Genomic DNA, 54,519 nt, shown 5'->3' with positions numbered 1-54,519 from the left:
ACCAAAATTAGGTTAAGTAATTACCTTTCATTTAGTTCAAATGAACTATTTATATTGTTACGTGTGGTCAGCTAAACCCTAAACCCTAAACAAGTTCGAGAGTTAGTTAATCTTCCTGAAATAGTCGAACCTTTTCATTTTGATCGGATAAATTTCAGGTAGACCGCACTTGTGATCGGTCGAGCTTCCGTGTGTTTGTTTTCCGACGATGGTTCGAACTTTCTTTTAGTTCAAATGGGCTATTTATATTATTACTTGTGATCAGCTAAAGCCTAAACAAGTTCGAGAGTTAGTTAATCTTCCTGAAATAGTCGAACCTTTTCATTTTGATCGGATAAATTTCAGGTAGACTGCACTTGTGATCGGTCGAGCTTCCGTGTGTTTGTTTTCCGACGATGGTCCGAACTTTCTTTTAGTTCAAATGGACTATTTATACTATTACTTGTGATCAGCTAAAGCCTAAACAAGTTCGAGAGTTAGTTAATCTTCCTGAAATAGTCGAACCTTTTCATTTTGATCGGATAAATTTCAGGTAGACCGCACTTGTGATCGGTCGAGCTTCCGTGTGTTTGTTTTCCGACGATGGTCCGAACTTTCTTTTAGTTCAAATGGACTATTTATATTATTACTTGTGATCAGCTAAAGCCTAAACAAGTTCGAGAGTTAGTTAATCTTCCTGAAATAGTCGAACCTTTTCATTTTGATCGGATAAATTTCAGGTAGACTGCACTTGTGATCGGTCGAGCTTCCGTGTGTTTGTTTTCCGACGATGGTCCGAACTTTCTTTTAGTTCAAATGGACTATTTATACTATTACTTGTGATCAGCTAAAGCCTAAACAAGTTCGAGAGTTAGTTAATCTTCCTGAAATAGTCGAACATTTTCATTTTGATCGGATAAATTTCAGGTAGACCGCACTTGTGATCGGTCGAGCTTCCGTGTGTTTGTTTTCCGACGATGGTCTGAACTTTCTTTTAGTTCAAATGGACTATTTATATTATTACTTGTGATCAGCTAAAGCCTAAACAAGTTCGAGAGTTAGTTAATCTTCCTGAAATAGTCGAACCTTTTCATTTTGATCGGATAAATTTCAGGTAGACTGCACTTGTGATCGGTCGAGCTTCCGTGTGTTTGTTTTCCGACGATGGTCCGAACTTTCTTTTAGTTCAAATGGACTATTTATACTATTACTTGTGATCAGCTAAAGCCTAAACAAGTTCGAGAGTTAGTTAATCTTCCTGAAATAGTCGAACATTTTCATTTTGATCGGATAAATTTCAGGTAGACCGCACTTGTGATCGGTCGAGCTTCCGTGTGTTTGTTTTCCGACGATGGTCCGAACTTTCTTTTAGTTCAAATGGACTATTTATACTATTACTCGTGATCAGCTAAAGCCTAAACAAGTTCGAGAGTTAGTTAATCTTCCTGAAATAGTCGAACCTTTTCATTTTGATCGGATAAATTTCAGGTAGACCGCACTTGTGATCGGTCGAGCTTCCGTGTGTTTGTTTTCCGACGATGGTCCGAACTTTCTTTTAGTTCAAATGGACTATTTATACTATTACTTGTGATCAGCTAAAGCCTAAACAAGTTCGAGAGTTAGTTAATCTTCCTGAAATAGTCGAACATTTTCATTTTGATCGGATAAATTTCAGGTAGACCGCACTTGTGATCGGTCGAGCTTCCGTGTGTTTGTTTTCCGACGATGGTCCGAACTTTCTTTTAGTTCAAATGGACTATTTATATTATTACTTGTGATCAGCTAAAGCCTAAACAAGTTCGAGAGTTAGTTAATCTTCCTGAAATAGTCGAACCTTTTCATTTTGATCGGATAAATTTCAGGTAGACCGCACTTGTGATCGGTCGAGCTTCCGTGTGTTTGTTTTCCGACGATGGTCTGAACTTTCTTTTAGTTCAAATGGACTATTTATACTATTACTTGTGATCAGCTAAAGCCTAAACAAGTTCGAGAGTTAGTTAATCTTCCTGAAATAGTCGAACATTTTCATTTTGATCGGATAAATTTCAGGTAGACCGCACTTGTGATCGGTCGAGCTTCCGTGTGTTTGTTTTCCGACGATGGTCCGAACTTTCTTTTAGTTCAAATGGATTATTTATACTATTACTTGTGATCAGCTAAAGCCTAAACAAGTTCGAGAGTTAGTTAATCTTCCTTAAATAGTCGAACATTTTCATTTTGATCGGATAAATTTCAGGTAGACCGCACTTGTGATCGGTCGAGCTTCCGTGTGTTTGTTTTCCGACGATGGTCCGAACTTTCTCTATTTCCTTTTTTGGAAAGGAAAAAAAATCTTTTTTATTTATTAATAATTATTGAATTAATTTGAATCATCAATAATATGGTAATAATTATTGAATTATATTCCTTTTTAGTCAACAATCATCAATCAAATTCTTTTAAGTCAGTGGCTAAACAAGTGGATCAATTTTCTTGATTACATTCTCTTAATTTCATTCTGTCTTCTCCAAACTATTTTGTTTTCAATTTTTTTTCCGATATGGACAACCAAAAAAACGAAAACAAAATGACGAATCACATTCTGTGACATCTCCGTTGTCCAAACGAAATTCTATAATCGAGATATTGGATAGGTACACAATTTTTTTATTTAATTAGTTTCATACAAATATTTTTGTCATTTCGTTACTTTTATTTAGTTAGTATTTCATATGTTTATGCAGTATCTCACTGATATATTTCATCCCGCAAATCAAATGGAATTGAATGATGTTGAATGTCACTTGGCAGCATACATATTCAGTCCCCAGATCAATAAGAAAATTGATGAGTTATAACCAAGCTTTATATTTGTTTTAATTTTGTTTATTTATAAATTTCATCATATTTTATAAGTTGTACCTTTATTCATATTGTTAATGTTAATTGATGTAGGAATGAGATCATGGTGAGCACGGAAATAGACTACACTATAGGAACAAGGAAGTTGCTACAGTGTTTGAGGCCAAACCAATCAATTGGGCAAGATGTATAAATCCATTGCATTAATATTGAATTAATTTGATACTTAATTTACTAACTACACAAATTTTAAGATAATAATTCCTCTTCAAACTGTTCCAGGTAATTGATCTGGTGGCCACCATGTTGACTCACGATGAGAGATCGAATTCGAAGATACTCACGATGATAAATTTGTATTATGTTTAGGAATGATTGTGCGATTTGGGTGATTAAATGGATGACGCAAAAGGGAACTGATGGATACAAGATTAAAGTATGAATTTTTTTTATTTTTTCTCAATATAGTTTTCAGTTTCATCACATTATATGAAATGGACACTATTGACTTTTCCATTATTGTGCTAACAGGTGGATGAAGGCTCAAGACTACAAACTGCACTGCAATTGATAATGCATCCTTACAATAAAGAAAGGAAATTGATCTTGAACAATTCGTTGAAGTGCAAACATAAAGCAAAGTAGTTTCATTTTCTAGAGATATCTTATTTTAGAACTCAGACTTTCTTTCAAGTTTTTTGTACTTGTTATATAATTTTCTGAGACTACCGATTATTTTCGCTTTATTTGGTTGTGCTTCTATTTAGTTTTATCTTCAATTTGCATATGATGTACCAGATATTATGTTCAAAATTTTAAGAGGTATCATGGTTTTGCTTTTGATTCAAGATATGATGTACAAGATATGGTTATAATGAATGTTGTTTACGGACGGATTTTCAGACAAAATTCAAATGGCGTGAAATGTACATCTGAAAATGTACATCTGAAAATCCTGAAAACCTGCTCTAATTCCTCAAAAAGATAAATCAAAACACAATTATGTAACGTGAAAATGACCATATATAATTAATATGGTACATTCTAATTTTACAGAATTCCTATGGCTGGCTCTCAATGGAAAACCAAAACTATGTAATGTACAATTATTCTACACCAAATTATTTTTGCTGCTCAGTCTTGGGTCGTGATCTCATGCTAGCCCTGTCGATCATATGGAGTGGTAATCCCTGAATATGTAAAAATAAAAACAAACCAATCTAATATGCTTCCACCAACACTAATGTAGTGCCATCTTGTGATTGAATTACAGATCATAAGTAATCTCAAGTTGACGGTTACTACAACACAAGTGAAGGCAATTGTACTGACATCCCAGAGTCCAAATATCTTTCCTGCCGAGTTTTTAGCACTTAAATTTGAAGTACTCACAAAATAGAAGAATATTAGAGACTGGCACACAGAAAAAAAAGGCCCATATAGCCACAACTTTCCATTTGAAGAAGACATTTTTTATTCCCTCCATGTATAATTCAGGATACTTCTTGGATAAAGATGCACTAACATCCTGGTAAAAACACGAGTAACAAATCATCTGTATCACATTCTAGATGCACCGTTGTTTCACTATATGTAGACATTTTTAAATTATAGCCTACAAAACAAACAAAAAATTGTTATAGACAGAAGTTACTATATTGATTATACCAGCTATGGCATCAACAACACTAGCAGCAACTTCATTTATGTTACTAGATTCAAGCAATCCTAATTCAGATTATGGTTACACAACTCAACAAAGTAATAATAGCAAATTGACTGCAATTCCATGATAGGAGTTGGAAAGGGTGATCAAGAAAGTAATAATAGCAATAACAATGTGACTGCAATTGCATCAGATCCTAAGTTTAGGCTTATTGTTGCAGCTGCAATTTCATCACGCATGAATAAAGAAAGCAACAACACTACTAGCAACAATTGAATCATTGATGAATCTCTTTTTGGGAATGGTAAGCCCAATATTTGATTTTTTTTTTTTCTTTCACTTTACAAAGAAGTTAAATAATATTAATAAGTTTGTTTTGAAGACAAAAAAAGAAGAGTGGATTTTAGTGGTTATTGGTTAGCTAAGTGATTTAAGCATTAGATTTTATTAAGGCACACACAAAGCACACGAAGTGCTAACGGCCAACAGATCAAAAGTACTAAAAGAAACAAGCACTCCTAGGTACACAACCAGGTCACTTAAAGCAGAAAATGATCCTAGCTAGAGACAAGGAATCACAGCTACACAAAATAAACAATAGCAGACACTTCCACCAACAAACTGCTAAACCAAGGAGCTAGAACAAAAACGCGCTATGAGAGAAAGGCAAACCAGGAAGATACAAAAAACGCAGGCAACAAATTCATATTATTCAATCACACAAACTGAACAGCAGGAAAAAGAAACACTCTAAATCCCTATATCAAACACATTAACACAACTTTAACAATTCAAATAGCAATTACAAATCAAAAACCCTAACATTGATTTAATAACACAAATCAATTATTTATAGTTTCAATTGCATTATCAATCAATCAATTAAATATAATTAGAATCAGATGAAAAAACTCCAAATTATTTAGTTTTAACCCTAATTATCGTGCTTCAAGAGTTGATCGGAACTCCAAATTATATAGATAGATAGAGAGAGAGAGAGAGAGAGAGAGAGAGAGAGAGAGATACCTGTTGTTGTTCGGTTGGAGAAGAGAAGCGTCGCGTGAAGAGTTGATCTCACGAGAACAACGACGGCACAATAGGTGGAGCGTGACGGCGCAACGCGGTACTGGGAATTGAGGATTCAAGGGAAAACCAGAAGGAATGCATCAAAGAGGGATTTTGAGGATTCAATGGAAAACCAGAAGGAATGAATTTTGTGTTTCTCTGCAATTTCTCTGCAAATGGATTTGAGGATTCAGTGTGTACTACGTCATAATAGAGATGGAAGAAGAAGGCAAACAAACAGATTAGAAGCAATGACCAAAATGTAAATTCATAAAATATAATACTTAAAATATAATTAATTTAAAATAAAATTACTTTGTGGTAACAAATTAATTATATTTGATTTAAATACATGTGGTTGAATTTGATTGGTGACACATCATGCCACATCAGCATAGGGTATATGCCCTCAATTTATGTGAGGGTAGAGAAGAAAAAGCCTTTTGTATTTGTTATTATCACTTCTTAAACGATAAATACATGCATGGAATTGGCAAATCCACCAGCATCTTTTCCAAAATGAATGTCTCACTGACCGTAACAATTTGGGAGTGTGTATATATATAGGTGGAAAGAGACAAAAATAAGGTGTAGTACTAAGTTTTTAGACATACTAGGTTGACACATTAAAAAACTCTCATTTTCTACCATATTTTCATAATACAATAAAACAAGAAAATGTACAAGAGAAAATGTAAAAGAGGGGATATTCACTTGCAAGTTGCAACCAACAATTTGAAGCCAAAATGCACCAAATGGCGTGAAGGAACGGAACCCAACCACCACTCGCCCCTCGTGATGAGTTTAAGAGGACGCGATCACTGAAAGTTACTGGTGGTGGTTGTTGATCCAAAAAAGCCCACAAATTAACCACCAATAGAGGAGGGTGACCCACAAATTACCAGGCAGTGGGATCTGCTAGAAACAATTCATGAACTCGCCAAAAATGTCCTCCATTGCCAGAGAGATTTAGAACTTAACCCCATCGAGGCGGAAAGATGATACAGAGCAAGATCTCTCATCGCACCACCAACATTTGAGGCTACATGATGAAGAAAACGTCTAAATTTGCTAGAAGAGAAGTCACAACGCTGTTAGGTTAGGAAAAAATTCAGAAGATGTTAATAATGTGATTAATTTTTCAAAACAAAATAGTTACGGTGTACGCCTAAATAGTACTCCATCTGTCTCCAATCTTTAGTCTTTTTAGAGTTTGACACATGAATTAAGAAATAATTGATTTAGATAAGTTAAATCTATTTTACCCTTAATTTATTATGAAAGAGTAAAATTCATCTAATGAATGTGTCAATTTTAAATAAAAAAAATGTTGAATAATTCAAGAACTCGTAAATTCTTCAAAACTCTTCTACAATTCAATTTTTGAGTTTCTCCAAATTAGAAGGATTTCGTATAATGAAAAAGAAAGAAGAAAAAAATCCCCTAAATATCTACTCTAAGTAACGTGTTTTTTATATGCGATTGGTGACTACTACATTGAGGTGTATAACTATTTAATCGTTTGCCATTCAAAAAAAACTACTTTGAGGTCTATATGTATTTTATTGTATTAGTTTTTCATTAGTTGCCAATTTTTGACAATAATTAGTTTTCATGTTAAATTTGTTTTATTAATTATTTTACTTTATTTAACTCTCTGTGCTTTGTTCTTGATCACTAGATTGTTGAAAGGGCAACAAAGAGTTTAAAGTCAGCTGTACAACTTGGCAACAACGTTCTTATGTGAAATTTTTTCATCTTTCATGGTATATTCGAAAAAAATGATTTGTAATATTACCAATAAGGCAAAGCATATATAGTTTTAAGTTAGTTGTATTAAATCAAAGTAGATGGTGTGAACTGAATCCAGAAGTGAGATTCATCCTTATAGTCTCGATGGACACATCAATTCTTCGAGGCTAAGCATTACATGGAAGATATCTCATTCATTGCGATCAATAAGTTTAGATAGTACAATAGATGAAACAGGATTAGGGACATTCACAAACTATCTTGAAAATATGATAGCGGCGACGGTTCCAAAGAACAGCCGCTACATATCAGTCGCAAAAGACAATTTTTTTTTGTAGTGTAAATTCATAGTTACGCCTACTACGCCATGAGCAGCTCTTATAGCCAAAACACTAACGTCTAACAAGCTAAACAAAATAGACGTCTAACAAGCAATCAGCTACAATGAGTTCAATTTCAACAATGTTAATTAATTTTTTCCAAGATACAGTTAACATCATTCTCAACATCCATTTCCACCACAACATTTTGAAGAGAGTGCCGCCTAAAGCAAGAGCTTCTACCAAAATTAAGGAGCAAGTCATTCTTTCTCTTTTGATCGTTGCTGCCGCACATTCAACATCAATGTTTACATGCTAAATTAAATTCATGGACAACATCATATATCAAATTACATGCTAAATTAAATTCTTAAGGCATAATAGAAACTTATTGAACAAACAATCATAAAATTGGAGACCTTTGTTGAAGACACTATCATTTCTCATCTTCCAAATAGTCCACAAAGATAGACTAAACGACTTGCAATGAAGTTAGTTTTGGATTAAATATTCAATTAATCAATTATAAGAAATTATTATTAATATAAATTATGGTCAATTGTTATTAGGGTCATGTTAAACAGTGCCCCCGAGACACTAGTTAAGCATACAAAAAAAAACACAAAATTAATGATATGAAGATGACTTTTTACATCTTATATATGTTACATGCACAAGTTTCAAGATAAAGTTTACACTGTATATTGGTATATATGCTTAATTAGTGCACAAGGGGAACTGTTTAGCATTTTCCTTGTTATTAAGTACTTAGTGAAAAATTATTTGATTGGACTTTTGTCTTTGATTGGACCGTGATGGGTTGTGTTATTCCTATAAGCCCAATGAAAGGTTCAAACTCTCAGCCGTTTGTTTATATAAACGTTATCTCATCAGACATTTTGACATAAGGTAAAACTTCACAGAAACTTAGTGATTAATGTTACATTAAATAATTAACTCTCAATTATTTTTTTATATTTCCAAAATAATTACACGTGAGTGAAAGGCAAACGGACAATAAGTTGCGTCACTAAACCATTTTGGATGGAAAAACCAATCATTTTGAAAACTACATCCATAGAACTAGGAGAGACAATATTGCTATGCATGATCCTTTGAACTCTTTTTAAAAGATCAGCAGCATTTGGTGCTAGGAAGCCAAAAGTGTCAAACGCGAATGGTATAAAAGCCTGTTGATTGTCATAACACGTTTTCTCATGTTTGGCCACTTTGCTTGAAGTGGCTTTAAGAGCCGCTTGTCCCACGATAAAATCTCATGGCCTCAATCCCACAAGTGGGGAAACACCAGTCAAGTCCACACAAACATGTTTCCCTCCGGTCTAACCGTACACTAGAACCGTACACCAGTCATATGCCACACAAGCATGTTTGAAACGAAAAAAAGAATTGGGGAAAAAAAAAGTCTATTAAAAAAATTTGATTCGTTGGAGACGGAAGATGAAATTTTTTTTTGGATTATCTTATTTGATGTATATATTGTTCAATAATAACTAGTTTGACGATACTTAAGTAAAATGTTTTTCCTTCTTTTTAACAATGTATGGAAATGCAACCTACTTTGCAATCCGCTTGGCCCAATTTGTTGGGGGAAGATATGCAACTTTGGGAGAAAGAATGGAATAAGCATGGTATCTGCACCTATGAGGTTTTTGATCAAGAAAAATATTTTAGAGTGGCCACATATCTTCAGGTATTAGTATTTTAACAGGATCAACAATAAAATGGTATTAGTATTTTTTTGTTACAAGAGAGAAAATGATATTAGTATATGAACTAGTATGATAAAATTAAGATTAATTTAAATAATATACTGGTGTTTATATTCAGTGATATAGCACCTTTTAGATTGATTTTTTTTTTGTGTGTGATAATTATACATATATTAGATATATGTCTAAATATATTAGATATATGTCTAATTGAAACTTGTTCGTTGCTTATAGTTTAATGTTAACTCATTTCACATTTAAATAAATATAACCTTTTTCTTATATTACCAAATGTTATAACTATTGTTACCGTATTGTAAGCGCACGCTCTTATATAAATGGTGTATATTTTGAACAATGGAATGAAAGCAAACTTAGAGTTAGAGATCGAAAATTATTTACTGATTTGATTCTATCATCAAGAATTAAAAAGGTATTACTGCCAAATATAATTATCATTAAACACTGACCCATTAACAACAGAAACCTCCGTAACTTATGAACCATTTGAAAGTGAGATTTTATTATTATTATTTTGTAGAAAAAGTGAGATTTTATTAACAATAATTATAAAATAAAATGACATATTATTACAATCTCTCACTTAGTCCATATGATCTAATTATTGACCTAAATGAATCATCGAATACCATATCGATAGTATAGTTCCTTTACATACGGCTACTATCATCTATGTATTATGACTTATTTAATTACTCAAATATATTCTTAATTGGAATTTTGAGAAAATATATTTTATTTTGGACAAACAGCGATATATATAAAAAAAAAAAAAAAGCCTAAAATATACATAGAAACAATATTGAATAATTTTGTTAGTCAAATTATAAGTCACACAAACTTTTGGTTATATATATACATTGAAGTTGTACGAAATAGAACCATTAACTTAACTCACCACCGTACTGTTCGGGACGACGTCACATGGAGAAGGTGTCGTTGCAAGATAGTGTTGCAGCAAAACGTTGATAAGAGAGGCATGGCGCTGAGATAGTAAGGCGAGATAGTGAAGTGTTGCCGCGATGGCTAGGACAAACGGAGAAAGGTTGTTATGGGCTAAGATGGAGTAGAGATGAATGACGGCGGCAAGAAGACAGAGCGAGGTGGTGAAGCAGGAAGACAGAGAAACAAAGATTGTTGTTGTGGTTGTCGTTAGTTCACATGTGTTTTCTCTATGAGTTTCATAAGTTGATGTTTTAATCTCATCCATTAGAAATTTTAATTGTTGCATGTCATTCATCAATGGAAAAATCGAAGCAAATTAAGGATAAAGAAATGGAGTAGATTCAAATTCATTATTATGTTATCATCTTGAATTCGTTAGAAATTTTATATATACTTAAAATAATTACATTTGAATGGAAGGTAAATGGACAACAAATTGTGTTGGTGATTTTAGTATCAACAATGTATTTTGGTAGTAATGTGATTTACTATAGGCCAATGCAATTATGCGTTAAGTTTGAAACGAGTCAGGGTAGTGCGGAGTGCACGCTCGTCAAGCCAAACGTGTAATTGAATACGAATAATTGAAACGGGGTTGCCCCTGGCGGGGTGCGGGGCAGCGCACTGCCGGGGTTCAAGGGACATGAATAGTCGTACCCTTTCCCAACAGACATGACCGTTTGAATAGTCGTACCCTTTCCAACAGACATGACCGTTTGAATAGTCGTACCCTTTCCCAACAGACATGACCGTTTTTTCCGAAAAGGTGTGCCTGTTCGTTTTCTGTTATTGGTCTCCTATATAAGGAGTCATTTGGCCTCGGTTTTAATAACGAAAAATACTTCCTCTCTACATTCTGATCTGTTCTCTATTGTCAGAAACAGATTGCTCTTCGAGAATTATCCCCGCAAAGATTTCGTGAACCCAGACAAGAATAGGGTCGAAATGCTTTGTTCGGAAAGTGAACGAACACGATTCTTCGAAGATATCCAGGATTATCATACCGTATTTCTAACAAACGAACAAAGTATTATTTCTGATAATCATGGCTGGAGGAGGAAACACCGTCAAGGAGATGACTAAAAGTTTCGGAAAATTGGACAAGTTTCAAGGACAAGACTTCAGGCGTTGGTAGAAGAAGATGCATTTCATGTTGACAACGTTGAAGGTGGTGCACGTCCTGTCTACACCGATTCCAGAAATTGGGGAGGATGACACGGTTGAAAATCTGAGACGCTGATCAAAGTGGGAGAACGACGATTACATATGCAAAGGGCACATTCTTAACGGTATGTCTGATCCCTTATTTGATATTTACCAAAACGTGGAATCTGCAAAGGAATTGTGGGATTGTCTCGAAGCCAAGTACATGGCAGAGGACTCATCCAGTAAAAAGTTCCTGGTGACCGATTTCAACAATTACAAAATGGTTGAATCGAGGTCTGTCATGGAACAATTCAATGAACTCCTCTGAATCCTTGGATAGTTCACACAACATGGATTGAAGATGGATGAAACAATATCTGTCTCAAGCATCATAGATAAGTTGCCTCCTTCATGGAAGGATTTCAAACACAATCTGAAACATGGAAAAGACGAGCTGTCTTTGATCCAACTTGGAAGTCACTTGCGCATAGAGGAATCTCTACGAGCGCATGAGGATAACAAAGGAAAAGGCAAAGAAATTGCTGGACCCTCGGTTAATATGATCGAAGAGGGTGGTAAGAACGATAACAACAAAAACAAAGGAAAGAAGTGTGCTTTCAATAACAAAAAGGGCAATTTCGGTGTTAACAAGAAACCGAAACTAGAATGCTGGAAGTGCGGCAAAACAGGTCACTTCAAGAAGGATTGCCGCTTCGGCAAAAAGCACGACAACGCGAACGCAAGTGGTTCAGGAAAGGGGTCTAAGGACAAATCCGAAAACCAAGGTCAGAAATCAATTTGTGATTTGAATAGTTTGATTAAACATTCGGTTTCACTAACTTCTGAGGCATTTTATGTGCAGGATGATGCTATCGCGTGGTGGATTGATTCTGGCGCCACAACACATGTTTGCAAGGATCGTTTCTGGTTCAAGACTTTTATTCCAGTGGAAGATGGTTTTGTTCTATACATGGGAGATGATCACTTCGCTCCCGTTGAAGGCAAAGGAAACGTGGTGCTAGAATTCAGTTCTGGAAAGACTATTACTTTGTTTAATGTATTGTATGTTCCTAAGTTACGTAAGAATTTAATTTCTGGTCCTGTATTGAATAAGCTTGGATACAAGCAAGTGTGTGAATCCGATAAATATGTTTTATCGAAGTCTGGTGTGTTTGTAGGATTTGGATATTATAATAATGGAATGTTTATGATGAATTTGAATGGAGTTCCTAAAGATTCTGGTTCGATATTTATGTCTTCTTCGAATGTTATCAATTTTTCGTTATGGCATGCTCGTTTAGGACATGTAAATTATAAAAGAATGCATGAAATGTCTAAAGACGATTTAATTCCTGTTTTTAATGAAAATAATGAAAAGTGTAAAACTTGCATGTTAACAAAGATCACTAGGCAACCTTTTAAAAATATAACAAGAAAATCTGTTATACTTGAATTGATACATAGTGATTTATGTGATTTGCATGCTACTCCATCACTAGGGCATAAAAAGTATCTTATCACTTTCATAGATGATGCATCTAGATTCTGCTATGTTTATTTATTGCATGCTAAGGACGAAGCTTTAGATAAATTCAGAATTATAAAACTGAAGTTGAACTGCAACAGAATGTGATGATTAAAACATTACGTACGGATAGAGGTGGTGAATATTATGATCCTATATTTTTCCAATCCGTAGGAATCATTCATGAGACTACGGCACCTTATACACCTCAACAAAATGGTGTGGCTGAAAGGAAAAATAGAGCTCTTAAAGAAATGGTGAATGCCATGTTATCTTACTCTGGTTTAAGTGAAGGGTTTTGGGGAGAAGCCATGTTAACGGCTTGCTATTTGTTAAATAGGGTTCCTAATAAAAGGAATAAGACTACCCCATATGAACTTTGGTATAAGAAACGACCGAACTTAAACTTTCTACGTGTTTGGGGTTGCAGGGCCGTGGTTAGACTCCCGGATCCTAAAAGGAAAACTTTGGGTGAAAAGGGTGTAGCTTGCATCTTTGTTGGATATGCTGAGCATTCCAATGCTTATAGGTTTTATGTTATAGAACCTAATGACTCGATCTCTATTAACACAATTATAGAATCGAGAGATGCGATATTTGATGAGAATTGTTTCTCTTCTACACCTAGACCAAAGGACCTTATACCAAAGTTGGATGAATCTCTAAAGGATGATCATTCAAATGAAGTAGCAAGTGAGACATTCGAACCTCGTAAAAGCAAAAGAGCTAGAAAAGCTAAATCTTATGGTTCTGATTTTCAACTATATTTATTTGAGGGATCAAAGGACCAGATTGATACACAATACTATTATTGTTATAGTATAGAAGAGGATCCAAGAACGTATGATGAAGCTGTGAAATCTCGAGATTCTGTGTTTTGGAAAGAAGCAATTGATGAAGAGATTGGTTCTATCATGGAAAATAATACTTGGGTATTATCTCGAGATTCTGGTTAGGTTAAAGTATATCTTTTTAATGGTTCTTTTGAAAAATTGCAAATGCAGGTGCAAGATTAAAAAGGATCACCTATGTAAGCATGAAGTTTTGCCGCTTCAAGAAGCTTGGACTTGGCTTCCTATATGCTTATTAATGGATAAGGACAAATGGCTTGTAAAGTGTCAAGTATGAATAGTAGAGTATTGTAAGAAACATATGTGTACTATATCTTCAGATATTCAAATGGATTGACGGGTTCAATCATTGTGACACCCCGATTTTCGAGTATTTGGAATGTGTATTTGTACTAAGATGAAAATTCAATCGCAAGACATTTTCGTTTATGCATCTGTTTGATCGTTATATCTGTAAGTAAATCAAGGATTATACTAAAATGGGGGGAGTTTATTGGTGATTTTAGTATCAACAATGTATTTTGGTAGTAATGTGATTTACTATAGGCCAATGCAATTATGCGTTAAGTTTGAAACGAGTCAGGGTAGTGCGGAGTGCACGCTCGTCAAGCCAAACATGTAATTGAATACGAATAATTGAAACGGGGTTGCCCCTGGCGGGGTGCGGGGCAGCGCACTGCCGGGGTTCAAGGGACATGAATAGTCGTACCCTTTCCCAACAGACATGACCGTTTGAATAGTCGTACCCTTTCCAACAGACATGACCGTTTGAATAGTCGTACCCTTTCCCAACAGACATGACCGTTTTTTCCGAAAAGGTGTGCCTGTTCGTTTTCTGTTATTGGTCTCCTATATAAGGAGTCATTTGGCCTCGGTTTTAATAACGAAAAATACTTCCTCTCTACATTCTGATCTGTTCTCTATTGTCAGAAACAGATTGCTCTTCGAGAATTATCCCCGCAAAGATTTCGTGAACCCAGACAAGAATAGGGTCGAAATGCTTTGTTCGGAAAGTGAACGAACACGATTCTTCGAAGATATCCAGGATTATCATACCGTATTTCTAACAAATTGTGCCGCTATCCCTTTTTTTATGGCATTTTAATAATAACTAATATTATATTGATTGACTTTCTTTTTATATTAACTTAGTTATCTTTTCTTTACCAAAAAAAAACTTAGTTTATCTTTTGTCAAAAAAAAACTTAGTATATCTAAATTTAAATATGGGTCATGCTAACCGGTACCCCGAGACACTAGTTAAGGAAATCAAACAAAAAAAAATTTAAATTAAAAATAATATTTTTTAGATTTTTGAGAAGTTTATTACAGAAACTCCAATATCATATTACTTTATTTCCTTAAACAATACTCTGATAGCACTATTTAGCATTTTTTTACTACTATAGTAATTAGTAGTATGAACTTTTTAACTTTTGACTTCTAGTACTAATATTACCAGCAGTATTTTATTTCCTCGATGAAACAAAATGTGAACAATGTGTGAGTAAATGCATAGAGTTTTAACAAAGAGAAAGTCTTACTTGAGCACAACCCTAAATAAAAAATTTGAATATACTTAAATAATTGAATAAAAATAAAACTTAAATAATTAAGTCAATTCATCTAATAATAATTATTCCTTTTATCTTTTATAATTTTTACTTTATTTATGTGTGCTTAAACATAATATATTTGGGATCCGTAGAAAGAAAAGTGAGGAAAGAATTGCCTACGATAGAATTGCCCTTAAAAAAAGAGGATATTTTCCAAAAGGAAAATGCTAAACGGTGCACCGGGGCACTGTTTAAGGAACTAAATATAGTAATATCATATTGAAGTTTGTGCAGTCAATGCCTCGAAAGTCTAAAAAGTATTATTTTCAAGGAGAATGTTAACTTGTGCCCTTAAGGCACATGTTAAGGAAGTAAAAATAGAAATTATTAAATGCTAATTTGTGCATTTTGACTTTTGAAGCATTAAATTTCTTGTATCATTAAATGTTGAATTTCTATTTTGGTATATCTTATCATGTGCCCTTAGGGCACATGTTAACAAGACTCTATTTTCAATTTTAAAATTTCCTTTTTTGGTTTCCTTAACCAGTGCCCCGGGGCACCGGTTAGTATGACCATTTCCAAAATGAAAAAGAGGAAAAGATTGTGTCACCGACCGTAACATTGGGAGTGTCTACGTGGAAAGAGACAAAAATGATGTGTTATAAATTTATATGATTAATTAAAAATACAGCATATGGATAAGAATAATGGTATGCCATCACAATCATGAGTCATGACTATGAATACGTTATGGTCCACGCACGCCCATAGACTCAAATGAACGTGTATCTAAAAACGGTGGCTCAATCCAAATACCGCGTTCTCTTCTTCCATCTACTCTTAGTATGTGTTTGGTTCTGCGGTGGACAGAATTGATTTTGATAGAATTGAGTTTGACAGAATTAATTTTGATAGAATTGAGTTTGATAGAATTGATTTATGTTTGGATATATTCATACAAAAGTGAGTTGAACAAATAATTTGAGTGTAAAAATCAATTCTAGAATGAGAAGCTACAATTTCTAGCTTCAAGTAGAATTCATTCTGGAGGCAGAATCAATTCTAGTTTTGAGGAACCAAACAAGTCAGAATTCATTCTACATGTCCAGAATCAATTCTGGCTGCTCCAGAATTGAAACCAAACATACACTTACTTGGCCTCTAGCCACATCACACGCATCACGTTGAGTAATACTTTATCCGGTTGTTATTATAAGAATAAGTTCACTTTTAGATATATTGAAATATTAATATATCTGGACAATAATATAGTCTAAATTCTTAATATAAGAAGAAGTTGACTTTTAGATACATTGAAATATTAATATATTTAGACAATAATATAGTCTAGATACATTAATAGTTCAATGTATCTAAAAAGTGAATTTCTTCTTGTATTAAGGACAGGAGGGAGTATACACTTTTCTCTCCTTTTCCATTTTTCACTTATCCATAATTTTATTTATTTACTCGGTATTTTTTTTTATCTTAAGTAGTTTAGTGATTAAAAATTTTACTTTAAAGTAGATAAGTGGGATGATTAGAATTCAAATCCCGGCCCCTATATCTAATAGAATATTCTACCGACTGAGTTAAATTCAAAGATAACTTGTCAATTTCTTTTATTACGAGCATCGCTAATAAATTTCCCTAAAAAAAAGTTTTTGTAAAAAGTAAATTAAAAATATTAAATATTACTCCCTCTTCCCTAATTATAGAAACCTTTAACAATATAAATTTGTTCTTAAATATAAAAATTATACAAATTTCTAGATACAATTATCATTCTTTTTAACCCTTATTAATATTATCGGAGTGTTCACCTAAACATAAAAGGACAAATTAATAATAGTTCTACACAAGTCCAACAAAATTATTACTCTATAATAATTTTTTTAATAATCTTATTTATTGGTAGGGATTCCTATATTATATTTAGGGACCGAGGAAGTTGATAATTTAAAAGTCCATAAATCATAGACATTTATCTAATGTTACAATTGAGCTCAATTCTACAAAGTTGATTTGTAAAATAAATTATTTCTATTTATGAATTTATGTTCATATTATTTCGTATTAGAAGAGATGATAGTCACCAACAATGAATTAATTTAAGTGGTAAGTGTCTTGGTTCTCTTAAATATGTTGTCTGTGTTCAATTTTTAACTCATAAGTATGAAGAAAATTCGATTGTAAGAGGAAAATCCACCTTGTATACCAGACAGGTTTTCATCACAAATTAATTTTATTTTTTTTACCAACAGTATCTAGCTCACTGGTCTACATAATTTGATTTGAGATCAATTCTTTCATCAAGTTATTACATCTCATTCCGATCACAAATTACGAAGAATCAAACTGTGGTGCTTCTGACCCATCATCACTTGACCAACCAACCGTTAACGGTTGGTAAATTGATGTTTTTATTTTAACTTTTATAATATAATATTATGTAAAAACTAATTTACGCTGGCAAGGGATGGATGTTGATAAATCTGAACAGTCAACAAAATGTGTATAACGTTATTTTATTACTAAAAATATCTAACTCTATCTTTTACAAACGTTATCATCAAATTGGCCTATAAATAGTGACTCATAGGTTTATGGATAAGCACCAAACATAACCAAAACACTTAACTCTTTTCTTTATCATCACTTCATTCTTATCTTCTTTTCTTTGCAACATCACAACAATGGAAGTAATGTCTGCTCCAAGAACAACCTCCTCCTCATTGAATCCCAACGCTCCAATGTTCGTCCCATTAGCCTATCGTACGGTGGAGGATTTCTCAGAAGAATGGTGGGCCCTTGTTCAATCTTCACCTTGGTTTCAAGATTACTGGCTCCGTGAACGCTTTCAAGATCCACAAAACAACCAAAATTACGACGATTTTTCCGATTTTGACCTTGATGAAGATGATCTTTTCCATGTTCATGAAATTGAACAACGTAAGTTGTTTTAATTTTGTTTATTTATGTTTTTTCATGTGTTTAAGGTTTTTTTTTTTTTTTTTTGAGGTTGATCTGTTTAAGGTTGTTGTTGGATTAATGGATCTGGTGTTTTTTTTTTGTTGGCGCGTGTAGAACACGAAGAAGGGAAAGAGTTGATGAAATTGGGGGATTTGAAATGGAGAGGAACTAATGGATGGGCTGAAGCTCCAAGGTATGCTGAAAAGGCTCCGAAGATTGTTAAGCCCAGAGTGAGCCCACGGGCTATTCATCAGCCCAGGTAGATTTGTGGTGGTTGGTGGCTAATGGAAAAGATAGATGTTTGTGTTTTTGTATATAAAAAAAAAATGAGTCACTTGATGAGGCTTAGTAAAAAAATAACTAGTTATTATGATTTCTAATCCAGTTTAATTTTCATTTTTATTTTCTTTGTTGTTTTTGTTGATTTGATCTAGTTTCAGTCAGTGTAACACAAACTCTAAAAAAATAAAAATAACAATTTCTTTCATTGTGACATTTTTTTTTTGTTTATTTTATGATTTGTTTTATTGTTGTGATGTTAATGTGTTGGCGTTATTTAGTTTATACGTTTTAAAATTGTTACGGATGTGAAAGAAATTATAATACTAATAGAAGTGAAACGATTATTGAAAAAAACGGTTTTAGACTTATGATAAGGGTCAAAGCCATGGTAAATTAATTTTCTCAATTCACATTCATTCTTGGGTGAATGATTTACAGGAAATGGATTAATTGCATTCATTTTCGGTGCCGTCAAGCTATAGTATGTAGCTGATAGCCATTTGATCAAAATCAGAGGACTTTGATTTTAATGCAGTTTTGATTTTTTAAAATATAATAATTTTTTACCTTAAAATATTAGTCTTCATTTTGATCAAATGATCCTGATTTAGCTGATTACTTGGTGCTGATTGTACCAAATCCAGGTATGTTACCTAGGATAGGACAAACCTAAAAGTTTAAACATAAATGACCTTAGCAATGAAAATGTGTCACTAATCTCATAATAAAATATAAGTATTTTTATTTTTTATTTTTTTTGAAATGAAACACTTCATTTAATTGATGAAAGGAAGATCCTTAACACAACCCAATCAACTACAAGAACAAACATAAACAAGCTAAGCTATTAGCGACATAATTACTATCTCTACTTAGACTACCCACAATGGTTTCAACACCAAAACACATTCAACACCCATTTTTTCACTCCACATCATTTTCTCTTTCTTCCACCTAATCATTCAACACACATTCAACTTTTACCCTCTCCAATGGTTTTTATATTCAACACCCTACCCCACCACTTTCTCTACCCCACCACTTTTTATTTCATATTCTTATTTAAATTTATATTTTTATTTTTATGATTAAATAAAATTACAATTATCGATTAAAATTAAATTAAAATAATTAACACTTAACGATTTATATTTTAGTTTTTTTAATAAAAACAAAATTTATTTAAATAATTCATACGATACAAATCATCTTAACTTAATTTAAAATACAACACACAAGTAACGTAATTAGTACGATACAAATAATTTAAAATGCAATGCAACACACAAGCAATGTGATTAGTACGATACAAATAATTTAAAATGGGGGTGTTTGAGATGAATTTCTCAGCATAGATTCATAATATAGATGAAAGTTTGGAACAAAGGATGATTGGTTGAAATTTTGTGTTAAACCAAAATTAGGTACGTTTTGAGGATGTTGGTTGAAAAATTGATTTGGATTTTGATAATTGTTGGGATGATTAAAAGATTTTTGAGTGTTGTTGAAGTGATTATTGAGATCCATTTCACTAAAAAAGGACTAATACATCAAGATTAACACTAATAGGAAGATAATAATAAGATTATTATAGTGAAAAAATTCGTTTTTTTTCTGGGTCCAAATCAAATGAACCAAGTCTCTATTTATAGACAAAAAAAAATTATGAATTTTGGTGAAAAAATAAAAAAAATAAAAAATTAATTTGCTATGAAATAATTGAGTTAAAAGTATTAATGGGATAAAAATTCGGAGAACCAATCAAATGCATGAAGTAACAAGGTTTGTCACAAGGAGGGGGGTTTGAATTGTGACCCTTTAAAATTTTCTACTGCAAAATAAAGTTAGACAATAACAGCCTACAAAAGCTTGATGGTTCGATCAACTGGAGAACGTTCTCCTTAAAATGTAAGTGCAAATAATCAAGTGATTAGTGTGTATAGTGTTTGCACAAAATAAAAGAGTAAGGGAGAAGAGAATCACACAAAGAATTTATCCTGGTTCACCCCTTAATAGTATGGGCTACTCCAGACCCCACTTACGTGAGATTATCCACTATAATCTAGACCAAGATTACAGAAACTTCCCTTTGATCTAAGCCCAGATCAAAGAACCCTTTATGACCTAAATCCAGATCACAAAGTATCCAGCTATATTCAGCTGATCTACTTTTACAAGGTAACCTCAATCAATTATACCCAATTGACTTGAGAGAATCCTAAAGATTTAACAATGATTCTTTTGGATCTAAGCTTATACACCTAACCGGATGTGAAGCTTACAAATTGATACACTCAAAGTACTCTACAAAATATGATCCTAGATTTCTAGAGAGCTTTAGAGTATGAGTGAAAAGAAGAGCTTGATTGCTTGAGATGGAATGTATTTAGATTGCTTTGTGTGCTTCAAGTTCTTACTCTTCCAATTAAACCAACGTGCTATTTATAGATGGAGATGCTCCTTTGTTGCTTGGACATCACACATATACGTTGTGAGTGAGGAACTAGCCGTTGTGAGAGAAACAAAACAGCCCATGTGATTTTGTCTTTGAGATGCTCCAGGAGATCATTCTTCTAATGGTCTCTGACTGTCACATTGTACTTGTTGGTCAGAAATATTCTTCCACCAACTGTCAATGAGTTGTCTCTGAGTGTATATCCGTTGCAAATGTATTTCCCATGTGGGAAAATAAGATTTGAATTCATTTGGATAAGATTGCCACCTAAGTGCAGAAACTGGGAGATCATTCTCCAGGACGTTGGAGACCATTCTCTGAGATGGTGTGGATAAGGTCCAACGAAAATATAGCTGTTGCAAGTTGTTGCAAGTTGTCAACCAGCTGTAAACTCTTCATCAAAGGCATAGAGTAGCCACTGTTCACTTGTCCTTCAAAGGACACATGAATAGTAAGATGAGTACTATTTTATGGGGGAATGTAGCCACCCTTGTCATAAACTTTGTACTTGATTCAGATGTGAGGCTTCTTACACATGATATATCATCATATTCATCAAATTTTACATGCATGCTTTCTTCCAAAGATTTTGATGTTAGATTATAAACTCTATATGCTTTAGATGTTAAAGAGTATCCTAAAAAGATTCCTTTATCAGACTTAGAGTCAAATTTTCCTAGATTGTCTTTAATATTTAAGATGTAACAATAACACCCAAAAATGTGAAAATAAGAAACATTTGGTTTTTTATCTTTCCAAATAAGTTCATAAGGGGTTTTGTTCAAAACTTTTCTAATAGACATTCTATTCAAGATATAGCAAGCTGTGTTGACAGCTTCAGCCCAAAAGTATTTTTCAACATTGGATTCGTCTATCATAGTTCTTGCCATTTCTTGTAAGGTTCTATTTTTTCTTTCAACAACTCCGTTTTGTTGAGGAGTTCTTGGACAAGAAAAGTTGTGAGAAATACCATTTTCATCAAAGAATGATTCAAAGTGGGAGTTTTCAAATTCTCCACCATGATCACTTCTTATGGAGATGATATTTGAACCTCTTTCATTTTGAACCTTTTTACAAAAGATTTTAAAAGATTCAAAAGATTCATCTTTATTTTTTAAAAACAAAACCCATGTGTATCTAGAATAGTCATCAACAATAACAAAACCATAGTTTTTACCACCTAGACTGGTAGTTTTGACAGGTCCAAACAAATCTATGTGAAGTAGCTCAAGAGGTTTTTTAGTTGAAATAAAGTCTTTTGGTTTAAAACTGCTTTTAGCTTGTTTTCCCTTTGTACAACTTTCACATAGTTTATCTTTGTCAAAACTTATCTTTGGTAATCCTCTTACTAGATCAAGTTGAGAAAGTTTTGCAATTGTCCTCATATTTACATGTCCTGCCCTTTTATGCCAAATCCATTTATCCTTTTCAAGAGATACAAAACATGATTCAACAGGCAGTTCATCTAGATATATGACATACACATTCTTTTTTCTTAATCCATTAAAAAGTGTTTTTCCAGAAGATATTTGTTTAATTTCACATGTATGAGTTTTAAAAATGACTTCAAGACCACTATCACACAATTGGCTAATACTTATTAAGTTATGTTCTAGACCTTCTACATAATGAACATTTTCTAATTTAGCAGAATTAATTTTACCTATTATACCTTTACCTTTGATGCTAGCTTTTTCATTATTTCCAAAGGTAACGGTTCCTCCTTCCTTTTCTTCAAAGGAAAGGAAGCTGTGTCTGTCTCCAGTCATGTGCCTTGAGCAGCCACTGTCCAAGTACCATGGCTTTTTCTTGACTGCTAGCATACATTCCTGCATTTGAGTTTAGTAAGACTTTTGGTACCCATATGGATTTGGGTCCTTGTTGGTTAGTGTTTTTAAAATGCATTCTCTTATGAGATGGTTTTGTGTATGCATTCCTTTGAGACCAGTTTTGGAGATTATCTGGAGAATGATCTCTCACAGAATTTTTTGATCTTTTCTTAAAACAAAAGTATCTTATATGTCCATGTTTATGACAGAAGGAACAAAACAGTTTTTTTACTTTTTGATCTTTTTTAGGTAAGAAAACTTTATCATAAATTGTTTGATGAGTTTTGAAGCCTATTCCATTTTTATCAATTACTCTTTGTTGAACACCTAGGATGTTTTCAAAGGTTTCAGTTGCTTTTACATATTTGGCTATGTCTTTTTCTAAAAGTGAAATATTCTGTTTTAGTCCTAAGTTTTCTTGTTGAACAATAATTTCTTCTTTACTTAACTTAGATACTTTATCTAGATCATTTTGAACTCTTTTTAAAGTGTCTTCTAAGGTTTTATTTTTAGTTTCATACTCATCTTTTTCTTTGATGACTTTAGTAAGTTCAAATTTATACTCATCTCTTTCTTTAATACTTTCAGTGAGTTCATTTTTAAGTTGATCATACTTTTGAGCAGTAATTTGTGAATCATACAAGAGATTATCAAATAGTTGTTCAGTTTTCATGCATGATGAACAAGGTTCAAGATTTACCTCATCAAAGTTGGTTCTGGTCATTAGGCAGACATTTGCTTCTTCTTCTTCTGGTAATTCTTCTAGATCGTCCCATGTAGCCATCATGAATTTGTTGTAGGGAGGTTTTCTTTGCTTCAGCTTTGGACATTCATTTTTGTAATGTCCAGTTTGATTGCATCCGTAACACTTTACTTGGCTTAAATCAGTTTCATTTCTTCTTGGTGGAAATGAATTTTTGATTTGATTTCTTCTCATCATCAGCCTTTGGATTCTTCTTGAGAGAAAAGCCATTTCTTCCTCATCATCTTGTTGAAGAGGATTCTCTTCATCACATGTTATTTCTCTTTTAAGGTTCTCTTTTACTTGTGATTCTAGAGCAATCATTTTGTTATTTGCTGGTTTCTTTTCTTGAAGTATTGCTTCATGAGCTTTTAAAGATCCAATGAAATCTTCAAGATCCATTTTCTTAAGATCTTTTGCTACAGTTATTGCAGTTACTATGTGTCTCCATTCTTCTGGTAGACATCTTAGTAGCTTTCTTATTCTCTCATGTGTGGTATATTTTTTACCAAGAGAGTTTAGCTCATTTATGATAACTGTAAACCTTCCATACATTTGATCTATAGTTTCACTGTTACTCATTTCAAACAGTTCAAACTTTCGTACTCCTATGTCAATTCTTGTTTCTTTTATGTGGCTGGTTCCTTCATGGTGTGTTTGAAGAGTAGTCCACATTTCTTTGGCCGTCTTGCATTCCATGATCCTGTCATATTCTTCCCTGCACAAAGCACTTTTAATAAATAATTGAGCTTTAGTGTTTAGTAGTACCCTGTCAGATTCCTGAGTTGTCCACTCAAGCTGTGGTTTTGGTGTGAATGAATCTTTGACCAGTGGAGTATAGTCTCCAACTTCTACAACAGTCCACATGTTGATGTCTTGTGATCTAAGAAATAGTTCCATCTTGTCTTTCCAGTAATAGTAGTCATTTCCTTCAAAAAGAGGTGGTCTAGTTGATGATCCTCCTTCTGAGATGGATTTTGCAGGTTTAGACATTACTTCCTTCCTGAATCTTTTCCTCAAGCACTTGTTAGATGCTTAGACTTTAGAGGCAGTGCTCTGATGCCAAATGAAGTAACAAGGTTTGTCACAAGGAAGGGGGGTTTGAATTGTGACCCTTTAAAATTTTCTACTGCAAAATAAAGTTAGACAATAACAGCCTACAAAAGCTTGATGGTTAGATCAACTGGAGAACGTTCTCCTTAAAATGTAAGTGCAAATAATCAAGTGATTAGTGTGTATAGTGTTTGCACAAAATAAAAGAGTAAGGGAGAAGAGAATCACACAAAGAATTTATCCTGGTTCACCCCTTAATAGTATGGGCTACTCCAGTCCCCACTTGCGTGAGATTATCCACTATAATCTAGACCAAGATTACAGAAACTTCCCTTTGATCTAAGCCCAGATCAAAGAACCCTTTATGACCTAAATCCAGATCACAAAGTATCCAGCTATATTCAGCTGATCTACCTTTACAAGGTAACCTCAATCAATTATACCCAATTGACTTGAGAGAATCCTAAAGATTTAACAATGATTCTTTTGGATCTAAGCTTATACACCTAACCGGATGTGAAGCTTACAAATTGATACACTCAAAGTACTCTACAAAATATGATCCTAGATTTCTAGAGAGCTTTAGAGTATGAGTGAAAAGAAGAGCTTGATTGCTTGAGATGGAATGTATTTAGATTGCTTTGTGTGCTTCAAGTTCTTACTCTTCCAATTAAACCAACGTGCTATTTATAGATGGAGATGCTCCTTTGTTTCTTGGACATCACACATATACGTTGTGAGTGAGGAACTAGCCGTTGTGAGAGAAACAAAACAGCCCATGTGATTTTGTCTTTGAGATGCTCCAGGAGATCATTCTTCTAATGGTCTCTGACTGTCACATTGTACTTGTTGGTCAGAAATATTCTTCCACCAACTGTCAATGAGTTGTCTCTGAGTGTATATCCGTTGCAAATGTATTTCCCATGTGGGAAAATAAGATTTGAATTCATTTGGATAAGATTGCCACCTAAGTGCAGAAACTGGGAGATCATTCTCCAGGACGTTGGAGACCATTCTCTGAGATGGTGTGGATAAGGTCCAACGAAAATATAGCTGTTGCAAGTTGTTGCAAGTTGTCAACCAGCTGTAAACTCTTCATCAAAGGCATAGAGTAGCCACTGTTCACTTGTCCTTCAAAGGACACATGAATAGTAAGATGAGTACTATTTTATGGGGGAATGTAGCCACCCTTGTCATAAGCTTTGTACTTGATTCAGATGTGAGGCTTCTATGCAAGCTTTATGTACTTGTTGCTGAGTTCTTATTGGTCTAGATTATCTTCTTTAATGATGTTCTATGAGAACATAAGGCCTTGTTGCAAGATGTGAAGTTATTATTCCTTAAAGAAGCTTATTTGAGTAAGCTCAAGAACCAAAATTAATTCCTTGCCTTAAATGACTTATTTGCACTGTTATGATCCTTTAATAAGTCCAACTTAAAAGTTCATTCTTGTCTTGTACCAAGTTGACTTGAATAAGTGCTTATGCCTTAGAATACACAAGTCTGGAGACCAATCTGAGATCATTCTTCTACTGCAGATTTGTCTAAAACTTGTTTGATTCTTTTCTTATGAGTGAAACAAGGTTAATTTAATCCATTGCATCTGTTCTTAAATTAAATCACTCAAGAGCACTTGTTAGATCACAAAATGATCAGAATCAAATTAAAATTTAATTAAGGGTTGTTATCTTTAAAACATCAAAATAGGATTTTGTCTCAACAATGCAGCCATGTGTCACAGTTTTTTCTCTCTCCACATTTCATGAACACCACTCCCTCCTTTCTGTGCGTGATATGCACGCGCCCCTCTAGACCAAGAAAAATTCGCCAAGTGTCCCCTCCATCAGTATTCAACACAGTTGAAAACTTTCAACTCCTCTCTCCTCCATGTCATTTTGAACACCATGTTCAACATCCCATTGGGCAATTTTTTGCAGTTGAAACTCATTTCAACACCACCATTGCACTTAGTCTTATGCTTACCACTATGTGTTTGGTTTGAGAGAGAGAGAAATAGGGAAGAGAGAAAAACACGAAAATCGATGAATGAATTTAGACAAAGTTTAGTCTAAATTTATTCATCGATTTTCGTTTTTTTCTCTCCTTTATTTCTGTGTCTCAAACAACACACCCTAAGGGATTAGACAATTTTGAGAGACCTCTAGACAGTCCACAACAATGTTCTCAATCTCTACCATCTTCAAAGTTCCCTGAATACAATTCACCACCATCTCTGCATCTGTTTCAAACACAACATTGCTGAAATTTTGCTCAGCTAAGAGGGGGGAAACTGTCAACAACTCAACTTTAGTGGCAGAATGAATCACTAGGCCAGCTGAGTTTCTAGCCACCATTCCCCACCCGGTTCGACCATCGGCAAAACAGCCCGCATTCGCCCGCGCTTTGGAGCGGTCCATAACAAAGGTTTCGAAATTGATGGTTGAGTGGCAGGTGGCTTCTTAGAAGCTAAGTTGAATTCATCAGTAAACTTAGCAGCACATTTAGGGTGTGTTTGATCCGTTAAAAAACAGGAGATTGGACTGGATAACTTTTGTTGTACCCTGTTTGATTTGAAATTGATTATGGGATTGGACAAATTAGGCAGCAAGGGATATGACAAGACAACCACAGGACAACTTTTTGTCCACGGTACAACTATAAAAAATACAAAAATAGCCATTTTATTTTCGAATATAAAAATATTATTGTCATATATCTCTTCGGTACAGTTTTGTCCTGTCTTGTATTTTCTTATTCTGTCCAGTTCTGTTCGATTCTTGCTGTTTTACGAATTAAACGCACCCTTAGCAATGGTAATTGCCTCCAAATCATAATTTTTAGGCTTAAATGCAGTTTTGGCCCTCCAAGTTTCACAATTGCTTGATTTTGGCCCCCCACATTTCAATTGCTTGATTTTAACCCCCTAAGTTTCACAATTGCTTGATTTTAGCCCTCCAAGTTTCAATTGCTCGATTTTGGCCCTCCAAGTTTACCCCATTTTGCATTTATCAGCCCCCCATTGACTTTTTTGACTAAAAATTGTGTATTTGACATTTTAAAAAAATTAAAAATGTTTTAAATAAAAAAATAATAACATTTGCTTTTATAAAAATGTATTAAAAAATTGTTTTTTTTAATAAAAGGTTTAATAATTATTTTTTATTTAAAAAAAAGTTTACAAAGTTTTTAAAAAATAGTTCATAAAATGTTTTTTTTACTTTTTTATATAACAAAATTATTTTATAAACTACATATAATAAAAAATATATTTTATAATTTAGTTTTTAAAAAACAATTTGTAATTTATTTCTTTATTTTTAAATACTTATTTAATTTTAAAATGGCACATAACTAATTTTGAATCAAAATATTCAACGGGGGCTAACAAATGCAAAATGGGGTAAACTTGGGGGGCCAAAATCGAGCAATTGAAACTTGGAGGGCTAAAATCAAGCAATTGTGAAACTTAGGGGATTAAAATCAAGCAATCGAAATGTGGGGGGCCAAAATCAAGCAATTGTGAAACTTGAGGGGCCAAAACTACAATTAAACTTAATTTTTAAACACAGTGTAGTTTCGGTGCCTCCAAATCATCCAAAGAGTAATACAAAATAACTGTGTAGTAGCTGCAAAGAGGATACAAGTTGTAGTAGCTTTCATTCATCCAACTAATCATAAATGGAAAGGAAGATGACAAATACATACTGCCACAATTGTTCTTATCAATCTTCCAAGGTCCATTTTGGAGTGCTTAGATCTACAAATATCATCACTATCAAGGTAGTTAACATGTGTCATATGTGCACATGTTAATATTCTTTTTAAAATAATGTAATTAATGTTGTATGAAATAGAGAAATTGTGAATTGATTTACAAAATTGTTTTTCATTTATGATAATGAAAAAATAAATTGAAAAATTGAAAGAAATAATAGAAAAAATAACATTAAATGTTTCATTAGTAATGTAAAATGACTTATAATTTAGTACAAATTTTTTTTTTCTCAAAACGACTTATAATTTAGTACAGAAGAAGTATATAAAGTTCAAACAACGCTCGCAAATTAAACAACGATTATTATTCTCATTTAGAAAGAAAAAAAGGGTTGAACATAAAAGTTAAAGAAAAACATAAAATCTAAACAACGGTCGCAAATCAACCATCTTTTCTCTTTCTGTTACCTCCAAAATGCTTCTTAACCTTCTACTCACCCTTGACTTTGCTATTCTTATTCTCCTTCTATAAACTCTACATAAATGATTGAACTTCACATCATGTGTGGTTCTATATGTTTCTTATGGTAAATAAATATAAAAGACTTATAGTTACTTGTAATGGAATTGTGACTTTAGCATTGAACATTTTCCCACACAGTTGCATTCTTGCCAATCTTATGAAGAACTCCAATCACTTCTTCATTGGTGACATTTCCCGTAACGATGACTTTGTTCAATTTTTTGTCCACGTTATATGTCTCAATATCTACAAAGTTACAAATGAATAAAAAACTAAGTCAAGTAAAACAAAATTCATAAAAAAACTCTTTGAAAATATATTTTTCTAATGACATGTTAATAGAGAACAAAAATTTGTTATTTATTACCTTCAATCTTCTTGATAGCCTTGAGAATTTTCTTGATACATTCATCACAATGTAATCCAACCTTCACTTCCACCAACTAATAACACATAACAAGAAAACTTTGATCATTTCCATATATAAGCTGAAAAATAAAATGATCAAATAGCTAATTAATTAATAAGTATATATTTTGATTGACTCTTACGTTAGCCATTCTGATTGTATTGGTAAGAATTTCTGTGCTAAGGAGCAAGTAGAAAGGAAAGGGAGGTGTGGATAGAATTTCTTAGGCAAAGCAAAACATAGAACAACATTTGTATAAATAAGCAACATTGTACACAAATTAAGATGGAATAGGATTCTGTTCTTTGAAAGCTGGGATTCTACTTTTTTCTTAATAGAAGTAAAAAATTATTCCAAACATGCTCCACTTATTTTTGTAAGGTTGGCAACCACAAAAAATTGGTCACAAGACAAGTGAATATATAAAGATGTAGAGGAAACAAGCTAGCAATGAGTCATTTCCTTTAAGCTTTTATTAGATTTGTGACACTTGTCTCTATTTTGACAAAAATGCTAAATACACCTCCGAAATTCATAGATAAATGCCATTAGAAAAAATTAAACCCTGAAACCTTTAACATATACAATTCACATATTTAATGAATTATTTCATTTTTTAATCAGCCTCAAATTTAGATGAAATATACATGTATTTTCTAGCCTGGACCTTAAGTAATTTATTTTCTCCCCACTACCATAGAAATATTTCTATATACAATCTCTATTTATTTGCTCCATCATGCTTCAATTAGGCAAATTAACCTCATGCTCAAGGTATGAAACTTTTACAAGGGTAACTTTGGAATGACCTTGGGGTGACTTTTACAAGGGTATCACTAGAGATCTTAGTATGTGTTTGGTTCTGCGGTGGACAGAATTGATTTTGATAGAATTGAGTTTGACAGAATTGATTTTGATAGAATTGATTTATGTTTGGATATATTCATACAAAAGTGAGTTGAACAAATAATTTGAGTGTAAAAATCAATTCTAGAATGAGAAGCTACAATTTCTAGCTTCAAGTAGAATCCATTCTGGAGGCAGAATCAATTCTAGTTTTGAGGAACCAAACAAGTCAGAATTCATTCTACATGTCCAGAATCAATTCTGGCTGCTCCAGAATTGAAACCAAACATACACTTATATTCTTTTATTGGTAATCCATTATAATTCAATGGTAAGTGAGGAAAAAACAAATTTAAATATACAAGACCTTTTCTATCCGTATATGTGACTATTTATAGGGATGGCAATGAGTAGGGTATGGGTAGGGTATTATAGTACCCATCCCCATACCCGCGGATTGGAAAAATACCCGTACCCATCCCCATACCCGCGTGGGTAACAACTTTTCCCCCGTCCCCATACCCTATGGGTACCTAGGTACCCATACCGTACCCGTTACCCGCATTTTTACTAAAAATAAATTGATTAATTATAAAATATTATATAATTTTAATAGAATTAAATTTTTTTTAAAGATTTTATTATTGACTCATGAAAATTATAAACAAAATTATTACTAACCTTATGTTAAAAGTTCATATTTATGTTAAATATTCACATTATTTTTGTATTATGTTATAAATAAATATTTTTATTAAAAATATGTAATAGTTTAATAGAGTTGTATTGTTTAAAATTGATTTACATATATTATTATATAATAATATAAATAAAATAAATAAATATATATTATGTGGGTATGGGGCGGGGTGGGTACTAAGGTACCCGTACCCGCACCCATACCCGTTCATTTTTTAGGGTAATTACCCATATCCGTGCCCGTACCCAAAATGAGAGTTTTTACCCTACCCGTTGTGGGTAATTTTTGCGGGTACCCTCTGGGTATGGATCAAATTGTCATCCCTAACTATTTATAATTTTTATGTATAGTCTTACCTTAAATTGACTTGTCCACAAAAAGACTCTTTAGACCTGTTATGAGATTAATCCTTTAATAGGCAGCAAAACATCTGATTTAATTTCTTTTAATCAGGGTTAGACTACCGTGTTAACCATATTTTATTTTTTCGTTTTAGATTTGTTTTTGCAAACTAAAGTATTTTTTACATGTAATTGTTGAGATTAATCACTCAAAATAATTGAGATTTATTTAAATACTCCCTCCGGTCCTTATTATAAGGAACAATTTGGAAAAAACACACATACCAAGAAACCTTATCTTTCTTAATAAAAATTCTAAAATTTTACAATCTATTCCAAAACTAACCTTGTTGTATTAATTTATCCTTAGGGAATATATCACTCTAATTAATGCATAACTTTGGAATGAATACAATTTAATATGGGTAAAAATGGAATTGTAAGAATAAATTTAATGATTGTTTCTTATAAAAAGGACCAAATTTTTTTTCCAAATTGTTCCTTATAAAAATGACCGGAGGGAGTAGTTAATTTCTCCCTACAAATATTTTTTATACATATTTGTAAGGAAAACACCCTTTGGATTAAATATTTGGTCCTAGATTTTATTGTATTGAAAACTTGTTTTGTATATTCGGCCATGAAGTATATGAAGTCAACAAATAAGAAAAAGAGATACTCCCGATCATGACATATTTTATCTTTCTTAAAATATAAGTTAAAATTGATCAATAAAATTGAATGCATTTAATTTAAATTTTAAACAAAATACATTAAATTTCTTTTAACACATTTTATATTTATATTTTAACACGGAAGAAGTACCTCATTACTCATTACTTATTACTTATTAGTGCCATTTCTAAAGCAACAATAGTTCAATAATAAATCGAGTATTCTAAGTTTCTAACTACCGTCCAAGTTCATGTAAAACAAAATTCTAATATTTAATATCTTGCGATGGAAAGTGCCAAGAGGAAGCACACTGTACTGTACGTGATATTTGCACATTATTACAAATGCGTCATTGCGTAGATATTTTATTTAAAAAGATGCATCACATTATTTCTTTCTTCCTTTTTGGTACCCAATAGCAACGTTCCATTTTATTGTCGACATATATAAAATCATTAACCTACATTAAATTAAGGGTCATTAACACGCAAAAGAGACTTACCTTCTATTCACGTTAACCCGTTGACAAAGACACGTCACATTTTTTATACTGAATTACATGCGGCTGGAGTAGGTGTAGTTAGTAGTAGTATTTCAATATTCTCAGATGAAGATCAAATAATTTAGATTTGTCCGATCAAGATCAAATGATTCAGATCTTAACGATGATTTTTGTTTTTATTTAATATAAAGTTTTGAATTTAAAATTTAATGGGCTGAATATGAATTCAAGATCTCACTCAAAATTGATATAACTAATTGCACATCAAAAAGTCGTGTGAATCGGATCTTAGGTCAACGGCGGTAAACAATTAGTCATAAACAGTTGTATATAAGCCGGTGCATGTCTTTAAATTATTAGTTTCTTCTCTCTCTTTCTCTCTCTATACTTTGTTACTTCTCATCTACTTGATGTATTATTATTGTCTTTAGACCTATAAATTTGAAAGAAATAAAGTAACTGCGTCTCACCCTCTTTGTTATTCATTTAATTCTTATATATCATTAGTTGCATTGTGTATGAAGTATTGAATTATGGGAAGAACAAGAATTTATGAATCAATAATGTTTTAGATATAGCAACAAAGTTTCAATTTAATCCGTAACAACTAACAAATAACAACTAACTTATTCTACTCGTCACTCATAGGGTCCAACACTAAACAAATCGAAGTAGAGTAATAAACGGTCGAAATTAGTTTCAAATTAAGTTATTATGATTTTTATTAGTTTAAGTAATTTTCGGCTCAAAATCAACCGAAACCTTGGCCTAAAATCTAGACCGTACAATCTCAATTGAACCACGATTAATCGACCGCATAACTGTATGCAATTTGTGACAGCATTTAAATCTTGATTCACATTTTCACACGTATGATTCTTAAAATAAGTTACACTTGTAAAATCCACAACATCCAATAAAATTACAACACATATGATTCTGTTTTTTTTTCCTTTGTTTTAGGTATCCAAATCCCAATACAAAGAAGATTAGTTGTCACACCTAGATTTTCTCCCTCAAAGATTTTCCTCTCTCTTTCTTTCTTTCTCTCTTCTTTCTCCAACGTTTCAATTATTCTTAATTAATTTCAACAAATGGGAAACGCTCTCAGATTCCTCTATGCTAATTGTTGCAAACCAACAACATCTGATGATCCATACGGTGTTTCTTCATCCACTGTTGGTGTTTCAGCTCTTGCCCATGATCTCTTTCACTTTGAAAACACCTCTCAGGTATACCTTAAAAAACATCCTCAATTTTGTTTCTCACCTAAAAATTGCCAAAAATTCACTCTTTTTACCAACCCCACAATTTTGTTTTTTATGTTTTTAGGTTCCTGAAGGACTGAACAAACATGTTGTGTCTTCTAAGAAGGCTCAAGCTAATTGGTATTTTTTTTATATATCTTAACTCATTTACATTGTTTATATGGTACTTATGTTATTGATTAGTGTAAAAAGATTCAAAATTTATAGATCCTTTTATGTTTGTTGTACTTTTTTTTATTTTTTATTTTTAGGTATAGAAAGTTAATAGATGCTTGGAAAGATGCAAAACCTCCACCTAGGACATCTGAAGAAGCAGCTAGACTTGTCATTCTGACTTTGAAAGGCCATAAAAAGGCAGATGTTGAGGTTTTCATGTACTTCCAAACTTTAATTCTAGTTAATTAATTTGTATTAATTTGTTTATGAGTGTCGTCGGTGTGTGATGATATGGATTTGTATTTGCTGCTGTCAACAATTCACACATTCACGTAGTCAGTATGTCGGTGACCAATGGACCGAAATTGGATGGTCCAAATTTTAAGTTTGTATTTCATTTAAAAAGAATCGAAATGTGTAATTACAACTGGCGGAATTGTTGACCGAATGCATGGAATTGCTGACTGCAGCAAATTCATGGTGATATAACAAACATATCTTATTTCATATGAATTTTATGCTTCTTGATTTATAGGGATTGTTGAATTTCTATGGTCTTCCATTACCACACACCCTAGTTGAAGTAACTGTTCAACCACCTACATCTTTGCCTCATGGAGTCAAATATGAAATGCACACCTTGCCGGTAAGTATAAATTTACTATCATCGTGCAAAGTAAATCGCCAATTTAGTCTCTAAAACTACAGAAGTCAAACAATTTTGTTTATAAGATTCACAAAATTCAAGCTTTTTGATAGCATTAGTCATTCAAGGAAAACTCTAGAGACAAAATGGAGTTGACACAATTCGTGATTTTCGCAATTGTACTAGGTTGATGCAAAAGCAGTGGCAGATGGTGATACTGTAACAGTGTATGTTAGCACTGCAGACCCTAGAGAATCATCAGTTGTCCCTAGCAATGTTCATGCAGCAGCCGGGCATAGAGCACAAGCGCGCTCTAGAAGGAACTATGAAGAGGCAGATGCATTTCACAAACAGATTATAGATGCGGGATACCGGTTGGTTTGTAGTTTCTCCTAATTCTCAAATGTCTGTTTCTAAGTTCAATTTCTACATTAATTTACATTTAATTTTTTTTCTTGTTTAGGATGATTCCATTTGAAAACGAGGAAATCCTAGCTAAAAAGTATCGGATTCGACTAAGGTAATTATTAAACAAACACGCGTATTGACCAATTCATGCATACATTTTATGTCTTTAGTATTGATGAACTCTAGAAATGGAACAGAGGAATCGATGCGCCAGAAAGCGCGATGCCGTACGGAAAAGAAGCTAAAATTGAACTAACCAAGATTGTTCAAGGAAAGCCTTTGAGAGTCCTTGTTTATGGAGAAGATCGGTATCAACGTTGTGTAGGTGATATCTATTGTAATAACATTTTTGTACAGGTATTCATTTCATTCATTTTAAGTTCATTTAACTCTTCACATCTTATTACTGTCGAAGTTTTCTCATGTTGATTTCTTTTTATGATAAGGAAATGATGCTAAAGAAGGGTTTAGCATGGCACTACGCAGCCTACGACAAACGACCAGAACTAGAAACGGTAAGTGCTAATGATGTGTAGCAAATGCGTTAGATTTTATAATGTGTGAAGTGTATGTTTGATTTTGCAGCGAGAAACAATGTACTTGATACCAAACTTGTTTTCAAAGTATAAACATTCAAACATATTTTACTACGTTCGACAAATGCTAACACAAAACACATTCAATGGATTGGATCATATCTCTGCGACGAATTTTCAAACATGCACAAACTCATGTTCAAGTTTTCTTTAAATTTCCTTAGCTATAAATCCTAACTTTCTTATGTTCTTACACTAGTGGGAGAAGGAAGCCAAAGCGAAGCGAGTTGGATTATGGGCTTCGAAAAACCCTGAGAAGCCATGGGACTGGAGAAAAAACAAACGTGACGCTAATTAACATCATCTCAAATCACACCAGCAGAAATGATCTTGAAGTAACTGTAAAATTGATGTACACAAACTGAAATAATGTTGTAGTAATTGCTTGATTGAAAGATAATGCAAATTCTTTGTACATCTCATTCCTGAATATGTTTAATTATTTGCAAGATCAGTACTTGAAATTGATTTTTTAGAGGGGAAGAATGTAAAGAATTCATAGGTGTGTGAATGTGTTGGTTTCTATGCTGAGTGTCTTATGTATAAGTCAATTATTAGTTTTATTCATTTGCAAAACACATTAAAGGATCATATTATAATAGCTGTTCTCAAAGTGCTAGAAGCAAGGTTAACACATACTCCCTTCGCTCACTGATTATAAGAAAAAACCACTTTTTAGGTTCATTAAAAAATTGATGTATCTGACTTATATTATAGACCAGATACATCAGCTTTCTAATGAACCTAAAAAGTGATTTTTTGCTTATAATAGTGACCGGAGAGAGTATAAAACATTTCAAATACAGGTTAAAAGAAGACAAAACACATGCAGTGTGTTTGTTGTTGATGCTGTTGTATATTTGGTGCATCTAAAAGAAAGTGGCATAAGTTTAAAATCACTTGAATTTTATCAATAAAATTTGTTATTATTAAAACATGTTAAAAGGATTAAGATTATCTACAATGGTGTTTCACCTGTTTAGTTCCAAACTATAGTTGTACTGCATGCTATGTTGTGACACAAATTATGTAATTACAAAATGATTTACTAACTTGTCATACACAAGGAAAATCAACAAATTCATGCATTATCATTCTTACAAACTAATCAGCTTGTTTCTTGGATAGAACCAGGAAAGCTGTACAAGCATTTCATCCAATATAGACAAGTTGGAAACAAAACCTGGCGTTATATCCAGTCGAAATTGTACTTTTACAAGAAGGAACGCACGGTTAAGAATGTACTGTACAATGCTCTTCACAATCATTTTAAGAAAGAAAGCCTCAATCAAGAAAGAAAGTACTTTGGTCTGACACATGCATTTACTAAATCAATTACATGATGGAGCTGATAATCGTCAGCTAAAACATGCCTTCTCAAATACACAGGTTGATATAAACGTGTATGAGCAGGCTGACAGGATTTTCGTGGTTTTATCTTCAGGGACTAAGGAGATTCTCTTTGTATCAATGGTGGAGTTGGTGGATTCATTGTTACATCTCTATCTTTTTCAGATACCCCTTCTTTTACACTAGGCAGTGGACCATCTGAACTATTTGTAAAGAAACTGCTAGAACTTAGAGGACTCGACGGCTTGAATTTAGAAGGAGAAGAATTGACCCCAAGAGGGGAACTTGTGCCAGATTTATTTGATGCAACCCCTTCGCGATGCAAAGGTGAAATCGGTGGTTGGTCAACAGTGTTCATTTCTTTGCTGAAGAATTTATCATCTACAATATGATAGGCATCCCCCGTCCGTACTTCTTGAGCAAGAGAGCACCAACAACAACATAGCCAAAGTGCGCAATCAGAAACTGTAGGCTTGCCGCAACAGAAGTCATAAGTAGGCAAATTGTACCTCTTTCTCATTTGGATTCTCCAAAATCCACCATAGAGCATACCGAAAAAACATAGAACGATTCCAGCACCTACTAAAGCTTGCCTAACGGTGTCATCCTCGATATTAACAGCAGCTAAGATGAAAATCCAAAATGGAGCCATACAGAACAGCATAAAAGTGGCAATGTGAACATACATGTTTCCAAAGCCAAGTCTCTCCATATTCCAACCGAAGACACAAAAAGTACAGAAAAGTGATAGATATGCATGAGAGATATCATCCCAAATGTCAAGTATTCCTCCACTCCACTGTGGTCTACTTACGACAGTCCTTCGTTGATCTTTTGATGCAAATGAATATTTCCTCTCAAATGACATCACTTTCATTTGCTCTCGCTTTTGAGCAGCAGAAATTTGAACCTGTGATTCTTCGTCCGATCCAGAATCATAATCTTTACCTAGTGGACTAAGAATGGTATATAGACCAGCAATTGCAGGTGCACCGATTGCAAAAGATATACATATTCCAACTCCGATGGCTGGGCGCTGAGATCTTTTATACCCTATGTTTAGACCGCAAAGTGCATATTGAGCGAAACAGTTCACATGACCGAGAATTACCACTACCATCATGTGTGTCCATTCATGAGGCTTATAAGTTCCATTTTTGCAATACTCCTTTCTAAGTTTGATGATATCTGTTGGACTCCATCTACACAGAAGTACAAGGTGGTAGAATCTCTTCGGATGCTGATACAAACACATCAGCGTAAACAGCGCGTTGAGTATTTGATTGTTTACTTCAAACCATGCATTCCTTGTCTCTTTCTTCGGAATCGCAGCATTCAACATGCCAGTCATGACAAGGAAAAGGATTGCACCGGAAATGGCAACAACTAAGATCCACGCAAAAAGGGCCATGTTCATTGGGTTCCTAATCCATTCTATCGCCATCTTCTTAATCGAATCCCAGTCGAGTTTCTTAGTAAACATGCCACTAAACCGTTCTCTTAAACTACGTGAACTTGGAGAAGGCACAGATTGTGAAGCCTGATCCATCTGAGTAGCAAGCCGCCTGAACTTAGCAGACGCAGAACCAAATTTCAAGAAATTGATCCTATTAGGAACAGAACTCAACGTACCCGGGAACTTTCTACCAGGATTTTCACCAGTCACCAACGTTCTTCGAGAACTTGAAATATCTATGGAAGTAAACTCTGTCACTTTACTTCCATTATTGTTACATTCCTCAATTACATCTTTACCATTATTATCAACCGAAACCATTTTGTAATCAACTTCGAACGTTCTCAATCAAAATCAGCACAAATACTGCAAGAACAAAAACATAACATCTTATGCTAAGTACTCAAATCCAAAACAAATTTCATCTCAATCTATAAAGACAAAAAGGGTATCCAAGAAAAAATAAAACAAAAATAAATGAAGACTTAATAGTTAGTTAATACATGTGATATTTATAAACTTTACTAATTAAATTCAAAATTCAATATTAATCACATATTACAAATCATAACTCAAAAATTAAAACCAAATATCCAATTCTAATAATAACAAGTTAACAGCATATTCATTTTATGAAACTACTAAATTGACAAAAAGAAGGTACACCCAAATTTGCACAAAAAAAAGAAGAAATTTTTCTGACAAAACCCTAGTAATCAATTATAAAGAAAATGAAAGCAAAAAAAATACCCAGATGAAAAAATCAAAAATTGAAAGCATATGAAGAAAAGGGGTTGTACCTATGAACTGAGAAAACAAGAAAGCGTTGAATCCAAGTAAGAGTTTATATTCTGAGGAAAACAAAGAACCAAGAAATGGAATCTGAAGTGTCTCAAATTATGTACAAATGTAAAACAAAAGAATCGAATGAAATGAAACACAAATGGTTTCTTGTGTACTTGTATTCGCAGGAATTAGCACATGGTCAAAAAGATTGTTGTTTCATGTGACTTCTCAGAAAGAAGAGAAGAAGCAGAAAAGGGAAATGGGGAATAACAGATAAAAGAAATTGGAAAATATCTTTTCTTTTTTTATCAGCATAGACAAAGACAATTTTGTTAAAGAAAAAATATTGAAAATTCAAACTCATCTAGAATTTCTTTGTCACCATGGAACAAAAATATTGGTCTTAGTTAACGTTTTGTGCCACACGTTTTACTAAAAGTGGGTTAAGTTGAGTAAGAAAAATAAAAATATAATTTAATGTATAAAGTTTCGGCCATCGAGTCGTCACGACGACTCGTGAGCATAACTCAATAAACACATTGAATGTAATATACATTATCAGAGTTTAAATCAAATACTTTCACGTATTCGTTTTACAAAGTAAAATTATAATCACTGAACTATTTAAAAAAAAAAAATGGACTGTTGAAGAATTTGTTAAGCATACAAGAAGAGTTATTTATTTTCAATTGAATTATTTATTTTTTTTGTCAGATAGCTAATAGCTAGAAATTCCAGTAAGTGGAGTATTGGGATTCGAACCCCTCATCCGATATATAAAATGCAATATAAGCATATATTTAAAAAATAATATATTATTAAGGAATTGAGCTAAAATCTGATCGTCTTCTTTAAACTAAAAAGTTGATAAGTAATTATCTTAATTTAAATATAGTTACATCAATTTTTCCCATAAATATAAATTATTTTATTTCAGACGAGTAAACGTATACATGTTGAACACAAAATTATTAAAGTATTTATTTTTTAACAAAAAACTAACTCAACAGTTACATGTATAAATTAATTATGGATTTATTGAATTTGTTTGTATGCTCAGTTTCAGAGCTGTTTAATTGGGGCATTGTTCCTCCTTTTGTATCAAGAAAATATAAGAGCTGTCCAAATTGTTTTTGTTTAATTTCCGCCGTAGATATTTTGTTGTATATATCTATCTAGAATCTTTACTTTGCTTAAAGCTAGCTATGCATGAAGTTGCACTCGAAGAGCTGTGCATTATTGACTATATATATATTTGGTTTGTATAGTTGAGCTATTTTCAATTAAATATTCTTTGACATCACACTCATGAATTATTAAGACTATTTTATTTGCCTCTATGTCATTATTACCTGCTTCAACGTCACAATAAAAAGAAGAAATACCTAGTTTTTAAACAAGAAATATCAAGTTGTAGTTTTCAGAATCTTTGTTTTAACATTGTTGTTTCAACATGTCTGCAAGTTTAAAACAAAGTTTTTTTTTTTTTTTCACTTTTTAAGGTGAATATATAAGTGAAGTATCTAAATTCGAACTCAAATCTTGCATGTATATATAAAATGAAGAGATATTATTTTAACGCTTAAAAATCCAACATCATATATAACAATATAAAATACAATCTAAAAAAGTGTTGAAATAGGATTTCGAGAGAGAGAAAATGCATAAGAAAAAACTTCCCCAAACATATTTTATTGTGAAGTCTTTTAAAAATATTAACACAAAAATTATAAAGATAAAGTCGTGGTCTTTAAGTTTCGTGATCGTAATAGTTAGACTTTAAGTTTTTTAGGTATACAAATCTTATAAAAAATAAAGGCTAAATGTATTTTGCGATTTTTAGTTTCGTTTTTGTAATAGTTAGACCTGTAAGTTTTTTAGGTAATAAATAGGTCATTTAAACCTTTGCCTCCTCAAATACTCCTTGTATTTTGTTGAGAGCTTTTTAATAAAATTAAAGCTGTTCAAAAAAAAAAAAAATAGGTCATTTAAATTTCTAATTTGTTGCATTATTACCCTTGTAGTTATCTTACGTTTACAAAAACACTAACATGACCGTTAATTTTGATGTTAACCCATGATGAATTTGAAGCTCAATTTGATGTAAACCATGAGGCCAGACAATTGAGATCCAACTAAAAGAGATGATAACTTGAATAGGGATAACGGTGCAACAAGTTAGAAACTTAAAAGACCGATCTGGTAGCTAAAAAATTTAAAGAACTTATTTTGTTACCTAAAAAATTTAAAGACCTAACTGTTACAAATGCAAAATTTAAAGTACTCATGGATAAATTAAATCAAGTTTTTGAACAACTGCATAGACAATCATAATACAAGACAAATAATCAAACTGATAAAGTGAAACTAACATAAGACTAAGGCACAATTTATGTAAGATCATCCTCCTCAAGTTCTTTTGCTTTTATTTGTTCCTTCACCCTAAGAAAAAGTGTTGTTTTCCAAGAATCCTGCAAAACATTCATGCAAAAAGACGAATCATTGGAACAAATACAAAAGCACTTATGATAATTTTTCCTTGATTCATTTCACATATAAAATAGTAGCATTTGATGATTTTTCAATGTCGCTCCTTGGTCTATTGTCTATCGACGCCCTTTTTTATTTATTTTTTGTTCATCCTTTGACTCAGCAAGGGAACGGAAAGCAATTCAATGGCAACTTGAAGCAGAATGTCTTATTAAATATCGAATATAAACTACGAGTGAATGAACCTTAAGGCGAAATTTGAAGCAGATGCAAATTTATTAAATCGTTGTAAAATCGAGCAACTTAATTATGATGATGTTTACTAAAGTATAAGAATATACATCTAAAATCAATCATGTCTTGTCATAATATGGAGCTTACCAAAGGAGTCATGCTATCAAACTCCTTGACAACTTCAGTAAACTTTGCAACATCTTCTTCATCAATTGCAGCCGCGACATCCTGGCCAATTTGTTTTCGAAAAAAACAAGTTAGCAATTCATTTGGTGAATACCCAATCACAAATTCAAACATCGCCATAGTAGAGGATGCAACTATTGATTAAATATGTGCAAACTAATGTATAATTTACTAAGTCGTCAAAATTTAATAATGAAATTTCACAAACTATATATACCGCCAAAAGTCTATATTCGCGTGTTCCTGAAAATGTTGGATCCAAGTCCTGCATAAAACAAATACAAATAAAAATAATTTAGTAACCGGAGATATAACGATATTCTCAATATGTAGACGTAAAATTCTTGAAAGATATTAGACCTGATATCGCTCTAATGCATTGGTAATCGCAATAACATCTCCTTTACAAAGTTGGCAAATCCCAGCATTAAGAAGATGTCCTTTAACTCCGTACTTCAACAAATTATTGCTGAGAGATTGACGAGCTATGTCTTCGTAAATTTCGATCGCTTTCTGATATCTAGAAGAGAATAATACGGTATGCAATCAGCATAGAATGAATGAAAACCTTGTGCAACGAACGATTACTATTATTATTATTGACGCGTTCACAATAATGAAATAGATAAAATAAGTAGAAAATCATACTGTTGTAGCTGAGCAGAAAATTGAGCAACTTTTTGCTTGCATTGGTTTGCAGATGTTGTCACTTCTTCGCTTTCGTACAAATCAGCTGATTTTTCATAATAAACAAGGGCCTTCTCAATATTTTGTTCAGACTCGCATAATTCTGCAATTTCCTGTGTAGAGAAGAACGAAAGACAATTCTTAGAATTGAGAGTTGGGCCTAAGGCAACCTTACAAAATCAGATTATAAGGTAATTCCTGTTTATGCTGATTCCTGTAAGGGTGCACCTATAAAGGATCGTCACACTAAAAGCAAAAAAAAACTATGAAGTAATAGTGACATATACCTTCAAATATCTAGCAGCCATAGAAATTCTTCCAATGTCACAGAAATTATTTACAGCATTATCTAAGCAAGATATAGCCTCTGCATTAAAATACAGTAAGGGAAGATTAGTGTCGAAAATACTATTTCTTAATTGCAAACTATTTTCATGACTTATCTCGTGAAGCTTATTGAATTAAGCTGAAACAGTTTATAGACATGTCATAAGTTATTTCAACGAGTTATTTCAACGAGTTGTCCCAACTCCAAAGTCCTAAACACTTACGCAACTCTTTAAGTTCAAATAAGTTTTCAACAAGTTATTCTAAACACATCCGAGGAAGCAAATTATCTGATTTCATGAAAATAGAAAGCTTGTAAAACAAGATAGAAAACTATTTCAATATAATCTGATCATGGCCAAAAACATACGATTTGGCAGATTATATCTGATATTATGAACGAGATACATCAATTATTTAATGAATATGAAAAAAGAATCTTTACTTATATATGAGACCCGAGGAAGAAGTATTGCTTAACAGATTGAAAATAGAATGACACCATTAGAACCAAGAAAACAATCCTAATGTATATAACTACATAATCATATACATACCATTCATATTGATTTTTTTGTAGCAATGTGCAGCATCAACATAAGCTGAGGCAGCTTCATGTTTGCTTTCCAACTTGAATCACAAAATAAAACAAGGATCATTTTCAAGACAAATTAGAAACAAAGTAATTAATTCCAAAGAAAGCTAAATTGTGTCACCTTCAAATGACAATTTGCTAACTTAACATAGGTTGATCCTGCTTTATCCCCTGAAATGGCACCACCACCATATAGATCAATATAACTATTTTAGCTTGATTGGACCTGTTTGGATTGCTTATTTTTGAGCTTATGCGAAACAACTTATGCAAATAAGTAAGTTTTTATGTATTATTATAGTTTATGAAAAAACAACTTATAAAGACACAATTTTTGTTAGTAAAAACTTATGAATTGACATAAAAAAATATTTATTCCCATAAACTATTTTCATAAACTCAAAAATCAGTCATATCCAAATGGGCCACTACAACTAAAACATTATTAACATCTAGAAAACTCGTTTACAAAACAATACACCATATATATGATACAATTCTGAAGCGCCGATGTCTGTGTCACACATACTTCAAACACAACACCGACAATAATTTGAAAAATGATATAGATACATCAGTGTCTAACATCGTCGTGTGTCTGACTTTGAACATTTCTTTAATATGAAGTGTCAGTGCTATATAGATCATTATAAACAACGAAAAAAATTATTCTCATTTTTATCAATGAGCATGCATCTATATAGATTAATATAATAATTTAAAACAACAAAATCATGAAAAGAAACACTATTAAAAAAAATTCATGAATTGTACAACACAAACATTGTGTGTAACAATGACAACCGCATCCAACAAAATGCAATGGTTGCATATTGCAACACAATTAACAATCAAATAACCTTAAAAACATGTTAGCAATCATCAAAATTAAAAAATAACTATAAATATTACATGATTTGGCGAGTTTATAATGATTTGCAGATTTATCAAATAGATCAGCAGCATCTTCAAATTTGGAACCAAACATGCCCCAACTACTTAGCTTTTTCTCTGCCTTGTTCTCACAATCTTCTGCTTTTGCTAATTGATCTCCCATGTTTTCAACAAAATGGAATTGATCAATTCAATTTTCCTATCTTTTCATGCTATATTGATTTGTGTTTACAGAGATGGAAATGGTTACGTAAATAGAAAGTATTCACCACCAAACTGGAAAAACAAAAAAAGAAGAAAAAACATAAGTAGCTAGTTTTTTATTTACGCAATGTAATTTTATTTACGGGCTCAAATTATTGGTCTGTTTTGGGTTATATAATTATGGGCTATGAAGCTCAAAAGGTGAATGTTTTTTCTTTAGGCCTTCCATGTATCTTTTATATCCCAAATTTTCCAATTTTGTCCTTGTTAAAAACTTCGGTTCGCAGAAACCGAAGTCAGAAATCGAAGTTTTTTCTAGTTCAAATTCAGGGAAACTTCGGTTAACAGAAACCAATTTTTTTTTTCAAGGCAAAAAAAATTCAGTTCGTAGCAACCGAAGTTTTTATTGAAGGGCAAAAAAGTAAAATCCAGAGGGGGAAAAGAACCATGGGGGCCTAAAGAGAAAACATCAAATAGGTGACATAGAGTTGTCAAAACGGGCCGTCCGGCCCATTTCGGGCCGGTCCGAGCGAGCTACGGACTACATTGGGCCAAGCTAAAAAGCCCGGATGAAAAATGGGACCAAAAATGTATGGTCCGAATCTGGCCCTATTCCGGCTTCGAGCTTTCGGGCTAGCCCGCATTTTATTTTATTTTTCTAATTAAAAAGCTGGAAAATGGCAAAAAATTTGGGAAAAAAACATACAATTATATTATAACGGGCTAGGCTAAAAAGCCCAAAAACAATCCAGGCTAGAATTTTTAAGGCCCAGACCCGAAAAAATCGAGTTTGACGGGCTAGCCCATTTGGGTTAGCCAATTTTGACAGCCCAAGATACCGATATGATACGGATTTTTTTTAAAAAAATTCTCAAAATGAGCAAACAAGTGACAATTACATATCTTAAGTACTATCCAAAAATGACAACATTAGTACTATCTCAAAAAAATATCATCAGTACTATCCAAAAAAGATATAATTGGTTATTCTTAAATAATATCATAGTATTTGGAAACATTTAACCCTTGTTTTTAATAAGTTGATGTCAGCATTCCATTTGTAAAATTAACGGTAGAAATCAATTTTGATAACTGAAAAAAATTTAGAATTTTTTTAGCATTAAAAAATATGAAGACTATTCTTAACTATGTATAAAAATATGTAGGAACTAAAAACATATTTAACTTATTTTTTTAAAAAAATTTAGTATTACTGATGTGTCAAGTATGTATAATTTTGTGTTCCAATAAAATTAAATATTGTTAATATAAATCTGGTCCAAAAGTACTGGAGTTTATTATTTTTAGTGGATTTTAATAAAATATTATATATTTATAATTCTTAGATATTTTAGGGAGAGATATTTTTAGATAGTCATGTGAGTAAAAATATTACATTTAGTCATACTCATAAAAAATTATATCATTTAATAATTTATAAAATGTATATTATTTAATTATTTTTTCAAATACTTCTCTTTTTGTGAAAGTGACCAAATAATAAGCATAAATTCTAGTGACCAGAATTATTCTTCTAAGGAGTTGCTTGGAAACTAATATCATATATATAGACAAAATTTATTGAAAATTTAAATTTATTTTAAATTCGAAAACAAAACGGAGAGAAAGCATAAACAACAATGATATTTGATATAATACATATGATAACACATATGTATATTTATTTATACATGATTTCCACTTATGAAAATATCTATTATAGAGTGGCAAGATGCACAACAACAGAGATTGAAGTCTATCTATGCTAGCTTCTCTTGATAAACACACAACATGATTTATTCATGACATTTATTTATAATGTAGTAGTAATTAAGAAAGTGCATCATGAGTGTTGCCTTCAACTTGCACATCAACAGCATCACCAGCATATATCAGCAACACGTTGAGCAATAAAATCCTAGGTTGATCCTACCACAACAACCTTTTTGGCCGCAACCATTACCACGAGGAGGTTTGGGGGGTTTTATAGGTGGGAACTTTATAGCAGGAAAAAGTGCATTATTTAATCCATCAGTCTGTTCAACAACATCTGCAAATGAATTATTTATGAACAATTATTTTATTTATAAAACAAAAAAAGAAAAAAGAAATATTAAGTCATATCAGTATAATATTTAAGTAATGTGTGCGTATATATGTCACGTACCCTTTTTGGTATCGGTGGAAGTTTCAGTTAAGTCTCTAGCTGAAACTTCTGAAGAGATAAGAAGAATCATGGCCAAGAGACCTAGGATGAGCATTGCATTTTTGGAATTCATTGTTCAATATCAATATCAATATTAAACTTAGAATATGATAGTAAAGGTGTGAGAAAATTAGTATGGATGTATGCTCTATATATATGGAGGGAAGGAGAGAGATGTGCTTGGTGTTTATTAATGCAATCTTATCTATAAATTGCTACGGTGAATCACTATCAATGCTTAAAATTATCAGAAATCTAATGACTGTTGGTAATACTTTTTAAAAGTAAAAATCATGATTCTTCTCATTTTTACGACTAAGAAAATGATATTATTAGCTTCAATTTAGTACGAGTTGCATCTTTATTATACTCTCTCCAGTCCTTTTTATAAGGAATACTTAGGGCAAAAAATTTGGTTCTTTTTATAAGAAACTTTGACCAATTTTCAAATGTTTTAAATGTTCAATTTCACTTGTGCCCTTATTTATTATGAGAGAGAATTTAAAAATAAGTAAGTTAGTTGAATAAAGAGTAATTAAATAAGGGTATACATGGAATAAATTAAAATTTATAAGAGTATTAAATGAAAATAACTATGTTAAATGTGCTTCATTGGTCTGTGTGATTTTTTCAAAGTGTTCCTTATAATAAGGACCGAATGGAGTATGTTGTTTTAATCAAACTGTTGTCAATTAAGTCATTATTTCAATCATAAAAATGAAAATAATCATTAAATTATACTTTTCAACATCAGCGTATATTTTCGATAATATTTTAAATATTTTTTAAATACTAGTCCACCATAGACCAGTTAAAAAAATGGTCCATATTACTCCATCCATCCCAAATTATTAGGGAAAAAAGCTCAATTTTTTATCCCAAATTATAAGAGAAAAAAACCAAAATTTATCTTTTCCAAGAATTATTTCTTCTTATTTAATAAAATTAAATGCAGACTGCATTTAATTTTTTTTCTCTCTCTCCACTTTTATCAATAACCAATAACCAATTAAAATTATTTGTACATCTTCCTATGAAACATATTTCAAGAAAAATACAAAAACACATACTCCAAATTACGTAGTATTATGATTTGGTTTTTCTTAATAAGTGTGATTTTTATTTTTTTCCTTGTAATTTGGGACGGACGGGGTACAATTTTCCTAAATACTTAGTGAACAGTTGTTTGATTAATAATATTGATTCATGCATTTTGAATTAGTAAAGATCGGAGGCTATGAAATCAAGCAGATCTAGCAGTTATTGTCTAGTTGAATGTGAGAGTTCTGTTACCATTCTTCTAGTTGACACTAGCTCGTAGCTATTTGAAATTTCATTTCATGTAGATATACTAACTTTTATAATATTATTTTTAGTCCTATAATTTTTGTAATAATATTTTTATGGCCCCTTAATTTTCATATTATAAAAATTTATGAAAGTTTGGAAGCTAAAATTATTATTATAAAAGTTAAAAGGTTAAAATCGTAAGTTTGTGAAAGTTAAAAAATTTAAATTTAAAAAAGTATAATTTAGTTTTCACAAAAAGTATAATTTAATCTTCTAAAAAATTTAAAACTGTGTAAAAATTAAAAAATTTAAATTTAACTTTTTTTTGCGATTAATTCTCTTTTAAAATAAAAATAATTTCATTTGATCAAGAGGTTTTTTTTTATAAAAAAAAAAAAAATTAGAAAAGTATAGCATTATGCTACAAACCCTAAAATGAGATAGTTTTATTTATTCAAGACGTACCCTAAAGGATGTTAATTTTACTCACAAGAATTATATTATCAGGAAAGAATAATGGAAATTTTATTCTCAGATATTTAAAAAGAAAAATCATGTTTGGTTAATATATATTAACTACATTTCCTAGGAATTACATTATTGATAATGATGGATAAAAGAGAAGTTATTAGATGTAACAAAAAAAAAAGTTATTAGAAATTATTTAAAATGTATTTCCATTGTCATGGGAACTTTTATTTGCCACCAATTTTCTCTACAATAAAAAAAAGTTATTGAAAGTTATTTTATTCCAATGAACCTCCATACCTATAAATAATATTATGTCAATCTTATACCAAACATAAATATATTTATTCCTACCCATATATTCCCAGAAATATTATTTCTAAACTTGAAACAAACACCCCCTTATTTATAAAATAAATTTAGAGTTAAAGAATAGTAGTTGTTTATTGACCACTGATTCATTTTGAGCAGTTATTGCCTACTTGCTACTCACTGAATGTGACAATTCTGTTAGCATTCTTCTAGTTGACACTAGCTGTTAGCATTCATTTTGTACACCATAGACTTTGCCATCTTACACTCCATATTATTCTCATCTTCTTCTATTGAACCAAAAAAAAAAAAAAAAAAATATATATATATATATATATATATATATATATAGGGTGCTGCTAACTTAGACCCAGTTGGGTCTAAATTAGCAAAGTGCACCTTTTCAGTTGAACCAAAATACCCATTCTTTTTAATTAATTAACCAAATTACCATCAATGGACGCGGATCCAGTGTCGCGCGCGTACCGCAGGACCATGGTTACAGGCCGTTGATTTCCATCAGACAGCCAAGATCTGATCTCATCAAGACTGTCTGATCAATCAGACAGCCCAGATCATCCGAATCCATCAGATTCCAGCGCGTGCACCACACTGGATTACACCCTGGAGAGAGAAGAATCTACTTTTTAAAAGCAGGACACGTGTCGCTGTCTGATTGACTGGGCGTGATTTTTTTCCATTTAATACTTTGAACTCAATTATTTCGTTGTAAATTAATTTTTTTTTTTTTTTTTATACCAAAATTCATAATTTTTTTTCTCTACAAATAGAGACTTGGTTCGTTTGATTTGGACACAGAAAAAAAAACCCAATTTTTCACTACCTTAATCTCATTTTTCACTACCTTACATCAACTCACTGAAACCATTCTACCAGGAAAATGGTTTCAGATTACAACTCTCTGAAACCATTGTACCAGATAAATGGTTTCAGAAGCAAACACAATTAATAAATTACTCACTGAAACCATTCTACCAGTAAAATGGTTTCAGAATACAACTATGTGCAACCATTCTACAAGCTAAATGGTTTCAGAAGCAAATAACTAATAATCAACTTACTGAAACCATTCTACCAACAAAATGGTTTCAGATTACAACTCTCTGAAACCATTGTACCAGATAAATGGTTTCAGAAGCAAACACAATTAATAAATTACTCATTGAAACCATTCTACCAGTAAAATGGTTTCAGAATACAACTATGTGCAACCATTCTACCAGTAAAATGGTTTCAGAAGCAAACATTAGTTTTTAATTACCGTTTTATCTCATTTAATTAACTAAAAATAGTTTCAGGTCTCCAAAAATTTCATAAAATATACCAAAAGTTCCAGAATATTATCTACTATTTTCCTGGTATAATGGTTTCAGTGAGTTGGTTGAGTGGTGCGTGTTAAATTACAACACACAAGTAACGTATTTAGTAGACAAAAAATGAGATTAAGGTAGTGAAAAATTGCATTTTTTTTTCGGTGTCCAAATCAAACGAACCAAGTCTCTATTTGTAGACAAAAAAAAATTATGAATTTTGGTATAAAAATAAAAAAATAAAAAATTAATTTACAATGAAATAATTGAGTTCAAAGTATTAAATGAACAAAAATCACGTCCAGCCAACCATTGTGTGACACGTGTCCTACTTTTAAAAAGCAAAATTTTCTCTCTCCAGGGTGTAATCCAGTGTGGCGCACGCGCTGGAATCTGATGGATCAGGATGATCTGGGCTGTCGGATTGATCAGACAGTCTTGATGAGATCAGATCTTGGCTGTCTGATGGGAATCAACGGTCTGTAACCATGGTCCTTCGGTACGCGCGCGACACTGGATCCGCGTCTATTAATGGGTATTTTGGTTAATTAATTAAAAAGAATGGGTATTTTGGTCCAATTGAAAAGGTGCACCTTGCTAACTTAGACCTAACTAGGGTCTAAGTTAGAAAACCCCATATATATATATATATCAAAATAATCTATAATAAAAGGGTCTGGATCAAATGATATCAACTAGTTTGACACCAAATATTATATCTCTCAATAATGTTTTAACCGATGTAAATTTTATAAAATTCACAGTTAGATTAAAAGTTTATATCATATAGATCATTTGTGTAAAGTTTCAGATAAATCCAAATATTACACCTCTCAATAATGTATTTATGTATTCTTCTTACATACTAAGGATCCGTTTGAATTATCATATTTTTGAGTTTATGCAAACAACTTATGCAATATAAATTAAGTTTTATGTTATTTTATAAGTTCACACTAGTGAAAATTGTATTTTTATAAGCTACTTTATTATAAACTACCTTAACAAACTTATAATAATACATAAAAATTACATAAGTTGTTTGCATAAACTCAAAAATAAATTAATTCAAACTACATATTAGATATTCAATTTGCTTATAATATAATTAATGTTCAAGGGCGTCCATTACCAAGGCCCTAATTTAAATTTCATATTTTTACTTGTGGTTTTTTTTTACACCATTTTTTCTAATAGTTTATTCCCTCCGATCCTATATATAGAAAACATTTAATTTTTTAGATTCATTGTAGAATTAATGTATATAGACATTAATATAATCTAAATACATACTATATTTTACAATGAATCTAAAATACAATATTTTTTATATATAGGATCGGAGGGAGTATATCCGTTGAATTTCATATTCATTCGGTAGCTCAGTGTCGGCAAAGGAGTTTTACTAGCCATTAGCCAACTAACCATGTTTTTTGACTTTGCACTTTGAGGTCACACGTCAATCTAACTTTGTAGTAAGAGCTCAGCGAGTAGTACGTGTAAGGTTGAGGAGAGATGAGAATGCAATGATGACGAGTTCTATGATGACGTCTTTAAAACGACAGATTTCAAAACTGTCCTTTTTCGAAGGAATATTAAAAAAATACTATTAAATTTTCTTGAAATAAAAAACTAAGAATAAACTTGTTTTTTTACGGAAAAAAAAAATAAATTAAAGAGTAGTGTTATACACTTTTTTTTTTTGACAAAATAGTAGTGTTATACACTTATATACTTATATTATATTGGCTTAACTATATATTTGGTCCCTTACGTTTATTTTAGCTTTTAATTTGGTCCCTTACGTTTAAAAAGTATCAATTTGGTCCCTTACGTTTATTTTAGGTTTCAAGTTAGTCCTTTCCGTCAATTTTGTCACATGTGGCAGTCAATTTGCATATGTGGACTGACACGTGGCACTTGGACACGTTGACACGTGTACTGTTCAAACGGTGTTAGTGACAAAACTAACGGAAAGGACTAACTTGAAACCTAAAATAAACGTAAGGGACCAAATTGATACTTTTTAAACGTAGGGACCAAATTGAAACCTAAAATAAACGTAAAGGACCAAATGTGTAGTTAAGCCTATTATATTTGTACAATAACTTTGTGATCATTCTTGGAATAATTTTTTTTTATACTAAAATAAAAGATATTCGTTCAAATCAGTAAAGTGTATCAGATTAAGGGCCCGTTCGGATTACCTTATTATAAATTTGTCAAAGCAGTTTATGATAAAATAACTTATAAAAATACAATTTTCACTAGTGTAAACTTATAAAATAGCAAAGCCAATAGGTTTGGTCTTGTGGTGAGGGGTTTGGATAGTATGTTATAGGTCTTGGATTCGATTCTCAGCTCATCGTAAACCCAAAAAAAAAAACTTACAAAATAGTATAAAATTTAATTTATATTGCATAAATTATTTGCATAAACTCAAAAATATGCTAATCCAAACGAGCCATAAGTACAAATTCAATACTGTTAAAAACGAAAAGTATGAATAGCTCATAACATCCAAGTTAATAACATAGAATGACATACTCTCATACATACAAATAATGTGATAAAATCGTAGTAATTGGAATACATATGCCTCTGGATCTGTATCATTGACGAACGTAATCACTGTGAAGATCAATAATTAACCACAGTTGATCTTCCGATTCAATCAGAGTAACACCGCAGTAGGATGGGAAAGCAAACAAACATTCCACGAAGACAAAATATCAAATAACGTCGCACTGAAACGAAGAAATCGCAAAAAAAAAACACAAAAGAAATATCTAATCTATGTGAAAATTACTTATTTATATTAAAATAAATGAAAAGATATGTACATGGGTGATTTCGGGACAAAAAAAAAAACCAAAACCACATCATTTTCGATGGAAGAAGATGAAAAAATTTAGAGAGAAAGCTTATCTCTCTAAAAAATTAGAGTCTGCCGCAAGTTAACATTACTCAAACTTAAATACTATACTTTAGTAAAAAAAAACATTAACTATAAGAGAGAGATTTGTTTAAAAAATATAATATGAGTATTTGGTTTTCACCACCAGTTTAATCTGGTTCGGGGATTAGTTCTAGCATCAAGTAGTTTCAGTACCTCTCAATCGCAGTTGTGGGGGAAATATATAGTATGAGAGAGATTTATTTAAAAAGTTGTACAAATTAGTTGCACAAATAATATTTCTCAAACTATATATAACCAGAAAAAACTTAAATAGGAGTACTATCTATACTTTGGTAAAAAAAAACATTAACTATGTTTTTTTTTACAATACATTAACTATGTTTTTGGTTGCTCATAAAATCCCTTTTAACTATTTTTTTTAGCTAGTTTATTAAGTAAGATGTCAGGGTTAAAATTGGAAGAAAAAACGATAAGCTAAAACCTTATAAGCTACTTAAAATAGTGTTTGAAAAATAAGCTAATCCCTCTGTCCCAGAATAAATGACCTATTTTTTTATTTTGTCTACTATTCATATGATCTTTTGACTGTATTTTTCTACTAATATGTATATGCAAATATTAGCATATGAGATGTTATTTGATTTGTCTCGATGAGTAGTTTTAAAATATATAATTTTTATAATTTTTAATAATAGATAATTTAATATATTAATGATTAAAATTGTGTATTGACAAACGTGAATGTGGTCAATTAGATCATTTGTTTTGAGATGGAGGGAGCATAAGCTTCAGAAATATCAGACTATTTGCCATCAAGTGAGAATCATCGTTGCTCTGTTAGCAGTGACGTAGCCAGAAATTTTAGGTTGTTGGGGCGATTGAGTTAAACACAAAACAATTTTTTTTTCATAATATGGCACTTGAGCAAAAGTAAAGACACATTTACTCTTCTTCCGGGACAAAGTAAAAGTTATATAGTGATTATTATTTTGTTATATGGTAAAGGTTTCTTTTGATTTGAAGAATACTCCCTCCGATTTTATATACAAGCAACTTTTCATTTTTTAAGTCCATTCAATAGATATCATCTATTAAATCAACATATCTATATAATAGACTGGATATATTATCTATTGAATGAACCTAAAAAGTGAAAAAAATGCTTATTTATGAGACCGAAAGAAATATATATATAAATGATGAAAGAGTTGATGCGTATATTTTGAATTTCGAAAATGCTAACTAATGTCCCCATGACACTGGTT

General features: G+C 32.1%; 6 protein-coding genes and 3 long non-coding RNA genes across 10 annotated transcripts; 3 read left to right on the top strand and 6 right to left on the bottom strand.

The window, feature by feature from the left end:
• The first annotated feature begins 2,650 nt into the window (after positions 1 to 2,650).
• On the top strand, positions 2,651 to 3,668 carry LOC123881716. The gene is made up of 4 exons (XR_006799573.1): positions 2,651 to 2,809; positions 2,914 to 3,007; positions 3,103 to 3,256; positions 3,352 to 3,668. It is a non-coding gene; the product is annotated as an uncharacterized LOC123881716 (long non-coding RNA).
• Positions 3,669 to 3,765: 97 nt separating this feature from the next.
• Positions 3,766 to 5,987, bottom strand: LOC123881715. Its single transcript, XR_006799572.1, has 2 exons — positions 5,513 to 5,987; positions 3,766 to 4,435 (listed from the first exon to the last, which is right to left on the bottom strand). It is a non-coding gene; the product is annotated as an uncharacterized LOC123881715 (long non-coding RNA).
• Positions 5,988 to 17,964: 11,977 nt separating this feature from the next.
• Positions 17,965 to 18,860, top strand: LOC123924646 (protein EARLY RESPONSIVE TO DEHYDRATION 15-like). The gene is made up of 2 exons (XM_045977599.1): positions 17,965 to 18,352; positions 18,488 to 18,860. Exons 1-2 carry the CDS (start codon positions 18,097 to 18,099, stop codon positions 18,634 to 18,636), a joined length of 405 nt encoding a protein of 134 aa, XP_045833555.1. The 5' UTR covers positions 17,965 to 18,096; the 3' UTR covers positions 18,637 to 18,860.
• Positions 18,861 to 22,844: 3,984 nt separating this feature from the next.
• Positions 22,845 to 24,380, bottom strand: LOC123922338. Its single transcript, XM_045975064.1, has one exon. It carries the CDS (start codon positions 24,378 to 24,380, stop codon positions 22,845 to 22,847), a length of 1,536 nt encoding a protein of 511 aa, XP_045831020.1.
• Positions 24,381 to 28,798: 4,418 nt separating this feature from the next.
• On the bottom strand, positions 28,799 to 29,654 carry LOC123923120 (heavy metal-associated isoprenylated plant protein 33). 2 transcript variants are annotated; one of them, XM_045975775.1, is made up of 4 exons: positions 29,523 to 29,654; positions 29,339 to 29,414; positions 29,065 to 29,217; positions 28,799 to 28,983 (listed from the first exon to the last, which is right to left on the bottom strand). In XM_045975775.1, exons 1-3 carry the CDS (start codon positions 29,529 to 29,531, stop codon positions 29,084 to 29,086), a joined length of 219 nt encoding a protein of 72 aa, XP_045831731.1. In that variant the 5' UTR covers positions 29,532 to 29,654; the 3' UTR covers positions 28,799 to 28,983; positions 29,065 to 29,083. The 2 variants fall into 2 exon arrangements, with proteins under 2 accessions (XP_045831731.1, XP_045831730.1); XM_045975774.1 differs by having other exon boundaries at positions 28,799 to 29,217.
• A 3,752-nt stretch (positions 29,655 to 33,406) lies between these two features.
• On the top strand, positions 33,407 to 36,096 carry LOC123924305 (staphylococcal-like nuclease CAN2). Its single transcript, XM_045977149.1, has 9 exons — positions 33,407 to 33,676; positions 33,777 to 33,832; positions 33,964 to 34,078; positions 34,404 to 34,514; positions 34,701 to 34,888; positions 34,978 to 35,034; positions 35,120 to 35,279; positions 35,369 to 35,437; positions 35,718 to 36,096. The coding sequence occupies exons 1-9, from the start codon at positions 33,539 to 33,541 to the stop codon at positions 35,814 to 35,816; spliced, it is 993 nt and encodes a 330-aa protein (XP_045833105.1). The 5' UTR covers positions 33,407 to 33,538; the 3' UTR covers positions 35,817 to 36,096.
• Positions 36,097 to 36,577: 481 nt separating this feature from the next.
• LOC123921818 lies at positions 36,578 to 39,495 on the bottom strand. The gene is made up of 2 exons (XM_045974499.1): positions 39,125 to 39,495; positions 36,578 to 38,690 (listed from the first exon to the last, which is right to left on the bottom strand). Exon 2 carries the CDS (start codon positions 38,643 to 38,645, stop codon positions 36,966 to 36,968), a length of 1,680 nt encoding a protein of 559 aa, XP_045830455.1. The 5' UTR covers positions 38,646 to 38,690; positions 39,125 to 39,495; the 3' UTR covers positions 36,578 to 36,965.
• A 1,915-nt stretch (positions 39,496 to 41,410) lies between these two features.
• LOC123923285 (alpha-soluble NSF attachment protein 2-like) lies at positions 41,411 to 45,005 on the bottom strand. The gene is made up of 9 exons (XM_045975973.1): positions 44,542 to 45,005; positions 43,751 to 43,800; positions 43,592 to 43,664; positions 42,995 to 43,074; positions 42,669 to 42,820; positions 42,381 to 42,540; positions 42,238 to 42,285; positions 41,982 to 42,062; positions 41,411 to 41,581 (listed from the first exon to the last, which is right to left on the bottom strand). The coding sequence occupies exons 1-9, from the start codon at positions 44,684 to 44,686 to the stop codon at positions 41,501 to 41,503; spliced, it is 870 nt and encodes a 289-aa protein (XP_045831929.1). The 5' UTR covers positions 44,687 to 45,005; the 3' UTR covers positions 41,411 to 41,500.
• Positions 45,006 to 46,351: 1,346 nt separating this feature from the next.
• Positions 46,352 to 47,147, bottom strand: LOC123923243. The gene is made up of 2 exons (XR_006814331.1): positions 46,895 to 47,147; positions 46,352 to 46,777 (listed from the first exon to the last, which is right to left on the bottom strand). It is a non-coding gene; the product is annotated as an uncharacterized LOC123923243 (long non-coding RNA).
• Between the last annotated feature and the right edge of the window lie 7,372 nt (positions 47,148 to 54,519).

Source organism: Trifolium pratense, linkage group LG4, assembly GCF_020283565.1.
Source record: "Trifolium pratense cultivar HEN17-A07 linkage group LG4, ARS_RC_1.1, whole genome shotgun sequence".
Taxonomy (NCBI): Eukaryota; Viridiplantae; Streptophyta; class Magnoliopsida; order Fabales; family Fabaceae; genus Trifolium; species Trifolium pratense.
The sequence above is the reverse complement of the archived record's forward strand: the minus strand, read 5'-3'. Positions and strand labels throughout refer to the sequence as shown.

Excerpts from the sequence above, each read along its gene's own strand:
- LOC123924646 (XM_045977599.1), top strand. The coding sequence starts at position 18,097 with ATGGAAGTAATGTCTGCTCCAAGAACAACCTCCTCCTCATTGAATCCC. Across the intron at positions 18,353-18,487 it reads TGTTCATGAAATTGAACAAC|AACACGAAGAAGGGAAAGAG; the intron begins GTAAGTTGTTTT and ends TGGCGCGTGTAG.
- LOC123922338 (XM_045975064.1), bottom strand. The coding sequence starts at position 24,380 with ATGGAATGCAAGACGGCCAAAGAAATGTGGACTACTCTTCAAACACAC.
- LOC123923120 (XM_045975774.1), bottom strand. Across the intron at positions 29,218-29,338 it reads GGCTATCAAGAAGATTGAAG|ATATTGAGACATATAACGTG; the intron begins GTAATAAATAAC and ends GTAACTTTGTAG.
- LOC123924305 (XM_045977149.1), top strand. The coding sequence starts at position 33,539 with ATGGGAAACGCTCTCAGATTCCTCTATGCTAATTGTTGCAAACCAACA. Across the intron at positions 33,677-33,776 it reads ACTTTGAAAACACCTCTCAG|GTTCCTGAAGGACTGAACAA; the intron begins GTATACCTTAAA and ends TTATGTTTTTAG. Across the intron at positions 35,035-35,119 it reads AAGTATCGGATTCGACTAAG|AGGAATCGATGCGCCAGAAA; the intron begins GTAATTATTAAA and ends GAAATGGAACAG.
- LOC123921818 (XM_045974499.1), bottom strand. The coding sequence starts at position 38,645 with ATGGTTTCGGTTGATAATAATGGTAAAGATGTAATTGAGGAATGTAAC.
- LOC123923285 (XM_045975973.1), bottom strand. The coding sequence starts at position 44,686 with ATGGGAGATCAATTAGCAAAAGCAGAAGATTGTGAGAACAAGGCAGAG. Across the intron at positions 43,665-43,750 it reads TAGCAAATTGTCATTTGAAG|TTGGAAAGCAAACATGAAGC; the intron begins GTGACACAATTT and ends TTGTGATTCAAG. Across the intron at positions 41,582-41,981 it reads TTGATAGCATGACTCCTTTG|GATTCTTGGAAAACAACACT; the intron begins GTAAGCTCCATA and ends AATGTTTTGCAG.